Source organism: Salmo trutta, chromosome 23 (genome assembly GCF_901001165.1).
Source record: "Salmo trutta chromosome 23, fSalTru1.1, whole genome shotgun sequence".
Taxonomy (NCBI): domain Eukaryota; kingdom Metazoa; phylum Chordata; class Actinopteri; order Salmoniformes; family Salmonidae; genus Salmo; species Salmo trutta.
The window spans coordinates 2,790,936-2,863,024 of NC_042979.1; the positions used below are offsets into that span (position 1 = coordinate 2,790,936).

Below are 72,089 nucleotides of genomic sequence, written 5' to 3' on the forward strand. Positions count from 1 at the left end.
GGCAATAATTAACTTAATGGTGAGGCATGGAATAATAAAACATGTATCTTTTGTCAGGCTGAATGTTTGAAATATGAGGTGATTGGAGTCATGCTTCTTCAGTAGTGGAATAAAGACAATTAGCACTTGAAAGTTGTCAAGAAATACTGGAGTGATGTAGGATTGTTAATGAAATTGATTATAGACCAATTTATTATACTGCGTCCATGTGTATAGGCTGCAAGTACGTTGAAATTAAGTTGTTTTCAAGTCATGAAAAACTAGAACCAAACATATATTGGACGTCGGGCATAGTTTTATTTTCAACGTCTTTTGAATTACATTTTGCTAAATGTCAATGTCAAAAAACAGTTTTAATGTGTTCAAATCAATAACCAATATGCAGAAACAGTTGGGATATATTGAAAACCTAAACATTTTGAAGTGTTGTGTTTTGATTCAAGTCGGTCACCAATGTGGTAAGTGTAACACAACTCTTTTTGTGTTAGTCACTTTTTGTTAAATCTCATAAATAGTACTCTTTCAATTCAGAGCCTGGATTTTTCCCCAGAGGCTAATATCCATATCATGCTGAAATCAATTGAATAGGGCAAAACAATTAGGCCTCTACATTATGACATTAAAATACTCCTACTACAATGTTAAAAGATTCTATATTGTGACATTATTTCATTGGTATCATGAAGCAACTCCTTCATGTATTTTCTGATGTTTAATCAGAGATCTTTTATCAGAGTATCTCTTCCCACATTGATTACAGCTATGAGATTTCTCTCCAGTGTGTATTCTCTGGTGTGATTTCAGGGTTTGAAACCGAATAAAACTCTTCCCACAGTGATCACAGCCAAAAGGTTTCTCTCCACTGTGAATTATTTTATGTAATTTTAGGTCTACTGAAGAGTTGAATATTTTCCCACATTCAGAGCAGCAGTTAGATTTCTTCCCTGTGGGTCTCTGCTGGTGTTTCTTGAGGAGTTCTGATCTGGAGAGACTTTTCTCTGCCTTGTCAGCATCATGATGTTGTTGAGGCTCCCCAGAAGATCCACAATAGTCCCGTCTCTCTCCTGTGTGAATCACAAAGTCAGACAGACGGTTAAAGGCCCACAACAGCAGAAATCCACTGTTTATTTGAGGTAAAAGGTGATGCCCAGAGCATACCCATGAAGTTGTACAACAATTGACGTCTGTTAAATTTGAGAATTAAGACAGTCAAGTTAGCAACAATAGTCATATTTTGTCTTGTTTTCACATTAGTAGTAACTAGAAATAAGTTATTAAAGTTGTTGAAATCCTAACAGGCTGACTACACCGCTCGCGTCACAAAATAAATGTAGAAATCTATATTATTCAAATATTGCACCCACGCTGCTCACGCGTGCCAACGAGCGTCTCCATTGCCAAGGGATAGAATAGAAGTCAGTTCTATTTGTGACGCAGATCGCGCTGAAAGTCCTGCCTCTCCCATCTCCTCATTGGTTTATAGAAGCAGGTACCCACGTGCCATCTCCTCATTGGTTATACCCACATGGTTGACTGAAAGACGAACGAGGTCAGTGGCGGTAATGCACCTAATTTATGAAAGTTGCCAATCGCAATATAAAGTCAAGAGAAGAAAAAGCCTGGAAGGAGGAGAGATGACTAAATACAAAATAGCTAGCAACAGCAGCCAGTTTGGGTTCCGTAAGCAGTGCGCCAGACAACTTTTGGTCTCCAATATAGGCCCCTTTCTGTGTTTGCTAAAATTGGCGCACGAGGGCGATGCACACACAATTTGGTTGTAGAAACTCCTCCCTGCTAATGAGGAAACCACTAGTTATGGATGTAGTATATCTGGTAATGAGGAAACCACTAGTTATGGATGTAGTATATCTGCCTGGAGCAAAAATTGTGAGCGAAGATGAGTTTTTCACAATGTACTCTGAATATTACAGCACAAGACCAGGAGTGCTACTCAAGGCTCTGTGTCTATTCACTAATTCACCACCGTGGGGAAAACTCAGGGGAGTTCTCATTGGCTGACTGCAAAAATAGCCTCCATTTACAGGTTGCGTATGAGTGCATTTCACACAATTTTAAGATTATAATTGTAAGGCTCACTTGAATCTCTTGCTTCATATGTTTGTGTTATTGTCTCAAATCAACTGCTTTATACTTAAGAAACACTTCAACCAGTAAAATACTATTTGGCAAGCTTTGTCCATCAGCCTGACAATGAGAGTTTGTACACTAAGTGTTTAACAAATTGGCCCATAACTTCACCTAACAACAACATAGATCTACTGTAGGACCCATAACTTCACCTAACAATAACATAGACCTACTGTAGGACCCATAACTTCACCTAACAATAACATACCTACTGTAGGACACATAACTTCACTTAACAATAACATAAACCTACTGCAGGACCCATAACAACACAGACCTACTGTAGGACTCATAACTTCACTGAACAACAACATAGACCTAGGATTATAAATCATTTAATATTTCAGGTGAAACATGGAAACTAAAATGTCTGTCATGACATTTCATAACCAGATAATTTTGTGAATAATCCCACTAGGCTACTCTGTAATGTGTTGTCATTCTAAATGTCCTGAATAAAGGAAAATAGGCTATTGTGCAACACACAGAGCTATCCATCAAGGAACAGTTCTCTACACTTTATGAGCTAAGTATCTCTGTGTCCAAACAGACTAACGAGACGCTACTGTAAATCAAGCAGATAATAACACATGATAAACATCAATTTGTTAGGGATGTTGGATCCAACGTGGAGCACGGCATAACTGTCTTTACCAGAGTAATGAATGAAGAAGCACATTTGACTGGCATGCAGAAAATGATTTCCTGGATCAGCTGATGATAGTTGAACATGTGACTGTAACTAAACAGCTACAGTATTATGTGTAATTATTGAAGAACCGCGTTAATGACAGTATCCATTTGGGTGTTGTGAATCAACTTAAGGTGACTCAGTTAACCTCTATGGGACCGGCGGGACGAATTCGTCCCACCTACGTAACAGCCAGTGCAATCCTGTGGCGCGATTTTTAAAACGTTTGAAATGCTATTACTTCAATTTCTCAAACATATGACTATTTTACAGCTATTTAAAGACAAGACTCTCGTTAATCTAACCACACTGTCCGATTTCAAAAAGGCTTTACAACGAAAGCAAAACATTAGATTATGTCAGCAGAGTACCCAGCCAGAAATAATCAGACACCCATTTTTCAAGCTAGCATATAATGTCACAAAAACCTAAACCACAGCTAAATGCAGCACTAACCTTTTATGATCTTCATCAGATGACACACCTAGGACATTATGTTATACAATACATGCATGTCTGTTCAATCAAGTTCATATTTATATCAAAAACCAGCTTTTTACATTAGCATGTGACGTTCAGAAAAAGCATACCCCCGCAAACTTCCGGGGAATTTACTAACAATTTGCTAAATTACTCACGATAAACATTCACAAAAAGCATAACAATTATTTTAAGAATTATAGATACATTACTCCTCTATGCACTCGATATGTCCGATTTTAAAATAGCTTTTCGGATGAAGCACATTTTGCAATATTCTAAGTACATAGCCCAGCCATCACGGGCTAGCTATTTAGACACCCAACCAGTTTAGCCTTCACCAAAATCACATTTCCTATAAGAAAAATGGTCTTACCTTTCCTGTTCTTCGTCAGAATGCACTCCCAGGACTTCTACTTCAATAACAAATGTAGGTTTGGTCCCAAATAATCCATAGTTATGTTCCATCAGCGACGTTTTGTTTGTGCGTTCTAGACACTATCAGAATGCTAAATCACGGTCGTGCGCGTGGCGCAGAACGTGACAAAAAAATTCTAAATATTCCATTACCGTACTTCGAAGCATGTCAACCGCTGTTTAAAATCAATTTTTATGCAATTTATCTCGTAGAAAAGCGATAATATTCCGACCGGGAATCTGCAATTAGCTAAACAGCCGAATGAAAATACTCCACGGGGGCGAATCGCGTACGCGCCTAATTCTATTGTCCCCTGATGCGACACTTGGAAAAGGAGATAATGCGTTTCAGCCTGAGGCTGCCTCGTCATCGTTCAGGTTTTTCCCGGGTTCTGAGAGCCTATTGGAGCCCTAGGAATTGTCACGTTACAGCTAAGATCCTGACTCTTCAATAAACAGAAGCAAGAACAACAACACCTTGTCAGACAGGGTACTTCCTGCATGAAACCTTCTCAGGTTTTTGCCTGCCATAGGAGTTCTGTTATACTCAGACACCATTCAAACAGTTTTAGAAACTTTAGGGTGTTTTCTATCCAAACCTGAACAATAATATGCATATTCTAGCTTCTGAGTTGGTGTAGGAGGCAGTTAAAAATGGGCACATATTTTTTCCAAAATTCTCAATGCTGCCCCCTAGCCCGTAGAGGCTAAAACCATTGGATTTAGCATACTCTGAAATGATTTAGGATTTCTGTGCCCATGAAAACTGTTTTCCCAGGGTAACATAAGGAGACACTAAATGTTACGTAGTTCGAGTGCATTTCAGAGATCTGAATACAAAAACTGTCCGACAGCAAGATCAAGTATTTAAGTTGAAGTTCATCATATGACAAGCTTAACGTTATGACTATAACTACTGTTCCCTGAAGGAGGGAAACTAGGTACAACATACTATTTAACTAGGTACAACATACTATTTAAACATACTATCCACATGTTATGACTATAACTACTTATAGATTTTATTAAACACGTGGGGGTGTGTCTATATGGAAAAATACACTTCATAACATTTCAACCAATCAATTGGTAGAAATAAAATACTATTTAAAAATAAATCTGGGACAGCCCTAGAACATAGTGCATTCAGACCCCTTCCTTTCTACTCATTTTGTTACGTTACAGCCTTATTCTGAAATTGATTAAAAAAAAAATTAAAGATCAATCTTCAGACAATACCTCATAATGACATCACAATACCCCATAAAAATTAGAAAAAAAGTTTACAAATGCTTGCATACCAGTAGGTTGTATCTCTGTAGGTGATGCCAGTAGACTACAGTAGGTTGTATCTCTGTAGGTCATGCCAGTAGGCTACAGTAGGTTGTATCTCTCTAGGTCATGCCAGTAGGTTACAGTAGGTTGTAACTCTCTAGGTCATGCCAGTAGGCTACAGTAGGTTGTAACTCTCTAGGTCATGCCAGTAGCCTACAGTAGGTTGTATCTCTCTAGGTCATGCCAGTAGGCTACAGTAGGTTGTATCTCTCTAGATCATGCCAGTAGGCTACATCTCTGTAGGTCATGTCATGCCAGTAGGCTACAGTAGCCTAGGTCATGCCAGAAGGTTACAGTAGGTTGTAACTCTCTAGGTCAAGCCAGTAGGTTACAGTAGGTTGTATCCAAGTGGAAACAATTATCAACCCAATGTGGAAAGTGTTGAATTTGGTCAACAACAAAATTAATGGCTTATTTGCTACGTGAGGTTTACTTGATCCAACAGAAGTTTCGTAATGATTAAGTTGTTATGTGGACACGTGACATACCGACAACTTTGATAAAAACACTATAGGAGTTGTCTCCAGATCGCTATGCATATTCATGCTAGTAGCTTAGCATCTCTCTCCATTGAATACAGGCGGTTGACGACAACAACCCTCATAGAATATAAACAATAGATTACAATAATAAGATGAATCCACCAATCCAAAGACAGGATAGGCAGGACATAGACAACCCACAGTGCCGCTTTGTGGATAACAACTCCCCTTGTTAGGGCGGAAAGACATCTTGTCAGTATATCCATAATCTTTGGTGTAGCCAACCCAACTCTCACATGGTACTATTGGGGGGCACGGTGTGTAGTAAAACATCACTACATTAAAATCACTACATGCCGTGCCCCCCAGTCTGCGGTCAGCAGATAGACCCTTCTCAAATATATATTATGTTAAGTCACTTTTTGGAAACGGAACGGAGAAAACAAGGGGTAGCTTGCTCTCTACGTCGTCTGATTCTAGACATATCAGCCATCATCCTAGGGCCCTCCGTTGAAGAGGTATTGACGAGCAAACTCCGAATATCCAAAGTTAAAAAACAATTTAAGGCGGTACTTACTGGTGTTAATCAGATCTCCCATCTCCTCCTCTTCATCTTTCAATGTGACAGCAATCTCTCCTTCCTTCTTCACTCCAAAAACTGCATCCTCTTCTTTCACTGAAACGTCTTTCTCTTCTTTAACTGTAACAGCCTCACCATCTACTTGTTGTTTTACTGTGACATCCTCCTCTTCCTTCTCCTCTTTCATGACAATGTTCAGCCCCAGAGCTTCTTTCTCCGTCCAGCAGACTTCCTCTTCTTTAACAGGAGGGGAGTAGTTTAGGGAGCTCATTTTCGGGAATGTTATCTAGCTAGCTATCATTAGCGACTAAGCTAGTGCTAACTTAACCAACCAGCTACTATAGCTGACTAATAAAAAATAACGTAATATTAAATTAAATAGGTTAACAAGTAGATACAACAGAAGTGTGTCTAAAACACAGTAGGTAATATACACCGAAAGCGTATAAAGAGCTTGAATCTTTCGGCTATGTTGGCTAGCAAGCTACCGAGGTGGTTGACGAGCTGTTTATGAGGAACCGTCCACTAGATTATACGTCACGCTGCAGCATCGCCTGAAAGACTCACATCGCCGTTTGTTGACTGGATGGAAACGCAGTTGAGGATCATATTTTATTTTCAGACAAGATTATTTTAAATGAATTTAATTAAATAATACCATTATATTGAGACATACAAAGCCAGGAAAGTGTTGATTGATTAGTGCGAATGAAAAATGTTTACTACAGCACATTTAAGGCAGTTTTATTAAGTCAAACTAAATCTAAATAAGTAGCCAGCTACTGTAGGTCTATACTGCTCCTACATGGTGTAACAATACATCATGTAGATGTATATAATGAACAGACTAGGTCTATACTGCTCCTACATGGTGTAACAATACAGCATGTAGATGTATATAATGAACAGACTAGGTCTATACTGCTCCAACATGGTGTAACTATACATCATGTAGATGTATATAATGAACAGACTAGCTCTATACTGCTCCTACATGGTGTAACAATACATCATGTAGATGTAAATAATGAACAGACTAGGTCTATACTGCTCCTACATGGTGTAACTATACATCATGTAGATGTATATAATGAACAGACTAGGTCTATACTGCTCCAACATGGTGTAACTATACATCATGTAGATGTATATAATGAACAGACTAGCTCTATACTGCTCCTACATGGTGTAACAATACATCATGTAGATGTAAATAATGAACAGACTAGGTCTATACTGCTCCTACATTGTGTAACAATACATCATGTAGATGTATACTACCATTCAAAAGTTTGGGGTCACTTAGAAATGTCCTTGTTTTTGAAAGAAAAACATTTGTTTGTAAACAGTGTGCTGGCCTTCTTGTTATTTAACAAAGCTTTTGTAAACAGTGTTTTTGCAATGCAGCAATTCAACCATGAAGGCCTGATTCACACAGTCACTTCTGAACAGTTGATGTTGAGAAGTGTCTGTTACTTGAACTTTATGAAGCATTTATTTGGACTGTAATCTGAGGTCCATTTGAACTTAACTATAATGAATGTATCTTCTGCAGCAGAGGTAACTCTGGGTCTTCCTTTCCTGTGGCAATCCTCATGAGAGCCACCCATACTTTGTCACAACACAACTGATTGGCTCAAATGCATTAAGAAGGGAAAAAAATCCACAAATTAACATTTCACTAGGCACACCTGTTAATTGAAATTAATTCCAGGTGACTACCTCATGAAGCTGGTTGAGACAATGCCAAGAGTGTGCAAAGCTGTCATCAAGGCAAAGGGTGACTGCTTTGAAATATCTCAAATATAAAATATATTTTGATTTGTTTAACCCTTTTTTGCTTACTACATGATTCCATATGTGTTATTTCATAGTTTTGATGTCTTCATTATTATTTTACAATGTAGAAAATAGTAAAAATAAAAACCCTTGAATGAGTTGGTGTGTCCAAACTTTTGACTGGTACTGTATGTAAATGTGATATTTCAGTTGTTGTTTGTGTTACATTTGAAACATTTATAAAAACCTGTTTTCACGTTGTCATTATAGGGTATTGTGATGCCATTATGGGGTATTGGGATGTCATTATGGGGTATTGTGACGCCATTATGGGGTATTGTGATGTCATTATGGGGTATTGTGTGTAGATTGATGAGGATTTTTTAAATTGAATCCATTTTAGAATAATGTAACAAAATGTGTAATAAGTGAAGGGGTCTGAATACTTTCTGAATGCACTGTATATATAGGGAGAGTACTTAGTGACATCACTTCCTGAAACAGGAAGTACAAATATATAACATAGGTTCACAATATCAACATTCAATATATCAAAATATATGACCAAGCTGGAAGTGTAAACGCCAGCCCAGCCGCAATCCTAGAGGTTCACTGATGATCAACCTCCTCCTTCACATCTGACTCCTGATGATCAACCTCCTCCTTCACATCTGACTCCTGATGATCAACCTCCTCCTTCACATCTGACTCCAGTGATCAATCCAGAGCATCTTCCTTTTTTGGGAATCCCGATGGACGATGTCATCGAATAGGTCATCATCATGGCCACCACCCACAAGTTAATTGTCATTCAGGTTATCAATGGGAAGAGCATTAGCAATATGTCCTGTCTGGTAACTTGTCTCGTTCAATGGATTAACATTGGCAGGTGTATAAAAAAAAACTCAGTCGATCTCAAATTGTGGACAAACTTTTGGAAGTCTTTAACCGTATCAAAGTCTGTGGCCTGTGATGTTGGGACAAATGATAGTCCCTCTGGGCGATGGAGAGAAATAAAATGATGCAGTTTGAGGCCATGTGGTGGAGAGTGATGCAGGTGCTGGAGATGGGGGTGTGTTCTAGTGGGTCTGGGCAGGAGTGATGTCATTAATGAAGATGGAGGTGCGTTCTAGTGGGTCTGGGCAGGTGTGATGTAGTTAATGGAGATGGGGGTGTGTTCTAGTGGGTCTGGGCAGGTGTGATGTAGTTAATGGAGATGGAGGTGTGTTCTAGTGGGTCTGGACAGGTGTGATGTAGTTAATGGAGATGGAGGTGTGTTCTAGTGGGTCTGGGCAGGTGTGATGTAGTTAATGGAGATGGAGGTGTGTTCTAGTGGGTCTGGGCAGGTGTGATGTAGGTAATGGAGATGGGGGTGTGTTCTAGTGGGTCTGGGCAGGTGTGATGTAGTTAATGGAGATGGGGGTGTGTTCTAGTGGGTCTGGGCAGGTGTGATGTAGTTAATGTTTGTATGATGTTGTCGTTTGTATGTGTATGTTTTGTATTTTTTAGACAAATATCAAATAAAATATTTTTAAAGTCCCAATGCAAAGTTACACCTCACTGTTCTATTTTTGGAGTTCTTACTTGAAACCAATCAGAATTCAGAATAATGACAATGTCAGGTGTGAAGTAATATGGAGGACCAGCCTATTCCCTATGATGTAGCTACAACAGAAATCACTTCAAATGTATAAATTCAAATTAAACCAATCGTTTGCACTCATGACTTGAGTGATTAAAGTAAACCAACGTTTTGAAAATACATAATGCCATCTAACCAAATATTATTAGCTATATGCAGTTATCTTAGCCAGCCAGCTGACATTAGCTATTCAGCCAACCAGCTATGGTCAGTGAGCTGGAGCCCAACTAATGGATACCAGTTAGAACCCAACTAACAAAACCCAACTAAAACATGACTGCAGATCAAAAGAGCAGACATACAGAATGATGGCAGGGAAAATCCCCAACATCCAAAATATATAGATTCCAGATGTCAGTCAGCTAGCGCCCTAGCAGTAAGCCAAGGTAGAAAACCTCACAAATCTCCTGTAGTCTAGTTCCCAGAGAACGTGCTGAAAAGTAGTGATGGGGAAAAAACTTCCTGAACCATTGACGCTTTCTAGCTGATTGTGTCAAAAATAGGTTCATTAGTCAAGGCTTTGAAGAACACAGAATTTAGAACAGCCAAATTATTAGAGATTATGTTCCACACACGATATCGCGTTCGCAGCGTAGCCTTTATGTCATCTACTAAACCACTGGCCATGTTCGAGAGCATCAAATCCATGCTGCATTGTGGGTAAATGGTTAATGGCTGACTGATTTATAAATAATAATGAGTACTTATTTATGATGCGAGGTGATTTATAGATTTATAGATCAGTCAGTTGGCAGTCGCCTGCACTTTCGGCTGCAATATCAAACAAACCCAATACCAAACCAATCAAACCAAATGTAATGTTATTTGTCACATTCGCTGAATACAACAGGTGTAGACCTTAAAATTAAATGCTTACTTACAAGCCCTTAACCAACCATGCAGTTAAAAAAATAGAGTTAAGAAAATAGTTACTAAATAAACTAAAGTATAAATAAAATAAGATAAAAAGTAACAATAAGATAACAATAACGAGGCTATATGCAGGGGTACAGGTAAGTCGAGGTAATTTGTACATGTAGGTGAAGTGACTCATAGAAAATAAACAGTGAATAGCAGTAGTCTAAAAAATGTTTAAAAAAAATGTAAATACTTCGTATGCTGAGCAGTTGACAGTCACAATAATTTAGGTTATGTTCAGTCAGGACTCATATACCAAAGGCTGATCCTAAAGTAACCTACCCAAGGTCCTACAAGAGGTTCAGTCAGGACTCAAATGCCAAAGGCTGATCCTAAAGTAACATACCCAAGGCCCTACAAGAGGTTCAGTCAGGACTCATTTGTGGACGAGGTTCAGAATGTGCGATGGCTGGAAGTGTGTAGTGAGGATGATCCTGAAAGGGCACTGAGTGTGTTTATAAAATGATTTATGAGTATTGTTGATAAGCAAGGCCCCATTAAGAAAACAGACTGAGGTGAAATGATGCCCCAGGGATTGATGAGCTGAGAAATGTAACGGTTCAACGTAATGAAACCAAAAAGGTAGCGGACAGATCTGTCTGATGAGCAAAGTTATTGTAAATGAATACATCTAGTGACCAAGCTAGACCAGTTATTGTAAATGAATACATCTTGTGACCAAGCTATACCAGTTATTGTAAATGAATACATCTAGTGACCAAGTTAGACCAGTTAATGTAAATGAATACATCTAGTGACCAAGCTAGACCAATTATTGTAAATGAATACATCTAGTGACCAAGCTAGACCAGTTATTGTAAATGAATACATCTGGTGACCAAGCTAGACCAGTTATTGTAAATGAATACATCTAGTGACCAAGCTAGACCAATAATTGTAAATGAATACATCTGGTGACCAAGGTAAAAAAAAAGGATATTATCATCACTAAATCAAGGCTGATGGAAAACATCTATGGACAACTTTGATTCAACACAAGTGGCAGACATTTTTGAATTCCTATCCATTTTAACGTTCATTACCAAAACCACCTGACATTGCAAATTACTTTAATTACTATTTGACGGATCAGGTGGACACATTGAGAAATGAGTCCAACTGACGGCTCCCTGAATCGGACCGTAGAGTGAAGGGAAAACAGCCAACAAAAGTGCTGTGTCGTGACGTTGTATTAGTTAATGTGACGACTGTTGCTCATCGAATGATTAACTGTTTATAATTGCGTGATTAAATGAATCAAGCAATTATTAACTCATTAACCTGGGGCACCATGGGAAAATTAGTTTTATTGAGTTTCTATTTCCCAAATTAACTCAAAGAATATCAGAATATCGATTTTACAACAGTCGCTAAATTAATCAATTTCCTCCAATGTCTCATTTCTGAACGTCGCATAATCCGGGAATCTGCACGAACCCGGGCTTCACCAATGAGTTTACCACACCAATATTAGTTGATTATTTATTTACTAACAAGCTAAAATGATGATAAAAAATACACATACACAAAACACAGTCTAGGCTATTGATTAGGACTTAGTATAACGGGCCAACACACTATGGCGCGTGTTACCCAAAATTGGGATTTAAAAGAGAGAGAAACAAAGAAAGTACACAAGAGAAATATACATTTGGGTTCATTTGTCAGCTATGCTTATTTAAACCTAGCCTTGCCCCGAACTGCTGCTCTTATGGGTCAAAATATAATGATGTAATTACGTGTTGGAGATCTCAGAGGGGCGTCCCGCGTGGCTCGTTTAGGCCTGATCAGGACAGTCATGACAGTCCCCCTCTGGTAGGTTCAACTTGGAAATAATCAGACACCCATTTTTCAAGCTAGCATATAATGTCACATAAACCCAAATCACAGCTAAATGCAACACTAACCTTTGATAATCTTCATCAGATGACAATCCTAGGACATTATGTTATACAATACATGCATGTTTTGTTCAATCAAGTTCATATTTATATCAAAACCAGCTTTTTACATTAGCATGTGACTAGCATGTGACTAGCATTCCCACCGAACACCTCCGGTGAATTTACAAAATTACTCACGATAAACATTCACAAAAAACATAACAATTATTTTAAGAATTATAGATACAGAACTCCTTTATGCACTCGCTAAGGCCGATCTTAAAACAGCTTTTTAAAATCGGTGAAAGCACATTTTGCAATATTCTGAGTAGATAGCCCGGCCATCACAGGCTAGCTATTTTGACACCCACCAAGTGTGGTACTCACCAAACTCCGATTTACTATTAGAAAAGTTTGATTACCTTTGCTGTTCTTCATCAGAATGCACTCCCAGGACTTCTACTTCAATAACAAATGTTGGTTTGGTTATAAATAATCCATAGTTATATCCAAATAGCGGCATTTTGTTCGTGCGTTCAAGACACTATCCGAAGGGTAAAGAAGGGTGACGCGCCCGACGCGTTTCGTGACAACAAATTTCAAAATATTCCATTACCGTACTTCGAAGCATGTCAAACGCTGTTTAAAATCAATTTTTATGCTTTTTTTCTCGTAAAAAAACTATAATATTCCGACCGGGAGTCGTTGTTTTCGTTCAAAGAGAGAGAAAGTAAACATGGTGTCGGCTCGTGCACGCGCCTCCAGTCGCATTGTCCTCAGATCGACCACTTACAAAATGCGCTACTGTTTTTCAGCCAGGGCCTGCAAAGCCACCATTCATCGTTCTGGCGCCTTCTGAGAGCCCATGGGAGCGTTAGAAAATGTCACGTTATGCCAGAGATCCCCTGTTTTGGTTAGAGATGATCAAGAAGGCCAAGAAAAAGTCAGAGAGAGCGCTTCCTGTTTGGAATCTTCTCAGGTTTTGGCCTGCCAAATGAGTTCTGTTATAGTCACAGACACCATTCAAACAGTTTTAGAAAATTTCGGGTGTTTTCTATCCAAATCAAACAATTATATGCATATTCTAGTTACTGGGCAGGAGTAGTAACCAGATTAAATCGGGTACGTTTTTTATCCGGTTCGGACACTGGGTGGTTGACAGGATCCGACAGGAACGCCATCAAAGTGGCGAGGGACTCATTTTGGTGTTGCATTGCTACCAGGTCGCCATTCAGGAATGAATGCGTTAGCAACACATTATGTTCATGCGAAGACATTTTCCGTGGTGCTACATGGCTATGCGTTACCGCAGACACCATAGCTTCCTCAGTGGGTTTTTCGTCTCGAGCATCAAACACCCAAGGGGTGCCGTGAATTGGATTTCGCCATGCTGTCGGCATGGTCGTTGCCAAGTTTGTCACGACCAGGTGATTTGGAGTGTCCCTTGACTTTCTTCCAATACACCTGTATGTCGTGTTTGGTGATGAGGTCATCACAAGCTAGAATGAGCTCTTTGTTTTTCACCTCTTTACCACTTGAAGTAGTCATGTGCTTTTGTTTCCAAAACGGCAAGTGGCATAAGAAGGTGAGTCTCTCGTAGTTTGAGTCGGTGCAGATCGCCAGTTCTGACAATTCGTGTTTCACCGCCGTTTGCAGGGTGATCAGCACGCCAGCCACTTCTGCAAACTGGCTGGTCTTGTTGCCAAGCTGAAATTGAAGTGGTTTGCACGGAATGTCATTGTGCCATACCAATCCCACTCCAGCTTGCAAGTGGTCTAGATGGCGGTAAGAACAGCCATCTACAAATGCCATCGGCATGTCGAGACACACGTTTTCTTCGAAGTGGTGATGGTTCGAAGGAAATGGCGGAGCGATGTCACGTGGGGGTGGTGCGGAGTCGGTTTCATCATCACCACAGTGTTGACACAAGGGCAGGTTTTTCGCTTTTGCGTAGTTGATTACTACATCATGGCTCTGCAGCGTCATGAGCCAAGCCGCTATCCTGCTGTTGTGTACAGCACCCTCACGGATTCGTTGGCTTTTCAGAAAAGTCACAGGCTGGTGACATGTTTCTATGATCACCCTTTGTCCGCCGACATAACTGGTGAAGTGTTTGATCGCCCAGACTGTCGACAGCAGCGCTTTTTCGCAGTCTGAGTATTTGTGTTCAGCAGGGTTGAGTGTTTTGCTCGCGTAAGCAACCACACATTTGTCTTGGTCGTATTTTTGGTACAACCCAGCGCTAAGGCAGTGCTCTGAGAAACCGACTTCCAAAAACCAAGCAGGTTTTTCAAGGAAGCCACAGCTTCGTTGTGAGTGGCATCCCAAACGAATGGGGTGTCTTTCTAAAGAAGATGAGTCAACGGTTTTGACAAGTTGGCGTAGTTTTCGATGAATTGACAGGAGTAATTACATACTCCCAAGAAGCTGCGCACCTCGTGAAGGTTTGTAGGTGTTTTGATGTTGCGGACTGCTTGGATTCTGTTAGACTGTGGCAGGATGCCCTCAGCACCCACCTGAAGCCCAACGTAGTTTACCTTGGTCCTGCACCATTGTCTTTTCATGATGGCCAACTTAGCCCCTGCAGTCCCGAGTTTGGTGAGAACGTGGTCCATTTCATTGAGGTGATGTGACCAAGTCTCACTTCTCATGAGAACGTCGTCCACGTAAATTATCGTCCCCCTAGAGGCTGAGTCTGGCATTGCCTTGTGCAGGAAGATGTTGAACTCTGAGGGGGAGTTCGCATACCTGAATTGGCAACGATTGAACGTGAAGAGCTTGTTCAAGAAAAAGAAAGCCAACTTGTGTTGGTCACGGGGGTCGACTTTCATGGTCCAGAAACCATTTGCCACGTCGACGGTGGAGAAGTACTTGGCGTTTGCCACCTTTGGCAACTCTTGGTCGAGCTGTGTCATTGCCCAACAAGACAACGGAACCAGTTTGTTGAGTTGTCTATAGTCAATGGTAAGATGCCATTTACCCGTTGGTTTTAGAACAGGCCACACGGGAGCGCTGTACGTGCTGTGACATTCCCTGATTATCCGTTTAGCTAATAAGGAATCGATAATCTCTTGTACCGCTGCGTATGCTGCGAGCGAGATTTTGTATTGTCTAACAAACATAGGAGTTGCTCTGGGTGGCGTAGGAATACGCATCACATGGATACCCGTAACCCCGCAATCCAGCGAGTCTGTCGACCAGATCTCACTGTGTTTGTTAAAACCTGTTAGGGACAGACGTTCCGCTAGCGGAACGCCTCACCAATATCTAATGGTATAGAGTGGCGCGAATTACAAATACCTCAAAAATGCAAAAACTTCCATTTCTCAAACATATGACTATTTTACACCATTTGAAAGATAAGACTCTCGTTAATCTAACCACATTGTCTGATTTCAAAAAGGCTTTACAGCGAAAGCAAAACATTAGATTATGTTAGGAGAGTACATAGCCACAAATAATCACACAGCCATTTTCCAAGCAAGCATATATGTCACAGAAACCCAAAACACAGCTAAATGAAGCACTAACCTTTGATGATCTTCATCAGATGACACTCCTAGGACATTATGTTATACAATACATGCATGTTTTGTTCAATCAAGTTCATATTTATATCAAAAAACAGCTTTTTACATTGGCGTGTGATGTTCAGAAAATGTATCCCCACCGAAAACTTCCGGTGAATTTACTAAATTACTCATCATAAACGTTGACAAAATACATAACAATTATTTTAAGAATTATAGATACAGAACTCCTTCATGCAATCGCTATGTCAGATTTTAAAATAGCTTTTCGGCAAAAGCACATTTTGCAATATTCTGAGTACATAGCTCAGCCAACAAGGCTAGCTATTTTGACACCCGCCAAGTTCAGGGAACACTAAACTCAGAATTACTGTTAGAAAAATTGTATTACCTTTGCTGATCTTCGTCAGAATGCACTCCCAGGACTGCTACTTCCACAAGAAATGTTGTTTTTGTTCCAAATAATCCATAGTTATGTCCAAATACCTCCGTTTTGTTCGTGCGCTCAGGCCACTATCCAAAGGGTAACGCGCGAGCGCATATCGAGATAAAAAACTCAAAATGTTCCATTACCGTACTTAGAATGTCAAACGCTGTTTCATGTCAAACGCTGTTTAAAATCAATTTTTATGGTATTTTTCTCGTAAAATAGCGATAATATTCCAACCGGACAATAGTGTATTCATTCAAAGACGAAAAGAAAAAACAGGGTGGTCTCGTGAATGCGCATCTCCAATCTGTTAGTCACCAGGCAGACCACTGACAAACTGAGCTACCATACTCTGCCCAGAGACAGGAGACGTCTCAATCCGCTTTCTGAACACTTTAGAGAGCCAATGGAAGCCTTAGAAAGTGCAACGTAACCCCACGGATACTGTAGTTTTGATAGAAAACCAAAAGAAGAACTACAAATTCTCAGACAGGCCACTTCCTGCCTGGAATTTCCTCAGGTTTTTACCTGCCATATGAGTTCTGTTATACTCACAGACACCATTCAAACAGTTTTAGAAACTTCAGAGTGTTTTCTATCCAAATCTACTTATAATATGCAAATATTTGACTCTGGGCCCGAGTATTAGGCCGTTTACTCTGGGCACGCTTTTCATCCGAAATCGAAAATACTGCCCCCTATACAGGTTAACTAGTATGGGCTAGGTGGGACGCACTATTCAACAGCCAGTTGAATAGCATGGCGCGAAATACAAAACAGCAAAATTCTCATCATTTCATTTTCTCAAACAATCAACTATTTTACACCATTTTAAAGATAAACTTCTCGTTAATATAACCACATTGTCCGATTTCGAAAAGGCTTTACGGCAAAAGTATAAAATTAGATTATGTTAGGACATAAACTTCACAAGAAAAACCACACAGCCATTTTCCAAGCAAGGACATGCATCACAAAAACCCAAAATACAGCTAAAATATTCACTAACCATTGATGATCTTCATCAGATGGCACTCATAGGACTTCATGTTACACAATACATGTATGTTTTGCTCGATAAAGTTCATATTTATATCCAAAACCCCCATTTTACATTGGCGCGTGATGTTCAGAAAATGTATTCCCACCAAAACTCCCGGTGAATGAACACATCAATTTACAAAAATACTCATCATAAACATTGCTAAAATTTACAACAGTTATTGAAAGAATTATAGATATACTTCTCCTTAATGCAACCGCTGTGTGAGATTCTAAAATAGCTTTACGGAGAAAGCACATTTTTTAATATTCTGAGTACATAGCTCAGCCATCAAAGCAAGCTATACAGATACCCGCCAAGTTCTGGGGTCAACTAAACTCAGAATTAGTATTATAAATATTCTCTTACCTTTGCTGATCTTCTTCAGAATGCACTCCCAGGACTCCTACTTCCACAAGAAATGTTCGTTTTGTTCGAAATACTCCATATTTATGTCCAAATACCTCCTTTTGTTCGCGCGTTCAGATCACTATCCAAAGGCATAATGCGCGAGCGTAAATCCAGACACAAAAAGTCAAAATGTTCCATTACCGTTTGTAGAAACATGTCAAATGTTGTTTACAATCAATCCTTAGGGTCTTTTAAACATAAAAATGCAATAATATTCCAACCGGACAATAGCGTATTCATTCAAGAAGAAAAAGAAGGCGTGGCGAGCTCGTGTGCCTGCGCATAACCAAGTCCTTTGTCCTTAGGCAGTCCACTCATTGACTGAGCTCCTATTCTCTGCCCAGTAACAGGAGAAGGATGAAACACGTTTCTAAAGGCTATTGACAGCCAATGGAAGCCTTAGGAAGTGCAATGTGACCCCACAGACACTGTAGTTTCGATAGGGATTCAAAAGAAGAACTACAATTCTCAGATTTCCCACTTCCTGGTTGGCTTTTTCTCAGGTTTTTGCCTGCCATATGAGTTCTGTTATAGTCACAGACATCATTCAAACAGTTTTAGAAACTTCAGAGTGTTTTCTATCCAAATCTACTAATAATATGCGTATCCTGCGTTCTGAACCCGAACAGTAGGCAGTTTAATTTGGGCACATCATTCATCCGAATTTCCGAATACTGCCCCCTGTCACTAAAATGTTAATCAGCTTCTTGATATGCCACACCTGTCAGGTGGATGGATTATCTTGGAAAAGGAGAAATGCTCACTAACAGTGATGTAAACATATTTGAGATAAATAAGCTTTTTGTTTTTATGGACATTTTGGGGGATCTTTTATTTCAGCTCATGAAACATGGGACCAACACTTTACATGTTGCGTTTACATTTTGTTCAGTATACTTTAGGAGCTTTATTCCCTCACTGTAAATAATAATAAGGAAATAGGTGCCATGATCATGACTGGGAACCGGCCTCAAGGCTAACACAGACTCTCCCTGCTCAAAACAACAATCTACTGCACATGTGGTTTTTGTGCTCTAGGGTCAGACAGCCTCACAGCAACATGTACCGTACTGGCATTCCTATGGTATCTGTTAAGTTTCATAGTGAAAATACAGAAGTCTCCTTTGGGACCACGTTTCTGCAACGGCAACTTAAATATAAGATACTGTCATACATGTGGTTCCCCATAAAATGTTTTAAATATGGGACTGTCAGTGTAAAGACCAATGTCTTCATGGGTCTTTAGTGGGACACGAGAAAATGAACTTCAAGTGCTGATATTGCTTACTCATAAATTATTGTTAATTCTTTGGACAACTTTTTTCATTTGACTTTTTCTTTGCATCACTTATTCAGGGCTTTCCGGAATGTTTCCTATGCCCTATGACCCTCAAACTCAACTCTGGACCTTGAAGCCAGTTCCACTGAATTTGTTCATTGTTCAACTCTAATCAGGGAGTGATACTATACTCTCTAAAGGGGCAAAACTGCATCACAGTGGAGAGGTTGTGTGCGACAAACCTGTACATTGAAACTGTAGTATATTCAATCACCCAGTAGACGGCAGTGGAGAAATACAGATTAATAAAGTCTAGACAGTGAGAGGAAAATGTCTGTGTCTATAAAAACATTGCTAGCGTCCCAACTTCTTGCTTGTCCATCAGGAAGACAAAACCAGACAGTGGACTGTAACTGATTGCCAAAAGCAGTTTTATTTCATACATTTTCACCTAAAAAAAAATACTTTACCTGCTCTTTTTCAATTTTTGATTCCACACACCCTATCTCTTTGCCAAAAGGTCCAAGATCCCTTGCTCTGACCTTCTTCTCCAATCCGTTTTGAGGAGGCGAGGAGAGAGACTGTGAGGAATTGAGGAAAGATACATTATGACCCACTGCTTCATGACAGGGAAGTATGCAGAACCTGCGGCTCCCAGGCCATTCTTTATTTTATATATTTTTTCTCATGCTGCGGTTGAGAGTGGGCGGTCAAACAGACAACTTTGGGATGAACATATTTTTGTTGTCCTGCAGATTATTTGGAAAGATCTTTCTAATTTCTATGCGTTAGCCTAGGCCTACCTATTGTATTAAAAACATATCTTTGTCTCATTATTCACACACTCTCAGAATTTGCTTCTTCAGCCTACCTCTCCTCTTCCAGTTGGGTTTGCGAGATCACGTGCGCTATGTAGCCTATATGTGTGGTCTCAATGAAATAGCCTACGCATGGACAGAGAATCACTTGGCAGTTATCTTTCCAAGGAAATGTTATTAAATATGATTAGACCAGTGGTGTAGTGGAGGGTATACACAGGCATACAACCTAGGCCTATAGCCTACCCACTTATTTTTTTGTGGGCATTGCGTATACTCACTTCTTAATCCCCACTGATCATACCAAAGTAGTTTAGTGGAGGTACAGGATTTTGGCTATAGACTAGTTTCAAGTGAGGTAAGACATGCCTCCATAATATGAAGTAAAACATCCAGGTTTCAAACAATGAAGGAATATAACAAATATAGCAATGCTAATGATAGGCCTAACCTTCTTCTGGTAGATGGAAAGGCTTTCCTAAAAACCTTCTCTATTAAATGTTAACTACAGTAGCTACAAAGTAGCCTATGCCTACCAGTCAGAATGATAACATGATTATTTGCATCACTACAGTTGCTATTTCATTTTCATGCACCAACGCATGTGCTACAGAGGGTCTGAATACTTATGTAAATAAAGTATTTATGTTTTTCATCATTATGGGATATTGTGTGTAGATTGATCTATTTAATCAATTGTAGAATAAGTCTGTAACGTAACAAAATGTGGAAAAGGTGAAGGGGTCTGAATACTTTCTGAATGCACTGTAGCCCTGGACAACCACTCCTCATTCAGTTCATTGAAGGCTAGTTGATTAGTTGACAAGTTGACTCAGGTGTGCTTGTCCAGGGTTACAATAAAAATGTGTACTGTTGTGGGTACTCGAGGATCAAGATTGGGAAACACTGATGTAGAACATCAAATGTTGTTGTTTTTCTGTTAAAAAAGTATGACTTTGAAAGTGAAAACCTGTAAAAATTAGGAAAATATTTTCACATGTATCTGTTTCAATGGTAGACCTACTATTAGCCTACTTGCACAGTATAGCCTGGCCTGATGTGAAAGACCAATATGGGATTTATAATTTTAGGTAATTCAGAGTGTTTGTCACTGTTTCTCACACAGGGCGCATTTCCTTAGCCGGAAGTTTGGAAATATTTAGGAAAAATGTGAGTATTCCCACTTCTCCAAGCAGCAATACACCACTGGATTGGACTATAGTTTACTACAGTGGCTGTAAATGAATATTGACAATGGAAAGAAGAGGAGGGCACCCAACCAACGTGATTCAAGGTGCAAAAAAATAAGATAATCGTTGCAAAGTAAAAGGCCCTTTTCATTTTCATTCAATATTGATTACCCATTTATTTGTCTCTGCCTGCAAATCGTCCTCTAAATGGTAGGCTATATCCTATGAGAAAAACGTAGCTCAAAAGAAAGTGCAAGTGTCCTCTCTCATCATTCTTGTTGCTTCAACTTCAGTAGCCCACCAATCCACCCTGACCAACCACCCTATTTTCGTTTTTGCCTTAAGTAACCATCTGTCATATGTAACCATACCAATCGTAACATATTATACTAATTTGAGTGTCCCGAATGTACCTGCACTATGTAACATCTAGTCTATGAGACCAGGCTGCGTAGCCATACTGTGAGATCAGGTCTTAATTAAATAGAGTCTATAGCCTATGGATGGGCAGAGAAGCACAGGGCAGTTATCTTTCCAACACATTTCTCTTCATAAATATTATTAGGCGTTTAGTTTACTACATTGCCTATAAATAAATATTGATCACCCATATTTGTCTCTGTCTGAAAATCGGCCCACTCCTAAAAGGTAGCTAAAGAGAAAATGCAAGTCTACAACTCAGCTCTCTTCAAACTGTGTCTATAATGGGACACGTGAGAATCTATGGTAAATGTAACCTGTTTCTTAGGTTATTTTTGCGCATTTTGATATTGCCTATAGGCTGCAAAATGGCTGCGACAATGGCTGCCAAGTGAGCTGTGTCACATATGCCTAAAATAACATTGTGGGACTGTGGTTGGGTTCTGGACCAGTCCTTACGGTAGCAGTTAGGAGTCGGACAGAAAGCCAGTGGGTGTGGGCCTGCTGCGGTTGTGGGCGGAGCGGGATGAATTAAGTCAATCTGAAGTGGCCATACAGCATTTACTGCAAAGCAGCCTCCACAGACATCAGGATTTTCATACTTCTTGAGCTTAGAAGAGCAGAACAGCTATTGAGAAGGAAGTTGTCAAGGAAGTGATTTTGTGTTTGTAGAGGAGGTACAGTCCCAACCTACTTTCAAACCAATAATGGAGCTTTATGGAACCCTCTGTATTGTTAAAGCCAATTTATGCTTGATCCGCAAATGTGGTCAGTGGCTCCATATGGAGGCATGCAGAGGCCAATTTGAGCTCCGTACTGCATTGCGGTGCGCTTCTGTAATGAGTGCGCTGAGAGTCGGGAAGCAAGTTCAGGGAGTGACTGTTTTAATAAATAAAAGAAACAATGAACACGAAACACAAACAACGCACCGACATGAAAACAGAGTCAATAACACCTGAGGAAAGAACCAAGGGGAGTGACAGATAATCAAGGAGGATAATCAAGGAGGTGAAAGAGTCCAGGTGAGTGTCATGAGGCGCAGGTGCACGAGACGATGGTGCCAGGTGTGTGGGATAATCAGCAGCCTGATGACCTAGAGGTCAGAGAGGGAGTATAATCAGCAGCCTGATGACCTAGAGGGAGGAGAGGGAGTATAATCAGCAGACTGATGATCTAGAGGCCGGAGAGGGAGTATAATCAGCAGCCTGATGATCTAGAGGCCGGAGAGGGAGTATACCTGACAGCCTCCCAAATTTTGTAACAATGCGGGGGCTCCGTATACCTCCGTATATCCCCACATTGACATGTAGGTGGGGGCGGGAGGTCCTGTATAAACACAAACTCACTTCCTTCACAACAGCTCAGATCAACAACTCTGCGCTGCTCTGCAAAGCGCAAGAAGTATGAATGCCATGACTTCTGCAGAGGCCGTATCACCGTAAATGCTGCACTGCCAATGCAGATGTCGGATTGACCATGCAGCTCCTTTAATAAAGGTTGAGAGGCGCACAGGGATGCAGTATGGAGGTTGATTTGGCCTCTGCATGCCGGCGGAGGCTCCACAATTGCATCACACCCTCCATACAAAGCCTACGGCTACATTTTTGGATCAAGCATAAATTGGCTTTTAATCAGTCCTGCAGGAGGGAGACACAGGCAAGTACATGCATATCCAGTGAGATCACTCTAGATTCAAGTCGAAATGTGATGTTTTTGAAGGTCCTCAAGACATAAGGAAACTCCCTGCAAAACCTTCCACTAGGGGCAAAAAGCTGGGATGGAACCCAGGTCTATAAAACAGGACTCTGCTGGTAATTTGTAAAAAAAAATATATATATATATGCTCTTTTACAGCATTATAAACGTTTAATGCAAGTACATTTTTATCCAACAATCAAATAACATTCTTTACATGTCAAAATTCCATAGCCCTAATTTATTTGGAAAAGTATAAATTTATGTAAAATCTTTACAATATCAAGGCATCCAATTTATTTTATGCTTCATGTTGACATTATTATCACCAGCTTATTTTGATAGCAACGTCGAGGTGTTGTGTATGCTTGTATGAAGACAGTGATTATAATATTGATGTTTGAATACAAGCTATAACTCAATAGATGATTGAGGATGTTGTGTGTCATTCTCTAAAATGGCATCCAAACCATAATTCCAGTTATGAAAGAGTTGCACCAAAGGCACGCTCTCTCACACTCACGGCGCACACACTCACGGCGCACACACGCACGTGCACACATACGCATGTGTGCACACACACACACACACACACACACACACACACACACACACACACACACACACATACAGAGACAACCAGAATTTAAACTCCCAGACCCACGGGAGTACAAGATTTAGTGTCTTTATAAAACAACATATTTGCAAAATATAGCCAAGGCTAATTTAAATATGCATAAATACCAAGAAAATAGTTTCCCATTTCAATTCAAATAATTGTGAATAACAACATTTATACACAGATCAGAAAAAAACTGTATAATAAAATAGGGTAGAAACCCTTTTTAAATGTCTTACTGCAGCAATCAAATCACCAGCAGGACATAGCTAAAGCAATAATCTATCTGTCTCACAAATTATTTACACATCATGGTCTTTAGAAGAAACACAGAACGTACTGTATGCAATGTAACACAAGGCTTATTCAAGTTTGTGCAATATCAAACTCCACATTTTTGGAGGAGTTATCAATTATAAAAAACAACAACAAATATAATACAACAATAATCAACATAACTATGGTCAAATTCTTTAAAACATTTATATATATTTACAATAGTGCAGACAAAATCTGAGAACAATGCATTACAAGGGTAAAAACAAGTCTTCGATGTAGATTTTTTTTGTCAAGTGAATAATTTGTCATGGTTTTGAATGTTCTTCGGTGGCTTAGACTACCCTGTTTATTAGCACTGTACCCAAAATCTGCAACTTTGGGTACATTTGGAATCTGTAGTTTGTAGCTTATAAATAACTTTGAGCTTTCATATCTGATATCAGTTTATTCATTTATAGACTGGGAATTTAGGAAACAACGTATTGCCATACCTTAATTAATTACACTATGAATTACACGTTTACATTAATAATCAAAAAATAAACACTTATATCATGTCCTGAGTGTATCATTTTTTTCAACTTAGTACTTTTGGAACATACAAAATGTATTCGTCCAGTTTTACTTCCCCAAAATAAATGTTTTATCAAAATTCTTGCGATTGTAAAGATGGCAGCTCAAAAGATTTTGATCTGAGATGTTTAACGTCAACTGTTTTCCAAGTAATTACCCTGTTTGCTATATACCTATGTTCCCAGACATCACTCCCCTTATATCTCTAAACAGCAGGTGGGAAATCTACCAGACAGAGAACTCTCTCTGTTCTGTGCGATTCTTAGAACTTTGAAATGAAGTGTCAGTTAGCTATCATTTGGAAGTGTCAGTTGGAAAAATGTTAGTTGGCCGGCTCAGGGATATTAGGGGTGTGGTTCTCCAGTCTCATGGTCCAGGGGTCAGGGATGTAAAATGGAGGGTGGGTGAGGACTTCCTCCCCAGGCCCCGCCAGGGCAAAGGTGAACACGCCCCTCTGTCTCTCCATCTCCACCTCGTCCACCACGTGCTTCCTGTCTGACTGGTGCCGAGCCTCCCGACTCTCCCTGCTCTCTCTGCTCTCTCTGCTCTCTCTGCTGTCACTGTCCAAGTCCTTATAACTCAGGTTCTTACCACCCAGACCCAGGTCCCGTCTTTCTCTCTCCCCAAGGCCCAGACTTTGACCTCTAACTCCCCCGTGGGAGGGCAAGAGCCGGCATCCGCCCGACCTCTCAGTCAGCATCTTGCCGCCCTCATGGTGATTGGCCGAGCACGGAGGGCCCTGCAGGAAGTTGTTGACTGAGCGCCAAGCGGCCGGCTTGCGGCCCCGTCGAGGGCGTGAGATGCGGCAGCTCTGCCTCTTGATGTGGCGGTGCAGGTGGTCTGAGCGTGTGAAGCTCTTGTAGCAGTGCTCACACTGGTAGGGCCGCACCCCTGTGTGGATACGCAGGTGGTTCTTTAGGTCATAGTTATGGACAAACTTGGAGTTACAGTGGAGACAGATATAGGGGCGCTCGCCTGTGTGCTTTCGCATGTGGATCTTCAGTTTGTCTTGCCTGGAAAGACGAAAAATGAGTTATATACTGTGTTTTGAAAAATATAAGAGAGATGAAAGCATAGGTATACTTTGGGGTACTAGATGGAAGGTGAAACTATCGTGCCATAACAGAGGCAGGAAATGAGAAACCATTAAAGGGGGTTTCCAGTTTCCACCTTTTAGGTCTCGACTCTCAAGTGGTATTCAGATGAGAGGATAAAAATAATTACCCTGAACCACAAAAACACATTGTTCCCTTACCCTAATAACATTGCCCTTAAAAGATCTCAAACGCCGGTGTCAACATGATTGCTACACTCTTATAAAAAAGGTGCTATCTGAAACAAAAATGGTCATTTGGCTGTCCCCACAGAAGTACCCTTTGAATAACTATTTTTGCTTCCAGGTAGAACCCTTTTGGTTCTAGGTAAAACTTTTATGGGTTCCTTGTAGAACCCTTTCCATATAGAGGGTTCCACGTGGAACCCACAAGGGTTCTACCTGGACCCAAAAAGGGTGTGCCTATAGGGACAGCCGAAGAACTCTTTTGGAAGCCTTTTTTCTAAGGGTGTATATACAAGTAACATCGATTAAAAGATGATTGGGAAGCACTTTGTTTTACGCATCCATATTCTGTATAGTCTATAGGACTAATAAGACCTATTACAGTGCGAGGAAAGTGACGTGTCCGAAATCTGTCTTGCCTACTACTTACTAAAACTACATACTGTGTATTAATTGCAGTTCATACTTAAGCAGTAAGCAACAAGTATCAACATACTAGACTCATACTGAGAATGCATCATATGATGCGGAATTTCCCACCGTTCGTTCATTTTGATACTCATTATCAGCTGTTGTCAAACACGTGGGTCTGAAAGACGATTCTCTTCCTCAATCGCATGCAGGGAATTCTACTAGATGAAAATCCGAAATGAGTATGAAATCCTGGCAATTAAAGCATATTGAATTTTCAAAGTTTCACATACAGAGCCTTCAGAAAATAGTGTTTAACGTGATTGTTTTATGACTGCCTCATCTCTGTATCCCTCAGTCGAGCAGTACATTTCAAACACAGATTCAACCACAAAGACCAGGGAGTGTTTTCCAATGCCGCTATTGTTAGATGGGTAAAAACAATGATAAAAACAGACATTGAATATCCCTTTGAGCATGGTGATACACGCGTCCTTCCTAACTCAGTTGCCAGAGAGGAAGGAACCACGCAAGGATTTCACTATGAGGCCAGTGGTGAAGTTAATGGCTGTGATAGGAGAAAACTGAGGATGGATCAACAACGTTATAGTTACTCTGCAATACTAATCTAATTGACAGGTTGAAAAGAAGGAATTCTGTACAGCAAAAAAAATATTCAAAAAAATCCTGTTCGCAACAAGGCACTAAACCTAAACACAAGGCCAAATCTACAATGGAGTTGCTTACCAAGAAGACAGTGAATGTTCCTGAGTGGCTAAGTTACAGTTTTGACTTAAATATTCTTGAAAATCTATGGCAAGACTCTAGCAATGCTCAATAGCCAATGTGACAGAGCTTGAATAATTTTTAAAACATCAATGTGGGGTGTGAAAAGCTCTTAGAGACTTACCCAGAAAGACTCACAGCAGTCATCGCTGCCAAAGGTGATTCTAACATGTATTGACTCAGGGGTGTGAATACTTGTGTAAATTATATATTTCTGTATTTCATTTTCAATAAATGCAACAATTTCTAAAAACATGTTTTCACTGTCATTATTGTGCAGATAGATGAAATAGATGTTATAAATGTTGTGTTCAGGCTGTAAGAACAAAATGTGGAATAAGTCAAGGGGTATGAATACTTTCTGAAGTCACTGTATGTATACTATAAACCGTTTTATTTTCTTTACCCAAAAAGCTACAATTTCAAATGCAAGTATGGATATTTAGACACAGTGTATATTAATTTGTCATACCTGGTGAATCGCACCTCACAGATGGTGCACATGTATGGTTTCTCTCCTGTGTGGGTCCTCATGTGTCTGGGTAGTTTCCCTGCCCCCTGGATCACCTTGTTACATATAGGACACTGCTGGGAGGCTTTAGGCTTCATCTTCCGCTCTTCCTCCAGCTGCCAGGGAGGGAACAGCGCCCCCAGGTGGCTTGACGTGCTCAGGAAGCCCATGTAGGAGCGGAAGTCTGCCTCGTCCTTTATCTGGCCCAGATGGAGGTGAGACCCCTCGGACCGTACCAACCCCATATCAACTCCCATCCCTGATAGGCCGGAATTCATGAAGTTTTTCAGGAGGTCCCCATGCAGCATGCTGGGCGGGACTTCCTCCTTTAGCTCTTCCTTGATGATCTCTCTTTTCACAACCAGGTCTAGGGGTCTGTTGTCCAGCTGGGGGGGGTAGGAGGGGCGGGGAGTCGGGGCATGGTGGTTGGGGTCTAGGACCTTTTGGGGGAAGCCTGGGAACTCTGCGGCCCACATGGGAGGGTAGAAGCCGGGGAGCAGAGGGGAAAAGTTAGCCCTCCTGTCCAGGACTGATGGCATTTTAGGGTATAGCCCTTCCTGTAGCAGGGATTCAATGGAAAAGTCCTTGAAGGCTCGGCTCTCCATGCTCTCATGCTCCTGCCGGGGTTTCTCACACTGAGAGTCTGTGTCCCGACACTTCCTCTCATTCTGCTGCAGCTCGTACTGCTGCTGGTACTGGGAGGTATTGGGTGGACTGGGAGCTGCTCCTCTCTCTGACCTGACTTGGTCCTGACTCTCTGACGACCTCATTGACCTCTCACTGGCATTATCCTCCTCGTTATCCTCCTGCTCGTCCTTCCTCGACTCATCATCCTCCTCCATGTCTTTATCCTCCTCTTCATCATCTTCCTCCTCTTCTTCTACATCCTCATCCTCTTCCTCCTCTCCTCCTCCACCTCCTCCCTCGCCAGAGTCCATAATCTCCAGACACACGTTGATGATGCAGGGGATTTCCAGCATCTGAGCCGCTCCAAGGATCTCCTTTACGTTGGATGCCGTCACCGTCAGCGTGGACGTGTAAGCAAACTCCAAGATTGCAGTCAGCGACTCAGGGGCAACAAAGTCTATCTCAAACACCCCGTGCTGGTCCCTTCCGTCAGAGGCCACGGTGAAGAGCTTCTTGAAGTACTGGCTGCAGGCGGCAAGGACCGAGCGGTGGGTACGGTACTCCTGGTCTTGTACAACGAGGACTACATCACAGAGTAACCCGGCGCGGCGCTGCTCGTTGAGGCAGCACAGGACGTCACTGCTGTGGTTGGGGAACGGAATCCCGATCAGGTCGTCCTCTGTGTGGGCCATCCTCTCCTCTCCTTCTCTTACTTATTTACAACACATGGAGAGAAACACAATATAATTTATTTTCAATCAAATGTATTGCTTAAGCCCTTTTAACATCAACAGTTGTCACTAACTGCTTAACCCAGCCTAGATCCAAAAATAATCAGAAACACAGTGCCAAGCAAGTGTTATTTCTATGGAGGTAAACATTTAATTTTATTAAACCATTCTTTCACCAGGCAAGTTAATTTATAGATTAGCGATAAAACAAAATCGCTTTGCAGTGCTGCACAGACCACAGTTGATGAAAGATGAATTTTCTTTAGATTATAGAGAAGAGTGAAGTGTTGAATGCTACCCTATGGAGGATCTTGTGAAAACGTGTTAATTCTCTAAGATGTTTACAGGGAGTGATAAAATGGTTTTGGCCGTTTTCTCGCCCATTCATGCCCTGTCTATGAATAGAGTTTAAACTTGTAGCTGTCCGCTCCTCAGCGGTTACAGCAGGCATGTGGATAGCTACTTTCAGATGGCTTCTTACCACAACTGCATTGTTGACTGGTTCCAAATCGTCCATAGAGTATGTTACGTTACAGTATAAAGCCAGAGTAAATAAGCTATGAGTTAATAATATCCATCTGCAGTCTTAGCCGGGGGAAGATTTTTTTATTATGCTAATTGTGCTGATCAGTTACCAATTAAACGTGTAATATTCTCAATCTTGTTGCTAGGGAACAGTTTCTATGATTATCATACAGATACAGTATTTATACACAGTGGAAGATACCTATAGAAGAAGACCTAGGTTAGAGACCCCATCTTTTTACGCTGCTGCTACTCTCTGTTTATCATATATGCATAGTCACTTTAACTATACATTCATGTACATGCTACCTCAATTTGGCTGACCAACCAGTGCTCCCGCACATTGGCTAACCGGGCTATCTGCATTGTGTCCCGCCACCCACCACCCGCCAACCCCTCTTTTACGCTACTGCTACTCTCTGTTTATCATATATGCATAGTCACTTTAACCATATCTACATGTACATACTACCTCAATCAGCCTGACTAACCGGTGTCTGTATGTAGCCTCGCTACTTTTATAGCCTCGCTACTGTATATAGCCTGTCTTTTTACTGTTGTTTTATTTCTTTACTTACCTATTGTTCACCTAATACCTTTTTTGCACTATTGGTTAGAGCCTGTAAGTAAGCATTTCACTGTAAGGTCTACACCTGTTGTATTCGGCGCACGTGACAAATAAACTTTGATTTGATTTGATATGCTGTGCATTATGAAAAAACATTGATGGGCAGCTTACAGCAAAAGCCCAAGTGGAATTCAGTTAGATTATAGTTGATGTGCTGCTTTCAGAGTTGTAGTAAATGACAGTCAGTATGAACAGGAAGTTGCTGCATTGTCAAATATGTATCGTAATGTCAATATGGAGACTAAGAGTACGTACTAAGAGTAGCCCATGAGTATATATTATATATTAGCCTAAACTGTCACTAATTTCACCTAACATAGACTGCTATAACCTCTAGGACAGTGAGGTCTAACATACATCATCTGCTTTACCATATTAGTATTATTCTTGGAAGTAGTTGATATTGACACAAGGGACCTAATTATACTTCAAGGTCTCTGTAAAGCATGTGTGTCATGTCGAAGGACAGCTCTAACAATGGAAAGAAAAGTGACAGCGAGATAGAATCTGTTAGTTGGGTTTAGGGTCTTGACTTCACCTTAGCATTTGTTCAGCAAAGAGGAGAGGAGGGATCTTGAGTAAAAATGACTTGAAGAAGTAGAGAAATGACAGAAATTCTCCAAATGCCTTTTCTACTTTAAGTGGAATCCCATTTCCAGAGCGTTTTGTACATATAAAAACGTTTTTGTTGTCCGTTTTATTATTCAGAAATAATTAAAAGAAATACCTGATGAGCGAGAGAGAGAGCAAGAGGGGGGGGGAGACAGAGTAGGAGAGGGCAAGAGATATAGAGAGCCCAAAAGTTCCCTAACAGGTTGCACAAACATCAACGCTGTGAAGGACTAGGAGCCCATCCCTGGAAAACCCAGCCAAGTCAAACAATTGGTGCGGAGCTGAGAACAACAGAGTGGATAGGAGAGTGGCCAGGGAGGGCCAGGAGGGATGGTTGATCTCTATAAGTATCCTAAATGGCACCCTACTCCCTATATAGTGCACTGCTTTTGACCGGAGCCCTATGGGCCCAGGTCAAAAGTAGTGCTAAGGAATAGGGTGTCATTTGGGATGTAGGCTGTCTCCCCCACCCTGGGATCATGTGCTGCAGGCTAGGCAGCAGCCAGCGCGCCTCTCTCTATCTCTCTCTCTTTCTCACACTCACACACACACACACACACACACACACACACACACACACACACACACACACACACACACACACACACACACACACACACACACACACACACACACACACACACACACACACACACACACACAGAGTGCTAACACACCAGGGCTAATTACTATGTACTGGAGAGGATCTGAGGAGGATGTGCCACATGGACAGAGAGGGGAGGAGGGCACTGCTTATCCAACGCAAGGTCCTGGATGGATCACTGTTTCATCACCCTTTCCCTCTGTCCCTCTCCTCAAAACAGTCAGGGTGGGGACTCCACTTCACTTTTTGTGATTTGTTCTGGCAGTCTCTCCCTGTCTGTCAGCCCATGGAAAGACACCTTTGATCCTGTGTTTGTACTAAATAGACCCCATAGACCACATCAAAGCTGTTCCACTTTGCTTTGTTAAATAGTCCCAAATAATGCACCTATTAGAAACAATTATGTAAAAAAGACTGTCACTATTGTTTTGGATTAAAACATTTGTTTTTACTTGATTAAATTCAAATCCTAATAGTACTGTATATCTTTGATAGTGAGCAGGAAGAACAAGCCTTAATCTGATGTTTTGAAATACACTACACAAGGATAAATGGAACAATGAGAGAGCAGGTTGGCCTGTCCACAGCTCCTCTTCTCCGACCCCTCACAGTGAGTGACTATTGCCCACTACCACTCACCCACCCCAACTCTGTGTAACCACAACCAACCCTGTGTCCTTGCTTGCCTCCAGTCCTGTGGTAGGCAGTGTCATCATTAGAGGCTGCCAGGGGCCAGACAGTGGCTAACTAGGGGGCTAACAGTAACACAGCTCTCTCTCTCTGTGTCTCCAACCCCCCATCACCACTTCTGATTAGTGAACCCAGGCCCACCAAGGGCCACTGTCTGGGGAAATACTGATCTGGACTGTAAGCTACACTATACAATTGGCATTCAGAGTCAAACTTACAGCCTGTTATTTAAAATGAGTCGGTTATGGATAGAAATAGCTCCACTGTCTGGGGGAAACACTAGTTTAGAAAAAAACTACACTGACTATAAAATGTGCTATTATTCTACAGCCTGTTGTTTAGAATTAGATGCTTGTCATAACACCCATAGCGTGGCTCTAAAGACCCACACTGTGATATGTACAGATCTTTTTATCATTAAATGAATGATACAGTATACCCATCGATTCTTTAAGAAAATGATGAATGCCATTACTTTGCCACATGTTAAAGAAAATGGCCCTGTATCTTTATACAAGCTTAAATTGTGATCACAAGCCATTTCAATCTGTTACACAGAATGTAGAGGAAAATAATATCTAACTACTGTCTTGTTCATTATAATAGGGGAAAAGTACACCTGTGACAGTGAGTGATTACATTTAATAGACCAAGATTAGTGAAGTAGTGAATTATTGTGGGGGGACAAATTATTACCTATAAGCCAATCGTACAGCAGTTTATTATCGGGCCATCACTCAGTCTCCAGGGGAGCCTGAAGGTTCACACCATTATCTAGCTTAGACAGTACAGGTATTGTTTTTGTGGTTTATTTGGTCTCAGAGGTCAACCTTTGCTTTATTGATTCCATTTTGGAACATTCCATTATTGATTCCATTCCAATAACACTTTACAATAAGGTTATCTTTATAAAGGGTTCATAATTAGTTTATTGGCTGGCTATTACTCATTTATAGATACATTATATATCTATAATAAACATACATTAATTTATATTCTTATGATTACAGGCTGTTCTGTTTTAATGAATTAGTTTAATTTAGACCACTGATGCTTTGAATTAAATTGTTGATGATCCACAGCAGACTTTATAGTTTGGGAGAATTGTAGGTGTCTTCTTGACAACCACTTTTATCAAGCTCACCACCTCTCCTCATCTCATAGTTTTAGTGATTTATGACAAATGAATAATAAGTCAACCAGATAGCAGATGAGGCTATAGTCAACGGATACAGACATTTTTCTTACAAAATATATTTTCATATTTGCTACTCTGTAAAACAAATCTATACAGCTAATTTTACTTGAACGTCTATTAGTACCCCAAAAATGTTTTAACTAGACAACAAGCAACCATTGTAAAACAAACAAGCCCAATCCTTATATTTTGTAAGCAGACGAGGCAAGAGTTTCATGAGATAATAAACAACAAGAGTGTCACAAACATTAGTCTTCTATACCACTCTCCACCATAACAGGTTCTCATTCTGTCAACACTCCAACTTTAACTTTAGTTAAAAAAACATTCACTTTTGTTTCATGAATTACTTCAGAATCAGTAATAAGAGAACTAGTAATGTTTCATGAATTACTGCAGAATCAGTAATAAGAGCACTGCATTTTCTTGAGACTGCATCTCATAATGCTTTCCAAATAATTACGAGTCATCAAATTACCATATTCACACAGAGCTGAGTCTCTGTCAGAGTACACAAACACATACACACTGAACAGGTGTACTGTAGCACATTAAGACCGATACACTGCAAGCACTAAGCAGACACACTCACATAAACTTACACATATAAACATGAAGAATGTTCAGAATTCCAAACTATAATCCTCATAATCATGGCCTACCTTCTTAATTACTTCCTTTCCTTTTTTGTTTATTATTCCAAGTCTACCAGTGATGTCCAGTGACCTGCCACATTGCTTCTTCAGAGTAGAGTACCCAGAGATGACAGTCCGTCCGTCAGTCCGTCAGTCAGTCAGTCAGTACATTCACAGTCACAGTCACAGCCACCTCGCATCGGACGCCCATTCACAAAAACAGGGAATATCCACGCTTCCAACACCAATACAAAGATAAGGAACTGCTAGTAGAGTGGAACAGTAGAACATCGGAGCGGAGAGAAGTGTAGGTGTCCCTGTCAAGCTTAAACAGGCTGGTGAGCAAAGCAATAGTGGAGTTGAGAGAGAGAAGGCAGGCAGGGAAACCAGGCAGGCTTGTCAGATTCACAGTAGGGAGGGAGAGCAGAGCAGCACTGCTGCAATGTGGAGATGTCGGGTTTTATAGCAGGGTGGGTAGCTAAAAGATAATAATACCCCAGCCCTCCTCCATAACACAAGTTAAGCACACTATGTAATAAGCTCATGGCTCAGACACCCTCTGATTTAGTTCAGACAAAATGAGTGAATGAGTGAATTTCAGTATGGAGGGATGGAGGGAGTGGGGTGAAGCTGCTAGGGCATGTTTAGGGAGAGAGAGAGGGTAAAAAAGAAAGACGAAAAAACAAACAAAAAAATTTTTTTTTAAAGGAGAAAAGTTTAAAGACTTCAAACTAGCCACTTAAGAATTCGACCGAGGAGAGATCAGAGATGAAACAACAGTGTTGCTATTGATGAAAACTTTAAGATTTAAGATTAAAACCAAAATATGAATATTTTATTTTGTTGAATTGGACATGATACAGTACAGTATTGTAGCCCTTCAATGGCCTAAATTTCAACTCGGACAAATGTCTGCCATTCGATTCTTTCACACACTTAAAGGATATTGCTTACTTGTAGCTCCGTTTTTACCACAAACTCAGTCTGAGCTCAGTGTGGGCTGGGAGACAGACTGCTAATCTGAGTATATAATCTGGAGCAGCTCTCCATTCTATTCTTTAACAACCTGTCTGTTTCCTGTTGATTCATGTCTAGTCAAATGCTGCTGCATCCTTCATCTGAATGTCTTGGATGGTTTTTACAATTTGTAATAATATTCTATTTTATTTTATAAAAATATAGCTACATTTGTACAAGACTAAATCCAAAATAAAAACAAACCATTTAAATGTAGATATCGACAGTATATCTAATCAATTATTTGACCTCTTGTTTGGCTTCCTGTATATGATTCAAACTGAAGTTAGAAGGTTTGAAGGATCAGAGAGGAGAGGTGACAGATTCTTCTGTTTGAGTCAGTGATCACAGCAGTGGGAGTATATTATACAGCTCCCTCTGTCTGTAGAGGTCGAAGACAGCCTCTTTAGACCAGGGTGTTTACATAGAAGAGAAAGAAGAAACAGAGAAAAGATGTGGTTGCCCTCCTCTTCAATTTAGAAAAGGAAATGATCAGTCTGGCATGTGGACTTTGATAGGCGGGTGAGAGAAAGAGAGAGAGAGCTAGAGGCACTGAGAAAAACCAACCATTCGCTCAGAGGGGTGGGCTCTCCTATGAACTTTATGCTTTAAGACAATGAAAGCAGTTTTTTCTAGGTCTTATAACAATGAACTCAGTGTCTATGGCATCACAGCCAGTACTAACAGAACAATGTAAATCTCTCATCCTCTCCCAGTGTTTCCTGACTCACATGACAGGACACTTTCACAGGATAGCTTCTGTTACTGACAGTCTGGCCCATTGGGACACTACGGATTTCCTACATGACATCAACACTATTGCTTATTTTGTAATGCTCAGCGTAATAGCAGTTTGCACTGGGTCAGTTCTTAGAAATTACAGAAAATGTTCAAATGTGGCATTTGGCATAGCAGAATAAATCTTATTAAACAAGCCTGTATTGGTTAAATCAAATAAACTTCTATAAAATGTTCTTGCCAAAACCTAGATGGTTCTGACATGTTTAAAGTGCATGGTTGTGTTATTGTAGGAGTAAGCATGTGTTATGTTAGTATTTGGCTGCTCGCAAGTTTCTTCACATTCTGTAGTATGATAGACTTGTACTCATGCTTATAGGCCAACATCCCCTAGGGAGTATGTAGCGAGACCACAGCCTTATTCTTGGTGGTTGCAGTGTTTCGTAGTTGGCGAGAATTTAAGTATACTGAGATGGAGCTTGGTATATATAAACAGGGAAGCCACTAAATGTTAGCAGACCAGCCAGCCGGCTAGACAAGCAACAATCGCAACCTATTCAGGCAGGTCCGTAGCTACATATGATGACACTGAGGTCCGGACCTCTGTATTTTTTGTATTTTTTTTTCTACTCAATCAGGGTCTCAACTTATTGTTGAGAGTTAGAATAGTAGAATACACAAGGTGCAATTTCGAAACGTGGTCGTGCATCAGCAGTTTACTCTTGTTATATGTCACTCACTGACATTCACTCAATTAGCCCATGTAGGTAAAAAAAAATTTGATTGGTAAATTAGTGTAGTTAGTCTAGCCAGCTAACGAAACTTGTAGTAACCTAATCATGGCAGAATTACCGACCCGGCATGCAGACCCGGCACCACGAACTCTCCGACCCGGCAGCCATCATTCCCTGACCTTACCGACCCGGCACACCTTAACTTCCAGAGTGCCCCCATTTGATTTTGTTAATCACTCTCACTCAGATACATAATAACATGGCATAAGTCACGGCAAAATGTGTAGAAATTCTGTGAAGCAAACTTATTTGTTTACCTTTTGTTACAAAGAAAATCCACTCAATCCCAATACGTTTTGCATGTTAACAGTCAAGTTTTTAAGATATTGGACATTCAAGAAGCAAAGTGTCACCGCCCACATCACCACGATGACGGAAAATGGGAATAATCACTAAAACTCAGACCCTGGCTACGATCCTTATCTAAATGCTTTGTCTGCTGTTGTCATAGAAACTCTATGCAGGTTTCACTGTAATATACTGTAAATGTATAGGTATATAGGTACAATGTATAAGTGCAATAATCATGCTGTATATATAGTTGAAGTCGGAAGTTAACATATACCTTAGCCAAATACATTTAAACTCAGTTTTTCACAATCCCTGACATTTAATCCTAGTAAAAACTCCCTGTCTTAGGTCAGTTAGGATCACCACTTTATTTTAATGTGAAATGTCAGCATAATAGGAGAGAGAATGATTTATTTCAGCTTTTATTTCTTTCATCACATTCCCAGTGGGTCAGAAGTTTACATACACTCAATTCGTATTTGGTACCATTGCCTTTAAATTGTATAACATATATCAAACATTTTGGGTAGCTTCCACAAGCTTCCCACAATAAGTTGGGTGTATTTTGGGCCATTCCTCCTGACAGAGCTGGTGTAACTGAGTCAGGTTTGTAGGCCTCCTTGCTCGCACACACTTTTTCAGTTCTGCCCACACATTTTCTATAGGATTGAGGTCAGGGCTTTGTGACTTTGTTGTCCGTAGGCCATTTTGTCACAATTTTGGAAGTATGCTTGGGGTCATTGTCCATTTGGAAGACCCATTTGCGACCAAGATTTAACTTCCTGACTGATGTCTTGAGATGTTGCTTCAATATATCCACATAATTTTCCTCCCTCATGATGCCATTAATTTTGTGAAATGCACCAGCCCCTCCTGCAGCAAAGCACCCCCACAACATGATGTTGCCACCCCATGCTTCATGGTTGGGATGGTGTTCTTCAGCATGCAAGCCTCCCCCTTTTTCCTCCAAACATAACAATGGTCGTAGTGGCCAAACAGTTTTATTTCTTTTCATCAGCCCAAAGGACATTTCTCCAGAAAGTACAATCTTTGTCCCCATATGCAGTTGCAAACCGTAGTCTAGCTTTTTTATTGCAGTTTTGGAGCAGTGGCTTCTTCCTTGCTGAGCAGCCTTTCAGGTTATGTCAACATAGGACTCGTTTTCCTGTAGATATAGATACTTTTGTACCTGTTTCCTCCAGCATCTTCACAAGGTCCTTTGCTGTTGTTTGGCATTGATTTGCACTTTTTGCATCAAAGTACATTCATCTCTAGGAGACAGAACACCTCCTTCCTGAGCAGTATGACAGCTGTGTGGTCCCATGGTGTTTGTACTTGTGGCCCCCCGTGGGAATCAAACCCACAACCCTGGCATTGCAAACACCATGCTGGCATTGCAAACACCATGCTCTACCAACTGAGCCACAGGGAATTTCAAATAATGTTTATTCTTTTTGGTCTATTAACTAATTTACTGTATTGTGCTGTCACAATGGAAAGTTCAAAGTTCCATTCCAACAAAACAGGCGGACATTTCAGACTGTCTTTGCAAACTGCTCTTACATTAAAAGTGCGTTATCCTAATTTTAATAATTTCACAGTATTATTCCAACCTCATAGTGTGGAAATATATAAAACACAGAAAAATCTCGTCATTGGGCCTTTAACACTAAAACGGTGCATTTCCGTACAGGATGTAGCCCAGTGTTTTACCCAAAAGGCTCAGACTTTTCTAATTCCATCAACGCAGGCCGGCCCCTGTGTCGTAAACCCTTTCCTGCAGTCAGTGACCAAAAGCGCCCTATTTGGCATCATGGGTGGAATGTTATTAATATTTTTCATAATTTCAACATTAATGAATATTTTTTTTTAACGATGAAAATACGGTGTTTCTATGTCAAACAGTTTTGTTATATTTCAGTGTTCTGTGATGTGTAGTAATATTGGGATGCAAACTCAAAATTGAATAGATTTCAACTCTATGTCTGAAATGGTACAGGTGTCTCCTTCTTTTTAAGCCCATAACCATGTGTGAGGTGTATACTTTTGTTTGAAAGTAGTTTTGTTTAAAACTACCAATAATCACTTGGTGGTTTCATTTCAGTTTTCAACAAATAATGCAAAATGGTATACACTACCGTTCAAAAGTTTGGGGTCACTTGAAAGAAAAGCACATTTTTTGTCCATTAAAATAACATCAAATTGATCAGAAATACAGTGTAGATATTGTTAATGTTGTAAATTACTATTGTAGCTGGAAATGGCAGATTTTGAATGGAATATTTACATAGGCGTACAGAGGCCCATTATCAGCAACCATCACTCCTGTGTTCCAATGGCACGTTGTGTTAGCTAATCCAAGTTTAGCATTTTAAAAGGCTAATTGATCATTAGAAAACCCTTTTGTTAGCACAGCTGAAAACTGTTGTTCTGATTAAAGAGGCAATAAAACTGGCCTTCTTTAGACTAGTTGAGTATCTGGAGCATCAGCATTTGTGGGTTCGATTACAGGCTCAAAATGGCCAGAAACAAATAACTTTCTTCTATTCTTGTTCTAACAAATTAAGGCTATTCCATGTTAGAAATTGCCAAGAAACTGAAGATCTCATACGCTGTGTACTACTCCCTTCACAGAACAGCGCAAACTGGCTCTAACCAGAATAGAAAGAGGAATGGGAGGCCCCGGAGGACAAGTACATTAGAGTGTCTAGTTTGAGAAACAGATGCCTCACAAGTCGTCAACTGGCAGCTTCATTAAATAGTACCCGCAAAACACCAGTCTCAACGTCAACAGTGAAGAGGTGACTCCGGGATGCTGGCCTTCCAGGCAGAGTTCCTCTGTGCAGTGTCTGTGTTCTTTTTCTTAAAACCTCACTAGGGTAGGGGGCACTATTTTCACCTCCGGATGAAAAGCGTACCCAAAGTAAACTGCCTGCTACTCAGGCTGAGAAGCTAGGATATGCATATAATTAGTAGATAGAAAACACTCCAAAGTTTCTAAAACTGTTAAAATAATGTCTGTGAGTATAACAGAACTGAAATGGCAGGTGAAAACCTGAGGAAAATCCATCCAGGAAGAGCCATTATTTTGAAATGGCTGTTTTTCCAATGAAAGCCTATCCACCATTTAAAGGGATAGGACCCAGATTCCATTCCCTATGTCTTCCACTAGTTGTGAACAGTCTTTAGACATTGTTTCAGGCTTTTATTCTAAAAAATTAGGGAGAATGACAACATTGAGTGAGTGGACCCTGGGATGTCCTCAGAGGTGGTTACTGCGCGCGACTGAGAGCACGCCTTTCTTGTTTTCCTTTTATATTGACGAAGCTTTTGTACGGTTGAAATATTATCGATTATTTAGGCTAAAAACAACCTGAGGATTGATTATAAACATAATTTGACATGTTTCTACGAACTTTACGGATGCTATTTGGAATTTTTGTCTGCCTCTTGTGACCGCATTTGAGCCATTGGATTACTGAACAAAATGCGCCAACAAAATGGAGTTTTTTGGATATAAAGAGGGACTTTATCGAACAAAACAAACATTTATTGTGTAACATGGAGTCTTGTGAGTGCAACCATACAAAGATCATCAAAGGTAAGTGATTAATTTTATTGCTATTTCTGACTTTCATGACTAATCTACTTGGCTGGTAACTGTACGTAATGTTTTGTGTGCTGAGTGCTGTCATCAGATAATTGCATGGTTTGCTTTCACCTTAAAGCCTTTTTAAAATCTGACACTGCGGCTGGATTAACAAGAAGTTAAGCTTTATTTTGATGTATAACACATATATTTTCAAGAATGTTAATGTTTGAATTGAGTATTTTTGAATTTCGCGCTCTGCAATTTCACTGGATGTTGGCCAGATGGGACGCTACCGTCCCACACCCCCTAGAGAGGTTAATCTTTTGTTTTTATTGGCCAGTCTGAGATATGGCTTTTTCTTTGCAACTCTGCCTAGAAGGCCAGCAGAGGGGCTAATGACCTTGGAGATGGGGAAAGGGCCGATGATCCGAAGGGACAGTTTACGAGACTTCACCCGGAGGGGCAGATCCTGGGTGGACAACCTTACCTTCTGCCCGAGACGATACTGGGAAGCCGGGGTCCGATGGCGATCTGCTTGTCATCGATACTTGGAGGTGGTCTTGAGGAGGGCTGATGACCCAATGAGGGTGCAGAATGCCTTCCAGAACTGGGACGAGAACTGAGGACCCCGGTCGGAGACCATGTCCATGGGCAGTCCATGGATCCGGAAGACGTGCTACACATTGAGGTGGGCCATCTCCTTGGCAGAGGGTAGTTTGGGGAGAGGAATGAAGTGGGCGGCTTTGGAGAACCAATCCACCACGGTCAAGATGGCGGTGTTGCCATCAGATGGGGGAAGACCCGTGACAAAGTCCAAGGAGATGTGGGACCAGGTATGGTGGGGGACAGGCAGAGGTTGGAGAAGACCAGCTGGAGCTTGCTGAGGAGTCTTATTCTGTGCACAAACTGAGCAAGCGGCGTCGAATGCGGACACATCCGGGACCATGGTAGGCCACCAAAAGCGCTGTCGCACAAAGGCCAGGGTCCAATGGGTGCCCTGGTGGCAGACCAGCCTGGAGGAGTGGGCCCACTCCAGGACCTCGGAGCGGACGGTGTCAGGAACGAACATGCGGTTATCAGTGCCCTGCCCGGGGTTTGGCTGGGAACGCTGCGCCTCACGGACCTGCTTCCCTATCCCCCAGCTGAGTGCTGTCACAAGGCATGAGGTGCGAAGGATGGTCTTGGGTTCAGGGGTAGTAGTTGTGGGGCTATAGCGGTGGGACAGGGCATCTGGCTTGACATTCTTGAATCCCAGCCGGTACGAGAGGGAGAAGTCGAACCGTGTGAACAGCAGGGCCCATCTGACTTGCCTTGAGTTGAGGCGCTTGGCGGTGCGGAGATACTCCAGGTTCTTGTGGTCAGTCCACACGATGAACGAATGTTCCGCCCCTTCCAGCCAGTGCCTCCATTCCTCCAACGCTTTCTTCACTGCGAGAAGCTCCCGATTCCCCACATCGTAGTTCCTTTCCATGGCATGGAGGCAATTGGAGAAGAAGTCACAGGGATGTAGCTTGAGGTCAAGGGCGGAATGCTGGGACAGGACAGCCCCCACTCCGACGTCCGAAGCATCGGCCTACACCACGAACTGACGAGATGGGTCCGGATGAACCAGGATGGGAGCTGTGGTGAAGCAATGTTTGAGATCCCGGAAATCCCAGTCAGCAACTGGGGACCACGTGAATGGAACCTTGGGTGAGGTGAGTGCTGACAGGGGGGAAGCCAGGGCACAGTAACCCCGGATAAGCGGCGATAGAAATGGACGAACCCCAGGAAACATTGCAGCTGCACCCTAGACGTAGGCTGAGGCCAATCCATCACAGCTCTCACCTTCCCGGGATCCATCTGGACACTCCCATCAGAGATGATGTAACCCAGAAAGAGGATGGTGGAGCGATAGAACTCACACTTCTTCACCTTCACAAACAGCTGTTTCTCCAGAAGGCGTTGAAGGACCTGCCGGATGTGGAGCACGTGTTCTTGTGCGGAGCGGGAGAAGACGAGGATGTCATCAATGTAGATGAAGATGATCCGGTTCAACATGTCACGGAGAACATCATTCACCAGAGCTTGGAACATAGCAGGGCTGTTGGTGAGGCCAAAGGGCATGACCAGATACTCGTAGTGGCCACTGGCTGTGTTGAAGGCGGTCTTCCACTCGTCCCGTATCCGCACCAGGTGGTAGGAGTTCCGTAAATCCAGCTTGGAAAACACAGTGGCCCCCTGGAGCGGCTCGAAGGCCGAGGAGATGAGTTGTTGCGGGTAACGGTTCTTAACCGTAATGTCGTTGAGTCTCCGGTAGTCAATGCATGGGGGCAGGGTCTTGTCCTTTTTCTCCATGAAGAAGAAGCCTGCGGGAGATGAAGAGGAATGGATAAATCCAGTAGCTAGGTAGTCCACAATGTAGGTTTCCATAGCCTTGGTCTCCAGTCCTGATAGAGAGTACAGACGTCCCCGGGGTGGCGTGGTGCTAGGGAGAAGGTAAATCCTGCAGTCATAGGGTCGGTGCAGTGGAAGCGACATGGCCCGGGTCTTGCTGAACACCTCCCGGAGGTTCTGGTGCTCCGCGGGAATGGCGGAGAGGTCCGGGGCACCTTCCCGAGCCCCCAGGAATGCATCCTGGGTCAGGTTGTGCTGACTTCATTCAATGGGTGTGGCAGAACGGGCTCCAGCCCATGATGGCACCAGTAAACCAGTTAATGAGGGGATTGTGTCGTTGGAGCCAGGAGAATCCCAATACCACGGGAATCAGAGGGGACTTGATGGGCAGGAACTGGATAGCCTCGCTGTTGTTCCCTGACACCCGTAGGTGGATGGGAATGGTGTAGTGGGTGAGTGGGGATGTTCAGCTCGGACCCCAGGGTGGCGTCCAAAAAACTCTCATCAGCCCCAGATTCAATGAAAACCCAGAGAGATTTGGACTGGTCTCTCTCTCCACAGCAGAATAGCATGAAAAGGGGTGCGAGCAGGGGAAGCAGGAACGTTCTCCATATGGCCCACCAGAGTCCTTGATCCTACCGGTAAATATTCCATAAAATATCAGCCGTTTCCAGCTACAATAGTCATTTACAACATGTCTACACTGTATTTGTGATCAATTTGATGTTATTTTAATGGACAGAAAATGAGCTTTTCTTTAAAAAACAAGGACATTTCTAAGTCACCCCAGACTTTTGAACTGTAGTGTATATCCGCCTCACTCTCAGAGAAAAAAGTAGCACTGCAAGGTTTTACACAGACAAATGTGACAAATAATACATTTTATAATAAATAACTATTCAAAGGAATCATCTGTGACATTAATATACAGTACCAGTCAAAAGTTTAGACACACCTACTCATTCAAGGGTTTTTCTTAATTTTTAATATTTTCAACATTGTAGAACAATAGTGAAGACATCAATACTATGAAATAACACATATGGAATCATGTAGTAACCAAAAAAGCGTTAAACAAATCAAAATATTTTTTATTTGAGATTCGTCAAAGTAGCCAGCCTTTGCTTTGATGAAAGCAAATTCCCTCTGGCACACATAACCAGAGGGAATTTGCAATATGTTAACTGGATTACAGATGTTCAAGTTCTTGCTAGCTAACCAAATGACACCTGCATCTCTAGCTGTGCATAGCCACCAAAAAACTCCTCCAATGACATGACATGACTCCTCCTAGCAGCTAGCTAACTAACGTTAGGCTACGTGTTTTTAGCTTGCTAAATAAATAGATATGCTAGCCTATTAGCCACATTATGACTGACTTGTGATCATTGCCCTTGCAAATGTTATTGTATTTACATTCCTAGCCTTAGTTACATTCATCTGTTTTTGTCCAAAATATTGAGTCACGGAAACTGAAACAGCGCATCCCGAATGGAGTCAGCAAACAACATACGCTGCCGGCTGTGATTTACAACCTGATAGCAATATTTTTGGGACTACTGAGAAATGTATTGGTGAATTATATTAATCATGCATTGAACTGCCTCCATCTATTCTGCCATCAATTCCTTAGTGTACATCATGGAATGAGTCAATTGGAACCTATTTTTAAAACCTCTTCTAAAGTTGGTTTTGTAGCATAAACTGAGAATTTGACATTTTTGACTGATATTATGATTGTCTGTTCGTTTCATATCTGCAAAGTAGTTAAAATGCTGTAATTTCCACATTAAGAACACCTTCCTATGCTTTGAGGCCCTCAGAACTGCCTCAATTCATCTGGGCATGGACTCTTCCCACAGTTATGTCAAGTTGGCTGGATGTTCTTTGAGTGATGGACCATTCTTGATACACATGGGAAACTGTTGAGCGTGAAAAACCCAGCAGCATTGCAGTTCTTGACACCAACTGGTGAGCCTGGCACCTACTACCATAGCCCATTCAAAGGCATTTCAATCTTTTTTCTTGTCCATTCACCCTCTGAATGGCACACATACTGTACATAATCCATGTCTCAATAGTCTCAAGGCTTAAAAATCCTTCTTTAACCTTCATCTACACTGATTGAAGTGGATTTAACAAGTGACATCAATAAGGGATCATAGCTTTCACTTGGATTCACCTGGTCAGTCATGGAAAGAGCAAGTGTTCTTAATGTTTTGTACACTCAGTGTATAGTGTTGAGACAAACCCCATTTTAATACACATGTAAAATCTATTAATTTAAAATCTGAGAACTTTAATATTTTACAGATATGTAAAAAATTGCAAAAATGCACTGAAGGGGGAAAAAGGTTGTTGATATGTGGCTTGATTGAACCATATTATTGGGTAAATGTGCGGTGATTGGTTGAAATTGTGAGTCCTCTTTTTGTACTGCGGCGATGGATCATTATAATATAATATTGCGATGATTTGACCGTTTTAGGCAGAAATAGTGCAGTGATTGGTGAAATTTGCAAGCCCTCGCATAATATGCGGGGAATTGTCAATTTCGCAAAAGACAATTTGCAATCACAGAATTGCGGAATCCTGGAGACTTGAACATTGTACCATCAGAAGTGTTGGATTTCCATATTACATACATAATGTTATCAAATGTCAACTTCTCTGCAATTCTATCACTAGACAGTTCCCATGCTGTAAGTATTAACTACTGGTCTATCTCAGTTTGACTTGACTTACAGGGTTCGTTGTGCAGTCTGTTCTCACTCAGCTCAGGAGCAGGAGGCAGGAGACTGGGTCTGAGTAAGTGTTGGGCACTGGTGTACCTGTTTGCTGCCACCCGCTGAGTTCACAGCATGACAGCTCAGCCAGAGAACTCATCACTCAGCACCAGATCGGCTCCATATCTCTTACCCATGAGGAGGGACTGGCAGAAAGGCACAGTCTAAAGTTAATTAGGCAAACAGGACTGTCTCGATCTCAATCATCAACAACATTAACTGATTTCAAGGGTGATTTCAAGGCCTTTAGACCAATAAGGTCATTCAAAAACTGTATGTTTCTGTTTGACTTGTAGGGGTCTGTGCTGTTTTGTGGGTAAGAGTAGACTAACCCAGAGGCCAGTCATTTTACCATTCCCCGCCCAATTCACCCACCTGCCACAACCCCCACTCTTCACCCTATGCCTCTTGTTGTCTGAAGGACAAGGTTGATGTGGGAAAAAAGCTGCAGGCAGACAGGGCCGAGGCAGTGGAGGTACCCCCACATTTCAGCTCTGCCAGCTATTACGCCCATTGTAGATAGACCCACTCTCATCTTCCAGCAGCCAGGCAGACCTTCTTAAAAAACATCTCCAAGGACAGCACACAGACAAACATACACACAGACACACAGACACACACTTCAACAAGGTCAATATGCAGCTCATCTCCGAGCAGCCCACTATTCAGGGTGAGTTGAGGTTCAGAGCTTTTTTCTGCTGACATAATGTATCTATTTCTGCTTTGAGTTCCTCTTGTTTTGTCTGTTTCTGAACATCCTAATCTGGACGGGAGGCTTCTGCCAGAGGGGAGGCACTGGCGCGTACATACAGACTGTACATGCTCTTGAGAGACATTCTGTAAGACAGCATCTATTCACAACCATGATAAAGCATAGCCAGCCAGAAAGAGGTGGCACTACCTTGGCTCGATTATTTCACAGGTGGTCGCAGTTGTATAAAAGCGTTTATGTACAAGTGTGTGTGTGTTTACACTGTGTGTGTCTGTGAGCTTGCGTGCGTGTATGTGTGTGAGGACATCTCCCGGCGCTGTTGGTGATAACGTGGGGGAGGCAATGCTGAGGCAATGCTGAGGCATGGAGGGAGAGGAGAGAAGGGGAGAGGAGAGGAGGGACAGGAGAGTAGGGAGAACCTCTGTCTGCCCTGGGGCTCTCTGGCACCTCCTAATTAAAAGCAGCCAGGCTGCAGGGCAAGGGAGACAGATGGCTGTCACACCAAGGCACACACACAACTACAGAACATACACACAGAGACAGGTACATACATACAGAAAGAAAGACATAGACAGACGGACAAAAAAATCTGAATACACAGCTGTGCGGATTTACACACACACATACACACAGACATTCATGCATGTACAAGCATGAACACACACACGCACATAACCCCCCCCCCCCCCCCGCACACACACACATACTCTAAAACAAGCATTCACACATACAGTATGCCTTCAGTTGCTTTTGGTCTATCAGTTACTGTACATGTTGGGCCATCTTGTGTGAGTCTACTGGATCGTCTTGTACATTACTGTATCTATCTTCAGACTGTGACCATGTCCTCTCTGAGCATGGGAATGTACAGTAATGTGCTTTCATGAACCACACAAGCTGCTGTGCGTCTGGGGTGGGTGGGTGGATCAATGCAGCCTTCCGAAGTACAGCACGCTACAGAGCAATGCTAACCCACACACTCATGTCTTCTTTAAACTGCCATCCCCTACCCGCATCACACAGGTGGGTGGACCCACTTCTTCAACCCAGATCTTTGAAAGACATTCCGAAATTAATGTGGTCTAATTTTCTGTTTCTGTTCTGTCCCTGGACAAAAAGATAAATAAATAAATGTCTCTAATCTTAACATTCTACATCTGTTGTTGTCTTGTTAATTCACTTTGAGTTAATTTTACTTGATTGTCTGAGAGTCGTGCCTGTGAAGGTATTTGTGTAATTTAGTGGAGGGAGGAAAGCTAGGAGAGGTGGAAAGTGAGCTCTGCTCAAGGGGTTGCCAGTGGTTACCAGGACTATTTTTGATGAGCTCGGTTGGCCTCACAGGAAACACCTACATAACTAACTCTCTCAAGGACTTACAGTATCACTATCACGTCAGATACAGAATGCTTTGTGTTTCAAGACAACAAAGGAGACATTCAAGAAGATCTTTATATGTCATGTCATATATATTTGGAGTTTGAAATTTTATTGCAGTTAATATTATTATAAGTAGTTTACTGTAAATGTCAATACCGATTTAAAGCCAATATGATTATTTTACCATACTATAAAGACAGTCTTGGTTCACAGTTGTCTATTACCAAGTACAATCTTAGATGCCTTTATCATTGTGGAAAAGACAGGGTTAGTTGAGGACAATCTCAAATGATTGATTAAGAGAGAGAGAGAGAGGGGGGGAAAGGAAATAGAAAGAAAGAAGGAGAGAGGGAAAGTAAAGAGAAAGAAAGAAGGAGAGAGAGGGAAATGAAAGAGAAAGAAAGAAGGACAGAGAGGGGGAAGGGAAAGAGAAAGAAAGAAGAGAGACCTCTGGGTGTGTGAGTGCATGCCTGAAGGTTTAAGAAAGGCGTTTGTTCGTGAGTAACACAAAGTACACAAATCCCCCAAACTTGCTTTTTTGGCACGGATCAGGCCTCCCACCCACGATACCCTCTTACAAGCCTCCTCCCACCCTCTATTCAGCTGCTCTGCGATGGCTGTTTACACACACACACACACACACACACACACACACACACACACACACACACACACACACACACACACACACACACACACACACACACACACACACACACACACACACACACACACACACACACAAACACACAACCTGTGTCCACGCTATGGTGGAGGAGGAGGATAGTACTCACACATACGCTCATGATCACACACTCACACAGTGCAGAGGCCTATGGGAGGCCTACGGGAGCCTACGTGAGCCCGTCTCTCTTCCCATACTGCATTACTCTTATTCTGCCATGCAACTAGTATGTGCCATTTACAGTACAGGACTTAACTGTTTCAGCCACTTGTCCTTTAGACAAGTAGGACAGATTGTTTACTTGTCCGAAAGCTAAAGTCACTTGTCCAAAAATAAAAAAGGGTTAAAAAGGTGACTGAAAATTGTGTTGTAAGATGCAAGCACAACTTCACAAAATAACCTTCATTATTATCACTGGTATTGACTTTGGAAGGCTGCTGGTCTCTGATCCCATGTATTGTATCTCCTGCCATTCTGGCCTTGAGCAAGGCACTTAACCCCCATAAAGTAAAATACTGCACTGATAGGCTACTGTATAAAACCAGTGTGGTCTGTCAAACCTTAATCTGGAGAGCTACTGGGTGTACAGGCTTGTTATACAACCCTGCTCAAACAAATCAGAGTCAGCTTTTCAAGGTCCTGTTGTGCAGCTGGAGCAAAAGCCTGCACACCCAGTAGCTCTCCTGGAATCTCCTGGATGAGGGTTGGTTGCTCTGCAACATTATAATTACAACCAAATACTTTTTATTGTCTTTATGAAATAATTCCCTCATTCAATGAGCCAGGGAACAAATGGCTAAGGTGGACGAGGTAGCTAACTAAAATGTTTATCTATTTGTAAGGTTATGACAGCATAAGTGTTACTTGTAAATTAGGCTACTTTAAGAATATTTTTTTACTTTGTAACTATTGAATAGATGAGTATCCTAGCCAATTTGAGTGCTTGAGAGACGATTTTACAACTGGAGTATGCAGAATTGGTTTGATCAACTGCGCACCCGTATCAACTGAGTTTTGGCCATTTGCGGTTATACATGAGTACATTACTTTTCCAGGATTTTCTTTGCTGACCAAACATTTTATATAACCGGGCAAACAACGCCCTAGCAATTATTATCAACAAATGTGCAAATGCGGCTCGCTTTGATCCAATAACACATCTTGCGACTGCATGATTGAAAGATCGCTTGTGCCTGTCAATGCAGGCCTACAATAATTATACTCCGATGTGCTGTGCAGAGATTGGGAGGACAGTGAGAAAAACATTGCATCCGGAGGACACTTTGATCCAATTCTGATCCAATTCTGATCGGAGTAGCCTAATTGTGTGATATTGTGATTTTTGCGTGATATTTTTTTACTTGCCCCGGGCAAGAGGACAAGGATTAATGTCGAGTCCTGCAGTAACACTAACCGACTGAACATGAAGAGACTTGACATGATAGTAAAAATATTGTGATTTTGAGTCACAGCACCAGGGGAGAATGAGAGAAAGAGGCAGCGCTGTTATCATGTGTGATGTTGGCACCACACTCACTCTAGAGTCTAGATGCTGAATGCCTGGGCATTGTGTTGTACTGCCTGTTGCATTCCCACACACCACACTAGAGCTGTGCAAATAGAGGGAGGGAGTCTATTCCCAAAATGTTTGTGAACAAGCCAGTATAAAAGTATCCAGTATGCCGTAACAAAAGACTGCACGCAAGCACCCACCCACCCACTCACTGCTTTTGGGAGAGTGTGATAGTCCATTTTTGATTCACACCTTATATAACCATGTATAGATATCTCTGGCCTTGACAATTGTGAGCAGGTTGGATTCTAGCTGTTTCTGGGCAATGAGGGATTTATTTTATATAAAATCTGTTCATTTTATGTCATGGACATATAACTCCAACTGTATAGAATTTTTTTCTGAAATAACATTTTGAATAAATAATTCCAAATTGGTATCCTGTCATTGTCTTAATGCAGTGTGTTACACATTTTTATAACCATTCAAGTATTACATTGCTGATGCTCTTGAGGAAGTGTACCGACAATAAGAAAATGTCGTGCCAGGTTATCATGTTACCAAAAAGACATTGATGTGCATGATTTAATTGTGTAATTATTAAGTCATTACATACTTCTGTAAATAAATAACACACACAGTGCCAGATTTAGTGCATTGCAATCTATTCAAAAAGTCCTCATCGTTTGAAGGGCTTCCTAAATACAGTGAGACTTTTTTTTAGCAAAGTTGTCCAAGTCTCTCCTAGCCTCTCCTTTACTAGAAAGTCACACTTTGGAAACATTTGAAAGCATGTTGATTTGATTGGAATGCACTCACTCTGTCAGTGTGTAGGAAAGGAGTAGCGACTTGATACTGAGGCAAAGCACATAGTAGATGAGTCTGTATGCACTGCAGACCCTATAATGTACAGTATGTAACTAACCCTGAGGGTATACCATGCATGATATATGAATACTGAATAGCCCTACAATCTCTCCACTAGAAATCTTTACTGATGAGTCTGTGAGAACTCATAAAAAAAAACATGAGACTGAAATGAGAAAAAAAAACAGAAAGAGAGTTACTGACCTTTTAACACAGACAGGTGTTTTGTATTTCAGTTTCTTCTTCTCACTCTACTCTCGGTCCCTGTCTGTCAGTAAGCAGAGTCCTGTCCTCTGTGGCGGGCATGCAAAAGTGAGAGATATATATATAGAGAGAGGGTGAGTAAGAGAAGACAGAAGAGCTCAAATTTGCACTGAAGGTGTGTCACCTTCGGCAGGGAGAGGAAAATTAACCTTACCACCAAACTGTTACATAAAAAGACAAAACAAAAGTGCACACCCACCCACCAACCAACACCCCTCCCTCCCTCTAAACCAAAAGTATTTGGCAGCGTTCCCCACATGTCCACCTGTGCTGTGCTGAGGGGAGTGATACACTCACAGGCAAAGCTTGGTAACTAACCTGCTCCTTGGCTAGGGCTCACACATTACCTGCATGGGGCTGGGGCTTGAGCTGGGGCTGAGACTATAACTGGTTTTTGGTTTGGGATTTGGGCTATGGAACTGGGACTGTGACTTGGGCTTCTACAGTATCATCTTGGACTAGGTCTAGAACTGGGACTGAGCTTGGGTTAGGAGTTATTAAGGCTGTTGGAATTGATGCTGGGGCTGGGGCATTAACCTATTAACAGAGATGGCAAGGCCTCAAGACAATACCTTTGCCACCATCTACCTCAGTGTGTTGGGTCAGGGTGTGTGCTGTGGTGTGGTGGGCTAACTGAGAGTGTGTGTGTGTGTGTGTGTGTTGGGTGTGGGTTGGTGTGTGTCGGTCGGTGCCTGGTAGCAGGTAAGAACACACACGTCATTGTGAAGGCTCTATAGAAACATAATGAGAACATAATAATGTGTGATCAGTGATGTCAATGCCAAGTATAGACCTATTGTATACATACAGGTAACTGCCAAAATAAAGGAAACACTTGAGTAAATGAGGGATAGAAAGTATATTGAAAGCAGGTGATTCCACACAGGTGTAGTTCCTGAGTTAGTTAAGGGTCTCAAAAGTGCATAGGGGGTTTAAAGGGTGTGTGTGTGTTTCAGTCAGCAGATCTCAACCGAATTAATCACTCATGGAGATAGTAATATTATTTTTATATATATATATTTTTTACTCCTTTTTCTGCACAATTTTGTGATATCCAATTGGTAGTTACAGTCGTGTCCTATCACTGCAACTCCTGTATGGACTCAGGAGAGACAAAGGTCCTCCGAAACACAACCCCGCCAAGCCTCACTGCTTCTTGACACACTGCCGGAAGCCAGAGGCACCAATGTGTCGGAGGAAACACAGTACAGCTGGCGATCGAAGTGCATGCACCCGGACTCCACAAGGAGTCACTAGAGCGTGATTGGACAAGGACATCCCAGCCCGCCAAACCCTCCCCTAACCAGGACGACACTGGGCCAATTGTACACCGCCTCATGGGTCTCCCAGTTACGACACAGCACGGGATCGAACCCGGATCTGTAGTACCGCCTCTGGCACTGCAATGCAGTGCCTTAGACTGCTGCACCAATCGGGAGGCCACTCATGGGAGATTCTGGAGCAGCGCCTGAAACATCGTTTTCTCCCACCATCAACAAAACACCAAATTATGGAATTTCTCGTGGAAGTCTGGTGTCCCTTCCCTCAATAGTGTTCCAGACACTTGTAGAATCTATGCAAGGTGTATTGAAGCTGTTCTGGCGATTCGTGGTGACCAACGCCCTATTAAAATGTTCAATGCAGCCGTTTTTATCTCAATATCAAATCATTTTTGGGTATCAATTAAGACCTTACTGTGATGGTTTTTATTTAAAATTGTAAAAAAAGATGCAAGCTTCTTAGCAAAGACAAATTTCTCAAGCAAGAATTTTGCTAGGACTGTCTGAGACTGGTCTTAGTGGGGAGGAGAAAACTGAAAATGAACTTATTGGCGGAGTGGTTTGGCCTCGACCGGGAGTGCACAATTGGCCCAGAGAGGTTTTGGCCAGGGGGGCTTTACTTGGCTCATTCCACTCTAGCGACTCCTTGTGGCGGGCCGGGTGCCTGCAGGCTGACTTCAGTCGTGAGTTGAACGGTGTTTCCTCCGACACATTGGTGCAGCTGGCTTCTGGGTTAAGCCGGCAGGTGTTAAGAAGCACGGTTTGGCGGGTCATGTTTCAGAGGATGCATAACTCAACCGTTGCCTCTCCCGTGTTCCAGCGATGAGACAAGATTGTAATTGGATATTACGAAATTGGGGAGAAAAAGGGCATTATCAGAATTTCCACAATTTCACAGTATTAGTCCAACCTTATTGTGTGGAAATACTGTATACTGTTTATAAAACACAAGAAAATCAAGTTTTTGACTGCACTGGGCCTTTAAGACACGTTATGTTGGTGTTTCCATTATTTTGGCAGTTATTCCTTGGGTCAACTGAGGACGGCCTTAGACTTTATGGAATGATAAGAAGTGATGTGTTTTAAGATCTCCCAAAATTGCATTTCATTTTACACAGTATTCAAGTGAATAAATAATACAATGGTACATGACAAATCTTTGCTTCATATTTTTCATTTTATAAATTTGCCCGGGAATGTGTCTTCTGATTAATTTGTAAAATTACATCTGTAACCACGTTTCCATCCACAATTTTTATGCGAGCAAAGTCATACCATATACAAAAAAATCAGCTGTGATGGAAACAGGAAGTTTTGTTACAATTTTATAAATGCCAACAGATCATTTGTTTGTTGGACATGGTGGGATCTTTTTGTGTATGTAAAATGTATTACGTGAGAAATGCTGGTGGAAATGCCTTTATGCGCAAATATCGATTTAATAACCATCATATCAAAGTAAACTTGGAGATACGCGATTATATGGTGTGTGGTCCTCCCACTACGACTCAGGAAACCATGCTGTTTATTAGGCTACAGATTAAATAAATGATGATGAACTGCACAGGGTGGTGAAAGTGCACGATGATGAGCTTGATGCTCCTTCCAATAAATATCAAGGGCCTTATTCTGGTGACATGATGATTGGTGCTTAACCTGTTATGGATAAGGGGCAGTATTTTCACGGCCGGATAAAAAACGTACCCGATTTAATCTGTTTATTACTCCTGCTCAGAAACGAGAATATGCATATAATTGTTTCATTTGGATAGAAAACACCCTGAAGTTTCTAAAACTGTTAGAATGGTGTCTGTGAGTATAACAGAACTCATGTGGCTCAGTTGGAAGAGCATGGTGTTTGCAATGCCAGGGTTGTGGGTTCGATTCCCACAGGGGACCAGTATGGGGGGAAAAAATTATGAAATGTATGCATTCACTACTGTAAGTTGCTCTGGATAAGAGTGTCTGCTAAATGACTAAAATGTAAATGTAATGAATGGTGTCTGTGAGTATAACAGAACTCATATGGCAGGCCAAATTCTGAGAAGATTCCAAACAGGAAGTGCCCTCTATGACCATTTCTTGGCCTTCTTTAGCCTCTTTATTGAAAACAGAGGATCTCTGCTGTAACGTGACACTTTCTAAGGCTCCCATAGGCTCTCAGAAGGCGCCAGAACGTTGAATGATGACTCTGCAGTCCATGGCTGAAAAACAGTAGCGCATTTGGATAGTGGTTGATCTGAGAACAATGAGACGGGCATGCACGTGAAGAGTCCATTTGACATTTTCAGTCTTTGAACGGAATATTATCGCTATATTACGAGAAAAATAGCATAAAAATAGATTTTAAACAGCGTTTGACATGCTTCGAAGTACGGTAATGGAATATTTAGAAGTTTTTTGTCACGATATGCGCCGGTGCGTCACCCTTCGTTACCCTTTGGATAGTGTCTTGAACGCACGAACAAAACGCCGCTATTTGGATATAACTATGCATTATTTGGAACCAAACCAACATTTGATGTTGAAGTAGAAGTCCTGGGAGTGCATTCTGACGAAGAACAGCAAAGGTAATCCAATTTTTCTTATAGTAAATCTGAGTTTGGTGAGTACCAAACTTGGTGGGTGTCAAAATAGCTAGCCTGTGATGGCCGGGCTATCTACTCAGAATATTGCAAAATGTGCTTTCACCGAAAAGCTATTTTAAAATCGGACACCGCGATTGCATAAAGGAGTTCTGTATCTATAATTCTTAAAATAATTGTTATGTTTTTTGTGAAGGTTTATCGTGAGTAATTTAGTAAATTCACCGGAAGTGTTCGGTGGGAATGCTAGTTCTGAACGTCACATGCTAATGTAAAAAAGCTGGTTTTTGATATAAATATGAACTTGATTGAACAAAACATGCATGTATTGTATAACATAATGTCCTAGGAGTGTCATCTGATGAAGATCATCAAAGGTTAGTGCTGCATTTAGCTGTGGTTTTGGTTTTTGTGACATGAGTTATGTTATACTCACAGACACCATTCAAACAGTTTTAGAAACTTCAGAGTGTTTTCTATCCAAATATACTAATAATATGCAAATATTTGACTCTGGGCCCGAGTATTAGGCCGTTTACTCTGGGCACGCTTTTCATCTGAAATCGAAAATACTGCCCCCTATACAGGTTAACTAGTATGGGCTAGGTGGGACGCTAGCCCATACTAGGGCTAGGTGGGACACTACTAATAATATGCATATTCTCGTTTCTGGGCAAGAGTAGTAACCAGTTTAAATCGGTACATTTTTTATCTGGCCGTGAAAATACTGCCCCCTAGCCCAGACAGGTTAACTTTCTTCTAAAGTCTATAGTTAAGGAAAAAATGGCAGTTAAGAAGACATTTCTTCTTAAGAAGGTTTTGTGAATCTGGGCACAGGTGTGCTGTGCATTATAATCTGTTTATTTTCCAATTGTTGATTGTTGTAATTTCTACGAATACATTTCCAAAATTCAGTAATTTAAGTGTGAAATATCATTGAAAGTGTAATGAGTCCCTCTCATCACAGTCATTTAAAACAATGCAATTACCGGTGGTCCTACTCCACTACACTGATTAACATAAAACCCATGAGCAAGGTCTCAAACTCCTGTCTAATTTCTGTTGGCTTTTCAATTACTGATCACAAACAAAGGACAATAACTGCACAGAGAATGGACTATTAAAATGCTCTCTTTCTCAGTTAGCCCAGTCTTTGAGGGGTAGGGAGTGCATATGGGTAGGGTGAGTGTAGGGTATAAGGTAAGGGTAGGTAGGTGGGTGAGGGGTAGGGTGATGGTAGGGTATAAAATAAGGGTGGGTGAGGGTAAAGATGTTGTCTTGTTGAGAGACACGCCCAAGACAAACACCCTGCTCCCTGCTTCTCTCCCATATCTGCCAACTGTCCTGTCCCACCTTGCCCCTGGCCTCACCTGGCATCATCTGACTCCTGCACTCACCTGAGACTGACAGCATAGTGTATATAAACAACCTGTCCTTACGGATGGCATTACCTGTGAAGCGCTGTGTCTATATTCTTATCATAGTCAGACAACCTGCCACCACTGGGGCAACTTTAATTCACATAAATGTGGTTAATAGTTACAGTATGACAAGTGTCATGTCAAGGAAGAGAGGATTACAGTATGGGTGTGTACATACAGTTCAGGTCAGGTTCACTATTCCATATGGGTGCTATAGGCTTAGTAATTCTGGAGATCAGACAATGTACACTTGTAAAAAGCCAGACTGTTCGGGAAGTGTTTTTAGAATGTGGGCTAAGTAGGCTTTGTTTTATTCAGAAATGTATGGAGTTGTTATCTGAAGTTGACAATATTTTTTTCTGAAAATGGCTCCCTCCTAAGTTGGCTATGTCATTCCGAAGTTGGCTATGAGTTTCACAGAGTTGTCTCTATCCTGTGGCACTAGTTATAGAGTCAAGATGACAAAGCCCACATCCTCTTCCTTAACCAATACACATGTCAAGTGGAACACACCCAACTCCCTCTCCTTGAGAGTTCCGTGACTAGGTGCCCTAACGCTATCCAGGGTTTGTTGCTATTGGAGTAGGGGTGAAAGCAGTACAATTCACATCTATGCCAAGCAACAATATGTACTGGTATGTGCCATAGACATTGTCCCATGTACCATAGTCTCCATAGAACAGGCAAACAGGCCCTTATCCACCACCACGAGCAAAGTCTGGCTAGGAAACCAATGTCACACTTCTAAAAAATGAGAGGTGGAGAAAGAGTTTGTGAGAGAGAGAGAGAGAGAGAGCAAAAGGGGGGGAGTAGCGAGAGGGGGGGTAGAGAAAGGGAGGAGAGAGGGAGGGCTAGGATAGAGACGAAACAGTTCTCATTGAGGCAATGCCAAGGTTACACCCCTGGAGTGGTCGGACTGGTTCACACCAGCAGCTCTCTCTCTCTCTCCCTCCCTCCCTCTCCCAGCCAGGCCCAAAATCAATGGCATGACAAGACAGGGAGAGGAATGTGATCTCACCACACACACTCTCTCCCCAAGTTATTACCTCACCCCCCTGCATCCACACCCTCACCCGCCTCACCCCCCACCCATCCATCCACCAGCCCTTGCTCTCTCTCTCTCTCTCTCTCTCTCTCTCTCTCTCTCTCTCTCTCTCTCTCTCTCTCTCTCTCTCTCTCTCTCTCTCTCTCTCTCTCTCTCTCTCTTCCTGGTTCTCCCCCTCCCTCCACTCCACTCCTCCTCTCTAATGATATTCCTGCCAGGCCGGAATGTTTTTCTTAGCCTCTCCTACACACTTTCACAGAGCTCCTCTCTCAACATACATCCTACCCACCCTGTAGCTGGAGGAGGGGTTGGGTGGGCAGCTGCAGGAGGGAGGGAGAGACAGAGGGAGGCAGGATAAGGACGGGAGGGATGGAGGGAGCACTTGTATCAACTTAACCCTGTCATTGCATAGGGTTGAGAGAATATATATATATACCAGGCTGGAGTTATTTGAATGTATGGACATGAGTTAATGTACAGTATTTAGATATACAATGTGACAAACATGGTATTTTCATAAGTATGCCCTATTACTGAACCACAGGCAATGGGGACCAGGGAGCATGTCCCTCCCATAATCTTGTGATTGACAGACCAAGATAACTCCCCTCTCCAGACAAGGGGAGTATCTTATGAATAAGGTCAACTGCTTCTTTTAAACTGTATGTGACTTCAACACTTTGATGATCATGAAACATTTATTTTCTAACTTTATTTAGCATTCCCCACATTGTTATAATCATACCCATTCACTCTTTTAACTCTCATGAGGTATTTTCTTAGTTCTCTGTAAGTGAATGATCTTATGTGATTGGGGAGACAGGATGTGAGTCTGGGTTAATAGAGAGATCTCTAAAGGTTATAGTGTTTGTTATCAGGCCTCGCTGTACCATCACCTCGTTGTTGTGGTTAAGAAACAGGCCCAGGAAGAGAGGTGAGCTTTATCAGAGCATCTCTATCTCATCAAATCTTCTCAGAGCTGCACAAATCAACAAGACATACTTTTCAGAAAAGAGGAAAGTGTCTGATAATTCTGATTAAAAGATGCGGGGGTTAACAGAATTCGAAGACACCCTGTAAAAAGGGGTTGTAACATTTTCTTTACTGTCTTGTGCAGTTAGTGTCCTCAGCCATGATATTGAACATATACAGACAGTACAAAATGGATCCACAGAATATTTTTCATTCTGAGCATGAAGGGGTTATTGTGGGTATTGTGGAACGCAGTTAAGTAAATTAATCATACAAATAAAGAATACACCAGTAGTCTACACCAGGACAGTTGTAGGTCAGTCAGCTGGAACTTCACCTCTACCTCGGTCATTATCAAAACAGACTTGTACAGTAGTTACCCATGATTACTTGCTTACTGTTTTCCAGATTGAAGTGGCTACATGTTGGGACAATAAAATATATATTCAGTACATAATCATCAGTGTTGACTATCAATATCCTACATAGTGATTTTGGTTGAGGAGAGGGCTGGACTGGTCAGTGAATATGATTGTGGGTTAGCTGTGGAGAGCTGTTAAAATAGCCAGGCGAGGAGAGCGAGGAGTGGCTACTTCCCTAACAACAAAAAATGAAACATGAAAAAAAATCATATAAAAACGCGTAAGAAAAAATTGTATAAACAAACATTTATGAACAAATCACATAAAAACAAAAAAATCACAAGTCAGACACGTGGTTTTCAGACACGTATGAACTTCACATGAGTCAGACACGTGTGAAGGTTTACATAGATTTTTCACATGATATTCTAAATTTCACATGTTTTTGAAACCAGCCAGAGTAGAACCCAGGTCTCCCAGGGGAGAAGCCAATGTCTTGACCATTAGACCAGGGGGGCCAACACTGGGTTTCTCAATGTATATTTACTATTAATTTCTCTCAATCTCAGATTATTGACTGTCCAATTCAAAATATGGCTGTCAAACATTTAAAACGTATTTGAGATAATCGCAGGATTTGCTGCGATTAATCACAAATTCTGAATTTGATCAAATTGAGCTGTAGTTTAAGGCTTTTTATATAGCATTACAATAATATTGATGTCTTGTTTTTGTCCAAAAGTAACGGTTAGCAAAATCAAGAAAAATGTATAAATCACACTTTCTTTAACCTCAATGTCAACTTGTTTTGACATCACATTCTTGTTTTTAGCTATATAGATTACGTATTTTGGATGTTTTCAGTGTATTTTGAAATGCTTACAGACAATGAGACTAATCACAATAAAATAAATGTTACAAAAAGTTAACTCATTAACTCTGACAACCCTAATTCAATATCATCTCTTTGTAGAAAAGTATCTGTATCAAGGCACAAGGCGAGACCCAAATGCAGACACAGAAGGCAGATGATTGGAGTCTTACAATGTTTATTAATTCAAAGGGGTAGGCAAGAGAATGGTCGTGGACAGGCAAAAAGGTCAAAACCAAATCAGAGTCCAGGAGGTACAGAGTGTCAAACAGGCTCAAAGTCAAGGCAGGCAGAATGGTCAGGCAGGCGGGTACAAAGTCCAGAAACAGGCAAGGGTCAAAACCGGTAGGACTAGAAAAGGAGAATGCAAAAAGCAGGAGAATGGGAAAAACGCTGGTTGACTTGGAAACATTCAAGACGAACTGGCATAGAGAGACAGGAAACACAGGGATAAATGCGCTGGGGAAAGAAGAGACACCTGGAGGCGGTGGAGACAATAACGAGGACAGGTGAAACTGATTAGGGGGTGACAATGTGCTTACATTCATCCCAAAAGCAAACACATTCACACATTTTCAAATATCTTTTAGGCCTGTGCATTTAATGTTACAAAAACCAATGAACAGCTAAAAATAACAGAAGCTAAAAATGAAATTCTATCGCCTATCACTAAGCTAGCTAGTGGTTGACAATTAGCATGCGTCCATTAGATTAAAATTTGATCAAAAGTAGCCTTCTAAAATACATATCATTACAGGTTCATCTGTACATATTTAAATACACTTTATGAGCCCTCGTTTGTAAACATAAAATCATTTAAGAGCGAAAACATATATAATGGGGGAAAAAAACTGCCAAAACTAAAGAAAGTATACATCAAAATGACCAGAAAACTCAACACAGTTTAGTTAAATATGTTATCTCTAGATTTTGAAAACGTAACCATGCTTACAAACTGGAAAACGGGCAAAAAAAATGAGACACAGAGAGATAGCTTCACTGTTCTTTTCACATAATTATTTTGTCTAACAAAGTAAAGCCAAAATCACACCCACAGTTGCGATGAATGTTTCATAGCCCATAGATTCGATGTCATTGGTCAACAGGATGAGAGCGGTGATTGGACAGATTCAGAGACCCTCAACCAGGCCATCAAAAGACCGCAGAAGTCCCAAGTTATTTACGAGAAGTTTTAGTTAAACATTTTGAGTATGATTGTTGGATAAAGTACAAACATTACTCATGCATCGTAACTGTTCATTACTGGCTTGCACACCCGTTAAACAGTGAATAATCTAGGGGCAGCAAATGTAAGCCAATGTCGTCAGTAACTAAAACAAGATAAGAAAAAAAAGTATGAATATTTTTTCGAACTAATGACAGACAGCAACGTAACACTAGCGTTTGCCTGTTGGCTGTTAATATGTTTGTTAATGATCAGAAATGTGTTTATCCCCAGCACGTGTGTATCATTGTTATTTTGCTTAACTCCATTCCTCATAACCGGCCTCGCTGTTGGTCCTGCGCAGGTCATTAGGTGTATTCCGCTGGGTGAAAGCGGATGAAATAGAGTGTTAACTCTGCCCACCCAGGCAAGATTCTAGCCCCCTGCTTGCAAAAAACGTGCACACATATTTGTCCTCCAGACAAGTGCAGTACATCACCTGTAATGATATGAAAGAGGGGGTTAATTGTAACCAGTAGTGGTGCAACCTATGTGTTGTGATAGTTTTTTGCTCTATAACCTGTTAGTTCAAATTACTTGACACTGGGATATACTGTATAGGCCTAAGGCCAAGACAATAAGAAGACAAAGTGGCAGAATAAATTCAACCACACCTTTGTTTCATCACAAAACCGGAGAGCAACAGCGGTCCGGTGAAGTCCACAAAACATATTGCATGTAACAAACAGTTACATGACCTACAGCAAGGTCAAGCAAGTTAATGTTTCCAAACTTTTCAGACTGCTAAACATCTATTGATTTAGAGCCACAGAGAGTTACAGCAAGTCACAAAGTAAACAGGTGCTTCATCCACTATTCTAGCACCATTTCAACTTAATAAACATTTCAACATCATCTAATCACCTATGCTTAGTCTAATATAGTCTAATATATTAAAAACTAAAAGATACCAAAAACTATTTAGTCAAATCAACGTAAGCTAAATATGATGTGGCTGTCCATTGTACTGATTTCTGTGTGTTTGTGTGTGTGCACACGCGCGTGCAAGTAGAAAAAACATGTTGACTCACCCAGGACTGTTACGGTGCCTGTATTACCGCCACACTGGCAGTCACGAGTCATGAAGGCAGTCAAATTCCATGTGACCGTTTAGTCACAGCAATTAGGCTTCTCCAAGCTCTGATGCTGCTTATGGTCATTAGTGGCCTCCCAAACTTGCTATCTGCCTGGCACTCAGCACTCTATTGTCCCTCTAATAACTCCGACATCAATGGAAATGTAATCGAAAATCTAATCAAACACTCATGAGCTGTTGCGCAATATTTCTATAGGCTATGCAATTGCGTGAGAAAACAGAGTGATGGCCTCTGTTAAAAATAGCTTTCCTAATATTAAGCACGCTGCTTCTCTTTACAACAGAAGTATAGTTTACTTGGCTGGCATGAAAATTAACCACGGGAAAAGCGTCCTCCATTCGCTATTTAAGTGCGTAGATGACATGTATTTTTCCCCTGCCCCTGTTTCAAAACAGGTGCATGATAACGGTCCATTCTAAATCAAAACAAATTTCACACATATATTATTTAGTATATGTAAAGATTAAATGGATAATATTCTGATGGTTGACAATATTAGCCTATCACTGGTGAATTATATACACTGCTCAAAAAAATAAAGGGAACACTTAAACAACACATCCTAGATCTGAATGAAAGAAATAATGTTATTAAATACTTTTTTCTTTACATAGTTGAATCTGCTGACAACAAAATCACACAAAAATAATCAATGGAAATCCAATTTATCAACCCCTGGCGGTCTGGATTTGGAGTCACACTCAAAATTAAAGTGGAAAACCACACTACAGGCTGATCCAACTTTGATGTAATGTCCTTAACCTGTTTGGTATAGGGGGCAGTATTGAGAATTTTGGAAAAAATATGTTCCCATTTTTAACGGCCTCCTACACCAACTCAGAAGCTAGAATATGCATATTATTGTTCAGGTTTGGATAGAAAACACTCTGAATTTTCTAAAACTGTTTGAATGGTGTCTGTGAGTATAACAGAACTCCTATGGCAGGCAAAAACCTGACAAGGCTTCAAGCAGGAAGTACCCTGTCTGACAAGGAGTCGTGCGTCTTACCTCTTTTTATTGAAAAGTAAGGATCTTAGCTGTAACGTGACAATTCCCAGGGCTCCAATAGGCTCTCAGAGCCCGCGAAATAACTGAAGGTTTACGAGGGAACCTCAGGTTGAAATATATTATCGCCTTTTGTAAGTGGATGCTCGGAGGACCTTTCAATGATGCGCGTGCATGAGTCGCTTCTGAGGAGAAATTTTATTCGGCTGTTTAGGCTCAATGCATACTCCCGGTCGGAATATTAACACTTCTCTATGACATAAATGGCATAAAAATTGGTTTTAAACAGCGGTTGACATGCTTCGAAGTACGGTAATGGAATATTTAGACATTTTTGACACGCCAATGCGCCATGCGCGACACCGCGAAAAAGCATTCTAGAACTCACGAACAAAACGTCGCTGTTGGAACATAACGATGGATTATTTGGGACCAAACCAACATTTGTTATTGAAGTAGAAGTCCTGGCAGTGTATTCTGATGAAGAACAAGCAAGGTAAGAACATCTTTCTTATAGGAAATGTGATTTTGGTGGATGCTGACCTGGGTGGGTATCTAAATAGCTAGCCCTGTAATGCCGGGCTATGTACTTAGATTATTGCAAAATGTGCTTCATCCGAAAAGCTATTTTAAAATCGGACATATCGAGTGCATAGAGGGGTAATGTATCTATAATTCTTAAAATAATTGTTATGCTTTTTGTGAACGTTTATCGTGAGTAATTTAGCAAACTGTTAGTAAATTCACCGGAAGTTTGCGGTGGTTATGCTTTTTCTGAACGTCACATGCTAATGTAAAAAGCTGGTTTTTGATATAAATATGAACTTGATTGAACAGACATGCATGTATTGTATAACACAATGTCCTAGGTGTGTCATCTGATGAAGATTATAAAAGGTTAGTGCTGCATTTAGCTGTGGTTTGGGTTTATGTGACATGATATGCTAGCTTGAAAAATGGCTGTGTGATTATTTCTGGCTGGGTACTCTGCTGACATAATCTAATGTTTTGCTTTTGTTGTAAAGCCTTTTTGAAATCGGACAGTGGGGTTAGATTAACGAGATTCTTGTCTTTAAATAGCTGTGAAATAGTCATATGTTTGAGAAATTGAAGTTATAGCATTTCTAACGATTCAAAAATCGCGCCACTGGATTTCAGTGGCTGTTACGTAGGTGGGACGAGTTCGTCCCACATGTACTAGAGAGGTTAAAACAAGTCAAAATGAGGCTCAGTAATGTGTGTGGCCTCCACGTGCCTGTATGACCTTCCTACAACGCCTGGGCATGCTCCTGACGAGGTGGCGGATGGTCTCCTGAGGGATCTCCTCCCAGACCTGGACTAAAGCATCCGCCAACTTCTGGACAGTCTGTGGTGCAACGTGGCGTTGGTGGATGGAGCGAGACATGATGTCCCAGATGTGCTCAATTGGATTCAGGTCTGGGGAACGGGCGGGCCAGTCCATAGCATCAATGCCTTCCTCCTTGCAGGAACTGCTGACACACTCCAGCCACATGAGGTCTAGCATTGTCTTGCATTAGGAGGAACACAGGGCCAACCGCACCAGCATATGGTCTCACAAGGGGTCTGAGGATCTCATCTCGGTACCTAATGGCAGTCAGGCTACCTCTGGTGAGCACATGGAGGGCTGTGTGGCCCCCCAAAGAAATGCCCCCCCCACACCATGACTGACCCACCGCCAAACCGGTCTTGCTGGAGGATGTTGCAGGCAGCAGAAAGTTCTCCACGGCGTCTCCAGACTGTCACGTCTGTCACATGTGCTCAGTGTGAACCTGCTTTCATCTGTGAAGAGCACAGGGCGCCAGTGGCGAATTTGCCAATCTTGGTGTTCTCTGGCAAATGCCAAACGTCCTGCACGGTGTTGGGCTGCAAGCACAACCCCCACCTGTGGACATCGGGCCCTCATACCACCCACATGGAGTCTGTTTCTGACCGTTTGAGCAGACACATGCACATTTGTGGCCTGCTGGAGGTCATTTTGCAGGGCTCTGGCAGTGCTCCTCCTGCTCCTCCTTGCACAAAAGCGGAGGTAGCGGTCCTGCTGCTGGGTTGTTGCCCTCCTACGGCCTCCTCCACATCTCCTGATGTACTGGCCTGTCTCCTGGTAGCGCCTCCATGCTCTGGACACTATGCTGACAGACACAGCAAACCTTCTTGCCACAGTTCGCATTGATGTGCCATCCTGGATGAGCTGCACTACCTGAGCCACTTGTGTGGGTTGTAGACTCCGTCTCATGCTACCACTAGAGTGAAAGCACCGCCAGCATTCAAAAGTGACCAAAACATCAGCCAGGAAGCATAGGAACTGAGAAGTGGTCTGTGGTTACCACCTGCAGAACCACTCCTTTATTGGGGGTAGGGTATCTTGCTAATTGCCTATAATTTCCACCTGTTGTCTATTCCATTTGCACAACAGCATGTGAAATTTATTGTCAATCAGTGTTGCTTCCTAAGTGGACAGTTTGATTTCACAGAAGTGTGATTGACTTGGAGTTACATTGTGTTGTTTAAGTGTTCCCTTTATTTTTTTTAGCAGAATATGATCACTTGATGATGCCCAGTGTAAGGCAAGAAACTATGCCTTTTTTTTGCGACTTTTTCGAATCATAGTGGCACACCTCATGTATCCTAGCCCATAGACCTATATGTTTTGATAAGGTTTGTATCACAACTAAAGTGGCCAAATAACTTATTATAATTAAGCATATTAATCCGCTTTACAAGGGGTGTAGAGCCTGACTGGCATAAATAAGCATCGCATGAGTTTCAAGTTTGCGGAAGATATTTTTCATCATAAAAATGAACCTTTATAATAAAGGCATTACATGCGTAATCACATTTGTGGTCACTTTTGATAATGGTGTTTTTGCGCTAATGGAACTTTCGTGTTTATTGTTGCACTTATAATGTGAAGAAATAGCCATTATAGTTTATCAACATTTTAAGCTAAACGTTCTGATCTGTTGCGTCAGCCTCATTGCATAAAAACGTTTTTTTGATGTTAGTGGATGTATTAATTTGGGATCTATTACATTCCGACAACTGTCCCAGACTACGTTTGGAATATTTATTTCTCGCACAGAATAGAATATTCTATGGGGGATAGTAGATTGACATAGACTAGTGCTTTTGCTTTTCTTAGTTGTCTGACGAAAGTAAATGTTAACAGTTCTTCCAATATCTTCAATATGCACCTGGGAATTGGATAAGGATGCACACAGTTGCGTCCCCAATGTGTCTGTCTTCACTTGTAGCCTGTGAGAAAGGCCCGATCAGGTGATGGAGAGCCATGTGAGTGAGAGGTGCTTCGGTGCACGCAGCACTCAGGGAGAAGGGAATAATAATTATTATATTTAGCGCAAGGGCACAACGGCCACAGGCTGCAAAAGGCCTGGATTTTTTTGTGGGTATTACGATAAGGGGATGCCACCGGGAAATTTGAGGCATTATCAGGTGCTTGTCATATTGTGAATGAGAGACAGATGAAGTGTGTACAGCCTACGCAAAAAACAAAGCAGAGCTCATGCCTTTCAAGCAACTTTTTTCAAATCATCATTAGAGTCGCATCATATACATTTACAATGTATTAAAAATCTAAACATGTAGCTTAACATTTGTAGAACAACTCAACTTACATTAATAACTCTATATTAAACATCTAGGAGTACCTATTTCTTTGTTAACTGCTCAACACAGAATCGCTGCATGTTCACACTCCCTCAAATCGTTTGGATAAAATATCCTTTCTATTTCATTCAGCTTGGTTCAATTGTATTCTTCATACTATAAAATAATATAAAATAATGCCACGGAATTCTAAGCAAATCTTGTCTGCTAAAATAACTAGTGTAGCCGACAGCCATATGGCATAGCCAGATCAGGACCTAACATAAGGACAACTCATGCTATTCTGTTCTTCTGAAATAGACTACATTTTCTTCATATCATGTTTCTTTAGACCTGTCTAAAATAAATAATGGATTTATTGTGAAGTGGTAGGCTATATTACATGGATTTATTATACTTTTTAAAATGTAGATGTTCTTAAGGTCTGCATCAGTGGCTGGTAGACTATTTGTGGAAGTCAGAAAATGCTAAATGTGTTTATGTTAATTAACGTTCAATTACCGTGAGACCGGCAGTTTGCTTGACAATCACAGGCTGACAAAATTTTGTGACCGCCATAGGCCCTAGACTCACCCTACTTGTAGAGAAACGCTAATGCCGTTCTCCTCTTTCATGTTGCCTAAATGGTCTATGACTATGTCATGATATAGCAAACGCTTTTAGTGTTTGTTGTCCTAGGCTACCTGGTTAAAATTCCAGGCCAGCTAGTTAAGTATTAGCCTACTACATATAGCTACATATTGAACTTCCATCCCCTCAGGCCAGGGCACCATGTATGAGTTTCTGGTTGGATCAGAATTTTCGTTATAATCATTGGCCAGTACGGAGAATTAACCTGTTATGGATAGGGGGCAGTATTTTCACAGCCGGATAATAAACGTACCCGATTTAATCTGATTATTACTCCTGCCCAGAAACTAGAATATGCATGCATATAATTATTAGCTTTGGATAGAAAACACTCCAAAGTTTCTAAAAATGTTTGAATGGTGTCTGTGAGTATAACAGAACTCATTTGGCAGGCCAAAACCTGAGAAGATTCTGTGCAGGAAGTACCCTGTCTGACCATTTCTTGGCCTCCTTGATCATCTCTATCCAAAACAGGGGATCTCTGCTGTTACGTGGCACTTCCTACGGCTCCCATGGGCTATCAGAAGGCGGCAAAAAGCTGAATGGTGGCTTTGCAGGCCCTGGCTGAAAAACATTAGCGCGTTTGGATAGTGGTCGGTCAGAGTACTATGAGACTGAGGCGCGTGAACGAGTCGACTCCATGTTTACTTTCTCTCTCTTTGTACTAAAACACGGTTTCCCGGTCGGAATATTATCGCTTTTTTACGAGAAAAATTGCATAAAAATTAATTTTAAACAGCGGTTGACATGCTTCGAAGTACGGTAATGGAATATTTAGAATTTTTTTGTCACGAAACGCGTCGGGCGCGTAACCCTTCGTCACCCTTGGATAGTGTCTTGAACGCACAAACAAAACGCCACTGTTTGGATATGACAATGGATTATTTGGGACCAAACCAACATTTGTTATTGAAGTAGAAGTCCTGGGAGTGCATTCTGACGAAGAACACCAAAGGTAATAACATTTTTCTTATAGTAAATCTGACTTTGGTGAGTGCTACACTTGCTGGGTGTCTAAATAGCTAGCCCTGTGATGCCGGGCTATCTACTTAGAATATTGCAAAATGTGCTTTCACCGAAAAGCTATTTTAAAATCGGACATATCGAGTGCATAGAGGAGTTCTGTATCTATAATTCTTAAAATAATTGTTATGCTTTTTGTGAACGTTTATCGTGAGTAATTTAGTAAATTTTTAGTAAATTCACCGGAAGTTTGCGGGGGGTATGCTAGTTCTGAACGTCACATGCTAATGTAAAAAGCTGTTTTTTGATATAAATATGAACTTGATTGAACAAAACATGCATGTATTGTATAACATAATGTCCTAGGTGTGTCATCTGATGAAGATCATCAAAGGTTAGTTGCATTTAGCTGTGGTTTTGGTTTTTATGTACATTATATGCTAGCTTGAAAAATGGGTGTCTGATTATTTCTGGCTGGGTACTCTGCTGACATAATCTAATGTTTTGCTTTCGTTGTAAAGCCTTTTTGAAATCGGACAGTGTGGTTAGATTAACGAGAGTCTTGTCTTTAAAATGCTGTAAAATAGTAATATGTTTGAGAAATTGAAGTAATAGCATTTCTAAGGTATTTGAATAACGCGCCACAGGATTCCACTGGCTGTTACGTAGGTGGGACGATTTCGTCCCACATAACCTAGAGAGGTTAAAGAATTTCTGTAGATCGTGAGTTTTTTTAATACATTTTTTTTATTGCCCATTATTTAGTGTGTTTTTTTTACGTTCAGTTTAAATCCTGAGATTTTTGAGTATTGTAAAATATTTTTTGCAATGGGGGCATTGACTTTTCAGTATTGGTCAGGTATATCAGGAAATCATCTGCAAACAAGTTTAGTTTATATTCATGTTTACCAATACTGAGACCTGTTACGTTTGGGTCTTGTCATATTTTTTCTCTAAGCTGTTCAATTGCCAGTGCAAACAGGAGGGGGGAGAGGGTACATCCCTGTCTTGTGCCCCTTTCTCATCGGTTTGGATGAGTTCTAATCCTCACAGTGGGAACAACATCCTCTATGCACTTCCTGATTAATTCAGTCACCGAGTTAGTGTACACATTAATACTATTCTCAGAGGCAAGCCAAAACATATCCCAGTCCGTGCACTCAAAACGATCTTGAATCATAGATTCCAATTGGTGACACCAATATTGAACAGTACTTCCTGTTAAAGTTTGTGCCTAAAGGAGGAGGGGAGCAAAATGGAGGCGTGATCTGATTTGCTGAAAAGAGGGCAGGGAAGGGCCTTGTAGCAGTCCCCGAAGGGGGAGCAGCAATGGTCAAAAGTGCTCGATGAGCGAGTAGCTCATGATTTGTGTTGATAAAACTTCGGTAACATTTTCCTTATATGTCCTTTATTAAAGTCCCCAGCTACAATAAATGCGGCCTCAGGATATGCAGTTTGCACAAAGTCCAGTGTAGTTCCTTGAGAGCCATTGTGGTGTCGACTTGGTGAGGAATATACACTGCCATGACAATGACCAAAGAGAATTATCTCGGGAGGTAATGTGGTCAGCATTTGAGCGTGAGGTATTCAAGATCGGGAGAACAAAAGGACTTGCGTTCCTGTACGATACCACAATCACACCATAAGTAGTTAATCATGAAACACGCACCCCCATTATTACCTACAGCTGAAAATAACTTTGGGATTTTAGATCGGCGATCACTCACAAGCATTTTGACTAGAAATTCAAGTTCCCTGAATTGGATCCTTTGTTTGAACTTCCCGAAGCAATTCCATTCATCGCAGGGGCTGCTCCAAGATGCCATCACTGAGAAATAAGGAGTGGGATTTTAGTCAGACTCAGGAGGTGTGCATACCATCTACCGCTTCCGAGTATATTACTCGCTAACGTTCAGTCCCTGGACAAATAAGTACACAAGTTCAGGGTGAGGATCTCCATCCAGAGAGACATCAAGGACTGTAACATACTATGTTTCAGGAAATAATGCCTCTCTCCGGATATACTCTCCCCTTCCATTCAGCCAGCGGGGTTCTCCGTACAGGAAGAAAGGGAAAAGGTGAGAGGAGGAGAGCACGTAGATACGAGAATACATTTTACAACTCAAATAAGATTCAAGGTTGCTCTGATGCCCAAAATATTTCAAATCGAAATTTCATGATTTTGTAACTGTAAGTTGCATGCATTTGAAACTGTCTACATTGGTCAGTCCAGAATTACTTTTTAATGATGTCATGGAAATCAATGTATTTCCTGTTACCAAGTAATTTATGATTTCTATGCCTTTAGTTTTCCATGTGGACCAATTTATCTGTGAATTTTGAAAAGCTCTCCAAAGATTGTTCAATAAGGTTGTGTTTTTAGGAAGTGATATTGGTTCTTGTAGAATATGTTAAAAAAAATGTCATATTGTTATAGGGTTCTTAACTATGAAGTTGTTCATGTTCTTACACTGAACAAAATTATAAACCAACATGCAACGATTGCAAATATTTTACTGAGTTAAGGTTCATATAAGGAAATCAGTATATTGAAACAAATTCATTAGGCCCTAATCTATGGATTTCACATGACTGGAAAATGAGATATACATATCTTTAAAAAAAGGTAGGGGCGTGAATCAGAAAATCAGTCAGTATCTGGTGTGACCACCATTTGCCTCATGCAGCGCGACACATCTCCTTTGCATAGAGTTGATCAGGCCAATTTCTTACATGTGAAACTGCAAATGTGATTTCACGTGATCATTTTTTTAATGTGTACTTGCAATTCCCATGTTCTATTTACTGTCTATGTTGTGGCTAGTACACAGAGAGGACAACATTTCTGTAGACAGACAGGAGGACACCTTGTTAAAGTTACGTTATCACATCTCAGAACCAAGCTCTGTTGGCCTTTTGTCTGTCTGTCTGCAACCTTGGGCACACCATAACATCTCCTGTACCCTGCAATACAGAATTTATATTTTCCTAGCAACGACGACCTGTCAAGAGGCAAGTGCATTTAACCCAGGGTTAATTATAGGTTAACAGCACCAGGTCCTGTAATAGGCATTTCTGACTGTAGCCTGTAGTGTTCAGTATGACACAGTATGGGGTGTGTGCTGCTCTCTTATGCAATTTATGATTCACTATTGAGGGGAATGGAATCGCCCCTGCCTGCATGTGTATTATATAGCATTAGCTAGCTAGCCCCTTCCCTTTAATGGGCGGATGGAGAACGGAGGTAATTTCACTCAGATATTTTTATATAGCAAGTAAAAAGCTCTTCCAGCTCCCTAAGTCTTTAACACACACACAGCTTACTGCCTACTTTAGACTCAAGGGTAGCGAACTAGGGGAGGGAGGGAGAGAGAAAATGAAAGAGAGAGAGAGAGAGAGAGTAGAGAGAGAGGGGGATAGAGAGATGGAGAGAGAGAAATATCTAGATTAGCTTCTTCTACACAAATGTATTGCAGACACCTAGTTGTGTATAGCCTAGCTCGTGTATGGAGCTCTTTCCAACACAGGACCTAATTACAGGCACACGGCAACAGATTTAGCCGGGATTCTAACCAGAACGGAGGAGGAAGAAGGGAGGGTGCAGTTGGAAATTCGCGGCTGGACAAGAGCTTCACAAGAGTGGACCGCAGAGAAGAGGGGGCGGCTATTTCAGGATCCGCCGCTCTCATTATTTATCATAGTTTGAGTTTCTCTGCACGGCTCTACAACCTACAATTGACTGGGTGCAGATGGGCAGGCAGGGCAGCCTCCCTCCCTCCCTCTGTACTCCCCGACCCAACCAAGGCGAGTGTAGAACCCACCTACTCCTCATCTCAGCCCTCAGCCCCACTGCCAGATCTGTCTGTGCAACATCGTCCCAACCTGGTGAATAACTGGTGAATAACATTACAACCAGCTAAATCTTTGCCCCACCTCACCTAATAGGCTTACGCAATACACCAAACAACTGCTTTGCAGAACATTACTTCATTGTCAATACAAACACAACCATATACAGTAAGTAACACTACAGTGTCAGTGGTCTGCATAAGAGTCAAGGAATACAGTTCTAATACACTGTAAAAAAAAAAGAAAAA

General features: G+C 41.4%; 1 protein-coding gene across 2 annotated transcripts; it reads right to left on the reverse strand.

The window, feature by feature from the left end:
- Nucleotides 1-23,319: 23,319 nt before the first annotated feature.
- On the reverse strand, nucleotides 23,320-51,080 carry LOC115159096 (zinc finger and BTB domain-containing protein 7C). 2 transcript variants are annotated; one of them, XM_029708484.1, is made up of 3 exons: nucleotides 50,831-51,080; nucleotides 27,590-28,967; nucleotides 23,320-25,654 (listed from the first exon to the last, which is right to left on the reverse strand). In XM_029708484.1, the coding sequence occupies exons 2-3, from the start codon at nucleotides 28,945-28,947 to the stop codon at nucleotides 24,964-24,966; spliced, it is 2,049 nt and encodes a 682-aa protein (XP_029564344.1). In that variant the 5' UTR covers nucleotides 28,948-28,967; nucleotides 50,831-51,080; the 3' UTR covers nucleotides 23,320-24,963. The 2 variants fall into 2 exon arrangements, with proteins under 2 accessions (XP_029564344.1, XP_029564345.1); XM_029708485.1 differs by lacking the exon at nucleotides 50,831-51,080 and adding an exon at nucleotides 33,906-34,543.
- Nucleotides 51,081-72,089: the final 21,009 nt, after the last annotated feature.

Bases quoted from the DNA above. Each gene is read 5' to 3' on its own strand.
- LOC115159096 (XM_029708484.1), bottom strand. From the start codon at position 28,947: ATGGCCCACACAGAGGACGACCTGATCGGGATTCCGTTCCCCAACCAC. The intron at 25,655-27,589 runs GTATGACAAATT...TCGTCTTTCCAG, and splicing joins TGTGAGGTGCGATTCACCAG to GCAAGACAAACTGAAGATCC.